General features: G+C 39.3%; 2 protein-coding genes across 3 annotated transcripts in view; both read right to left on the bottom strand.

The window, feature by feature from the left end:
- Positions 1–8396: 8396 nt before the first annotated feature.
- Positions 8397–42452, bottom strand: kcnj3a (potassium inwardly rectifying channel subfamily J member 3a). Of its 2 annotated transcripts, XM_058082488.2 has the most exons (4): positions 41827–42452; positions 41057–41738; positions 38995–39211; positions 8397–10104 (listed from the first exon to the last, which is right to left on the bottom strand). In XM_058082488.2, exons 2-4 carry the CDS (start codon positions 41735–41737, stop codon positions 9512–9514), a joined length of 1491 nt encoding a protein of 496 aa, XP_057938471.1. In that variant the 5' UTR covers position 41738; positions 41827–42452; the 3' UTR covers positions 8397–9511. The 2 variants fall into 2 exon arrangements, with proteins under 2 accessions (XP_057938471.1, XP_057938469.1); XM_058082486.2 differs by having other exon boundaries at positions 41057–42452.
- Positions 42453–62198: 19746 nt separating this feature from the next.
- galnt13 (polypeptide N-acetylgalactosaminyltransferase 13) overlaps positions 62199–72089 on the bottom strand; it is a 34005-nt gene continuing 24114 nt past the window's right edge. The window contains exons 14-15 of the mRNA XM_078795160.1: positions 69174–69394; positions 62199–62347 (exon numbers count right to left, since the gene is read on the bottom strand). Of these exons, the coding sequence (XP_078651286.1) occupies positions 69209–69394 (186 nt within the window). The 3' untranslated portion in view covers positions 62199–62347; positions 69174–69208. The remainder of the gene's footprint in view (positions 62348–69173; positions 69395–72089) is intronic.

Raw genomic sequence — 72089 nt, forward strand, 5'->3', positions numbered from 1 at the left:
TGCTTTTGTACTACAATAAATTTTGTACTACAGTAAATAAAAATAAACTTACACTGTAGTGATTACCGGTTACCGGGACATAATTCACCCCGGAACTATCGAAAGGGAAGGTGTTGCCACCCGGAGGGGTAGGCGCGAGGGACGGGTGTTTTCCGCTGTGTGTGCTGCACTCTGGTGGTGGAAGTGTGAAAAATAAAGTTGACTGGAAGCAGCCGTTCGCCGTGTTCTTTTTTGGTATTGAAATCCTTAAGCAAAGATTGATTTAAGCTGCTTTTGTATCGATATAAGCAGACCAAATTGGCTGGCGGGAGATGAAAAGGGCATCCTAGTAACCGGATTATCATAATAACCGTGTATCGTACTAACGGAGCTAATTATATCATAAAAGACTAGAAATTTGCCGGGAAATGAAAATAGTATCGTAATAAGTAGTAATTCGTTTTAACCGATATCGATATAACGAGACTTTACTGTATATAGAAAAATAAACATAGAAACCGGAGTAGCCCGAGAAAACCCACGCATGCACGGGGAGAACATGCAAACCCCAGATGATGACCCCGACCGATGATGACGGAGAAGTGTAGATCTTTGTGAACAAAGAACAGATAATCAACTGTTAGGATATGAGGCTTGAATGTAAAATCAGTCATAACAGAATCTGATAACAACCTTATCCGCTCACCTCTGGTGTTCACTTTTGTACTCACTCCAGCATTTTAATCTGCCCCTTAGTGCGAGTCCTTCCCGGAATCAACTTTACTCCATTGATATTCAAAACAGACCAATGACTGAACGATACAGATCTACTGACTTTTGATGACACGATAAAACACCCTCTTTTAATGATTCCCGGTATAACGCTCCGATGAGTTCAAGATGACAATATTTAGTCATATTTTTATCTCATTTTAACTGCGTAATATCCGTTCCCACTCATAATGGCCGTGTCATTTCAATTTATTATAGCAAAGGTGAATATTCCAACCATTACGTTGCGCCAAAACCACTATCACAGCATTTAATATCAACTAAAAGACAAAAGAAGGTATCCACTTCACTGAGTGGAATACTGATGCCTCATAATTGTACATTTATGAATAGGCCCACTCATGCTGATTATTTGATAGATTATAAGCAACAGCTTGGACAACATTTTTTTTTTTTTACCACTTCAGATTCTTTTAACAAGCCAAGTCTCCTCAAGGACAAAATGGCTAGAAAATTTAACAATTTTACACATTTTTGTTTTGGGACAATTTCAAGGAGTGTTAAAAAAAACAAAAAAATGACAAGTAAATTATGTGTAGTAATACTAGTAATAATCATTTCAGCAATATATACCCTATTGAGGGCGGCCATCTCTGTGTGGAGTTTGCATGTTTGCAGAAAACCCATGCATGCGTGGGTTTTCTCCGGGTACTCCGGTTTCCTCCCACATTCCAAAAATGCTAGGTTAATTAGCGACTCCAAATTGTCCATAGGTATGAATCTGAGTGTGAATGGTTGTTTGTCTACTATATGTGCTCTGTGATTGGCTGGCCACCAGTCCAGTGTGTACCCCGCCTCTCGCCCAAAGACAGCGGGAATAGGCTCCAGCACCCAGCGACCCTCGTGAGGAAAAATCGGTAGAAAATGAATGAATGAATGAATGAATACCCAATTGAGCTGAATATGAGATTTTTATAGGACTATTTGTGGGAACAAATTCAAGGTTGAGAAATTTATACATCTCCAAGTGAGTCATAGCTTTTCTTCCCATCACTCACGTGATACCTGTGATCTGTAAGGATACGGAGACCTGCTCAAATAAAGTGTTTGGGCAACAATAGTAGTGATATGATGCTATCAAGCAGCTAACAAATATGATGATACTGTACATTTTACTGCAATCCACTAGTTGTTATTTCCCCAGATACTGGAAAAATTTAATTTGGTCTTAAAAACTATTTATTGAAAAACAAGTCTTGAAAAAGAGAGCTCATCTTATATTCAGGTAGTAATCATGTAATATCATTAAATATTTTGTTTTGATGATGTAGAATTTATCGACAGAAGCGTTTGTCCAGTCACATTAAAACAGTTCTTCTACAAAAGGTCTGCAACTCCAGTATAGACAATTTTTTAGACTTAAAATACACTCCTGATCCAAATTTTAAGGCCAGTTGAAAAGTTTCTAAGAGTTGGAGTGAGACCAAACCAATCTGGAGTAATTTATTTCCAACAAACAGCCTCTTTCAGTTTAATGGTTATCAGCTGATCAAACATTTAAGAGCACAGCCTTTAAAAGCCGATATCTGCCCAAAAAGTGGGATTCATTTTCTGTCATTTATTCACACGGTTATGATGTCTGGATGGCAAAGCCAAAAAAGCTTTCTCGCTTTGAACGTGGTCAGATTGCAACCGAGGTGGGACGCAGTAATACCCAATAAGTGATAATAAGGAAGCAGTAAATGGTAGACTAAAAAAAAAAAAAAACTGGAAAAGGATTTGATTGGCTGTCTGTCAAGATAGGACGATCCTCGGCCAAAAATGAAGGTTGTTAATGGTGTCGACTGCAGCATCTGCAAGAGAAGGGTTTTAGAACAAAAAACATTTTCAAAGGCTTTGTCTCCTTCAACCGCCTTCCCGTTTCGAAGAGCATCAAACATGGGACATTAATAAATGAAAGAGATTCAAAAATTCGAAAATGTAACCTTGACAGTCCGGGTGGCTTCCGACGTTACTGGCATAACAAGGAGATTCCATCTGAGATGTTTTCCACAGAAGGGGGTCCGACATCATGGAGCTGCAGGTTGTGCAGGGGCGTCAAAGAGCAGCTGGTTATATGGAGATCTTTCAGGGGTCATCCCCAATGACTGAAGGCCCTCGTCTGTTTGGAAATGACTGACAACACTGAAGTTCACAATGCCCGCCTGACAAAGAACTTTTTCCACAGGAATAAACTCAATTTTCTGGACCGTGTTTTGTTTATCTAAATTAATTTGAGAACATTTGGGGACGGATGGCAAGAGAAGTTTACAAAAACGGTTCTAGTTACAGACAGTGGATGCCCAACATGGAGCCACCTTCGCCACCTGGACACTTTCAGATATGAACGATAATCAATTCTATTGTATTTTATGTAATACTGTATTTTTTCTATATATACTCTAGCAAAAGTAATGGTAATGGTGTAATTTCATTTGAACATGCATCAGATTACAATTGAATGCATCACATAATCAGTTCACAGTTCCACATGTACAAAAGGAGTAGGAAGACGCAAAGCTAAATTAAATCCTACCCCTCCATCTGGTACTTTTACAATCAGTAACTGTTACATTTGTTCACTTCCTGCTTTCCTAAAATAGTTTAAGTTATTTTTTGTTTTTTGTTTGTTTGTATTTTTCTTTAGCAAGCGAGGTGGTAAAATGGCTCTTTTGATAGTAAAGGTTGCCGACCCCTGTACTAAGAACTAAAAGAGCCATAGAAGACAATATTAAGTGTGCCTTGCAAAAATAGTCAAAATCGTCTAAAATGGACGGTAGTGAAGATGTTGAATTTGAAAAACAGCTGGGATTGAATGAGTTAAAATTGCAGGATACCACGTTTGTACTTTTACAATCAGTAACTGTTACATTTGTTCACTTCCTGCTTTCCTAAAATAGTTTAAGTTATTTTATTTGTTTGTTTGTATTTTTCTTTAGCAAACGAGGTGGTAAAATGGCTCTTTTCATAGTAAAGGTTGCCGACCCCTGTACTAAGAACTAAAAGAGCCATAGAAGACAATATTAAGTGTGCCTTGCGAAATTAGTCAAAATCGTCTAAAATAGACGGTAGTGAAGATGTTGAATTTGAAAAACAGCTGGGATTGAATGAGTTAAAATTGCAGGATACCACGTTTGTACTTTTACAATCAGTAACTGTTACATTTGTTCACTTCCTGCTTTCCTAAAATAGTTTAAGTTATTTTTGTTTGTTTGTTAGTATTTTTCTTTAGCAAGCGAGGTGGTAAAATGGCTCTTTTGATAGTAAAGGTTGCCGACCCCTGTACTAAGAACTAAAAGAGCCATAGAAGACAATATTAAGTGTGCCTTGCAAAATTAGTCAAAATCGTCTAAAATGGACGGTAGTGAAGATGTTGAATTTGAAAAACAGCTGGGATTGAATGAGTTAAAATTGCAGGATACCACGTTTGTACTTTTACAATCAGTAACTGTTACATTTGTTCACTTCCTGCTTTCCTAAAATAGTTTAAGTTATTTTTTTTGTTTGTTGGTATTTTTCTTTAGCAAACGAGGTGGTAAAATGGCTCTTTTCATAGTAAAGGTTGCCGACCCCTGTACTAAGAACTAAAAGAGCCATAGAAGACAATATTAAGTGTGCCTTGCGAAATTAGTCAAAATCGTCTAAAATGGACGGTAGTGAAGATGTTGAATTTGAAAAACAGCTGGGATTGAATGAGTTAAAATTGCAGGATACCACGTTTGTACTTTTACAATCAGTAACTGTTACATTTGTTCACTTCCTGCTTTCCTAAAATAGTTTAAGTTATTTTTTTTTGTTTGTTTGTATTTTCTGTTTTGATTGTAAAGGTTGCCGACCCCTGTACTAAGAACTAAAAGAGCCATAGGAGACAATATTAAGTGTGCCTTGCAAAATTAGTCAAAATCGTCTAAAATGGACGGTAGTGAAGATGTTGAATTTGAAAAACAGCTGGGATTGAATGAGTTAAAATTGCAGGATACCACGTTTGTACTTTTACAATCAGTAACTGTTACATTTGTTCACTTCCTGCTTTCCTAATATAGTTTAAGTTATTTTTTTGTCACATACCGAAGTACGAGGTCATCCGAAGATCTGTTCTATATGCACTGCAAATTGGATTCGAACTGAGAAAACACAAAATGCATCCAGTTTTTGTCCCCTTAAGCCTCGTTTCTATTTCCACTTCTAATCTGTGCCAAATGTTATTTATCAAGAAACCTATCAATAACACTTAGCCTGTCGGAACATCTCTCAACCTTCGAAAATCGGTATCAGCATTTGCGTCTATTGCTTTAGGATTGAAATTCTTTTTCCCGCAAAGACATGTGACAGCCTGTGTGACAAAGGAATACGAGCGAGCAGAGATGTCCTCAATGATAAAGGGACAGTGTATTCTGGCAGAGCAAGTGTTGATTCAGGTTGGGCATGAAGGGACGAACACCCCACTTTGGAGTAACCACCAGTTTTGCTATTCCGATCGGGTTTGTAAGATTCACACAGAAAGGTTACAATAGGTTAAAGACACAAATTGACTGAGCTGATTGTATCGCCGTGAGCCCTTCAGGGTCTCTCTTTTAAAAAAAAAATCCTATTATTATTTACCCGCTATGTGTAGCAGAAAGAAAGAGTGCATTGTGAATTAAGAACAGCGGCACTGATTTCACAAAACAATAAACGTGCCAAGGGAACATTTTTCTGGCAGTGACACCGTCTCTGTCTCTGAAGCTTTTATCTGACACACTTTGGTGACTGATTTAGAAATAGATTACATACATTTGGAGCATTCCGCAAATGTAACAATCAGGTACAAGAATATATTGGTGCAATGACGATGTCTTTCCCTGAGATTTCTGACGGGAAGTTGTGTTTTTGTTATCTGCAGGGACACATGTTCAGGATCCAGAGTGGAGTCTCTGGTGGTTCTGTTATTAAACACTTTGACCCCATAATTCAAATCCACTTGGCATTTCTCACACAGGAAACTTTAAAACCCCCACTGTAACTTTAGGGTGTTTTGACAAATCACCATGTTTGGTACACCCCTAATGGTGTTTACCAAACATGGTGACTGATGAGGAGCAAAATGTATTTGCAGGGGCATGGGTGTAATACGCTGTATACATTAGCAGCATGATTTATTAATGATTTTGGAAAAATCATGAGTGAAGCCGCAAAATTTGAATTGCAATGTGGTGATGGACCAGTGTAAACCCATTCACAGAATATTGATACTGTCCAATGGATGGAAAGTTTCCATAATGTCGCCCACTGAAAAGATACTATAATACTATCATAAAACAGTTACTGAACTGTGACCGCCATCCAATCCATCAAAGAACACCAAACAAGGGTAAATAGAAACAGCACAACAGGTTGTTGAATGCACACTAGGTTGTGCTACTCATTCCACACCTGCATGTTACGAATAGGGCATCACTTACGTAGTAAATAAGACTTTCAAATGGTACACAAAGCATAGTGAAGTCATTCGCACTTAGAATATGCATCTTGTGAGTCAAGCTGTCAAAAGTCAATGCCATGATAACAAAATGTAGCGAGAGTGGAACGTGTGGAACTACAGTGGAACCTCGGTTTTGGTAGGCTGCGGTTTTTGTATGATTTGGTTTTCAACAAAAAATATGTCTTGGTTATTGAATAGTGCGCTGAACAAACTAATTGGGTGCCCAAATAAAGCTACCACACGCTACTATCAGAAGAATGGATAGTGGTTCTTAGACCATAGACAGATTCTGGATGACATGATAACAAAATGTAGCTAGAGTGTAACGTGTGGAACTACAGTGGAACCTTGGTTTTTGTATGATTTGGTTTTCAACAAAAAATACGACTTGGTTATTGAATAGTGCGCTGAACAAACTAATCGGTAGAACCGGGTGCCCAAATAAAGCTACCACACGCTACTATCAAAAGAATGGATAGTGGTTCTTAGACCATAGACAGATTCTGGATGCCATGATAACAAAATGTAGCTAGAGTGTAACGTGTGGAACTACAGTGGAACCTTGGTTTTTGTATGATTTGGTTTTCAACAAAAAATACGACTTGGTTATTGAATAGTGCGCTGAACAAACTAATCGGTAGAATCGGGTGCCCAAATAAAGCTACCACACGCTACTATCAGGGGAATGGATAGTGGTTCTTACCATAGACCGATTCTGGATGTCATGATAACAAAATGTAGCTAGAGTGTAACGTGTGGAACTACAGTGGAACCTTGGTTTTGGTAGGCTATGATTTTTGTATGATTTGGTTTTCAACAAAAATACATCTTGGTTATTGAATAGTGCGCTGAACAAACTAATCGGTAGAATCGGGTGCCCAAATAAAGCTACCACACGCTACTATCAAAAGAATGGATAGTGGTTCTTAGACCATAGACAGATTCTGGATGCCATGATAACAAAATGTAGCTAGAGTGTAACGTGTGGAACTACAGTGGAACCTTGGTTTTTGTATGATTTGGTTTTCAACAAAAAATACGACTTGGTTATTGAATAGTGCGCTGAACAAACTAATCGGTAGAATCGGGTGCCCAAATAAAGCTACCACACGCTACTATCAAAAGAATGGATAGTGGTTCTTAGACCATAGACAGATTCTGGATGTCATGATAACAAAATGTAGCTAGTGTGTAACGTGTGGAACTACAGTGGAACCTTGGTTTTTGTATGATTTGGTTTTCAACAAAAAATACGACTTGGTTATTGAATAGTGCACTGAACAAACTAATCTGTAGAATCGGGTGCCCAAATAAAGCTACCACACGCTACTATCTGAAGAATGGATAGTGGTTCTTTTAGACCATAGACAGATTCTGGATGCCATGATAACAAAATGTAGCTAGAGTGTAACATATGGAACTACAGTGGAACCTCGGTTTTGGTAGGCTGCGGTTTTTGTATGACTTGGTTTTCAACAAAAAATGCGTCTTGGTTATTGTATAGTGCGCTGAACAAACTAATCGGTAGAATCGGGTGCACAAATAAATCTACCACACGCTACTATCTGAAGAATGGATAGTGGTTCTTTTAGACCATAGACAGATTCTGGTGAGGGAATCCTTTCATCATCTCTATTATTATGTATGTGTGGGTGGTTTATTTGTTCATAGAACACACACACACAAACACAGAACAATGCACAATGCTGTTCCTAGTTAACACAGGTTGCAGAGGGAGCGGTTTGAGCGAGACACATTATAGATAGTCATCTGTACCAGTGTGTGTAATGATGATTGTACCTGCAGCTGAAGTTTGCAGTAAAGTTTAAGTGAGCAAGTACGCAGCCTCTTCTGTTCTTATATATTAATGTATCAATACATGTGATTTGTTATTGGAAAAATATATTTTATCGCACCTTATGGAAGGGATTAATGGCGAAAACCAAGTTTCCACTGTAATTGCTTTTAAACAGCAAAACACGGATGACCGCTGCGGGACCAGAGAACACCGATGATTGACAGATTAATAAAACGGGACAGAGAGAATGGCTGTGTGTTACCATGGTAACCGGCGCTCAGAATGACTGTGAGTGGCCAACTGTCAACTGTAGTCTATTTTGTGTTTTTTGCATGTACTCGATCAGAACAGGATATAGTATATACCATGTAGGCAAAGAGTGCTAAACACTGTTGTTAGATCTTTATTCCTGAACGGTATCATACAATATTTGAATGCATTAAGAGAGAACCAAAAAGTGGTGGGATTGATTCAGTAAACAATGAAGATGGGGCTGTTATGGAAGCTGTGGCTTTAGAAAGATTATGCACTTCATATTATTGCTTTCATTGCGGAGAGGAGAATGCATGCCCACCTTCTAACTCCTAACCAGGCAGCGTCTTTATGATCATCTACTATAGCTTATCTAGATTTCTTTTTGTACAGTACTGCCTTACTGCCCCAAATTTCTAAGAAAATGCCCAAGAATGCTAACTAATATGATAGAATCTTATACAATTACTGCATTGTGCTTATCAAGTACCGGGACTGACCCTTTTAACTGAAATTTGACTTTAATAAACAAGTGTAAAATGCGTAGCTTGTGTGTCTGTTTCAGCCGGGACAAAAAGGTGTGGCGTAAAATGCATCATTTAACAAAATATTCAGTGTTTGCTCAATGAAACAGAGTCATTAAATTGGCACATGGTAAAGTAGTATGTCGTCGAAAGAGCAAAAAACAAACATGAAAAAATGGAAACAAGGTAATATAGTTAAGGCTAAACATCTTTGTCTATTACCTTTTGTATAGTCAATAAGAGGAGCATGCAATCAACGTAACATTGCCACAACTTTACATTAAACAACAAAAGCAAGAAACTCAAAACAAATGTGTGTGCCGTTCGTCGCCACAAATTAGAATCATGTCATGTTTGAAATCGTATGGCTTTGTGCAATTTTTCACTCACTCAAACGTTAGATTCGTGACTGAAACTCACTTTTTTTTTATATAAACATTGGTAAATGTCATGCCAGGAATTATTGAGATTGGGTTCTACATGCGCTGTTTTCTTCTTACATGCCCGATTGTGCTAATTGTACATTGTCCCAAAAAGAGTCCTTCATCATTGCATGTACACTTACATCCAAGACTAATGTGCTCAATTGCGTCACCCTACTTGATATAAGGTATTTGTGCACATATAGCCAGTCTACATTTCTGTTCTGATACAGCAAGAAGAATATTGGAATATTGTCCATTCATAAATTCAGGATTAAGGTAAGGAGGGGGGCAGGGGGTCGCTTTATGTGAAGCGATCTGAATTCATCTTTCTAAGTTTGGGCGGTAGGTGTCCGTCCATCCTGCCCCCTCCCCCGGCCAGTCGCTGCAGCTTGGGAGGTAAGTCTGCCACCGACTTGCTCATGGGCTCTGTGCTTATTTTGGAGGCCTTACCGCCCTGCTTGTCATCGGAAACACCAGGAACTGAACTGATTCGCTGCAGCTTCATGGGCAGGTCTCCAAAACTGTAAGTCATCTCTGAGGTGGTGGAGCTCATCCTTAGAAGCTTTTTGGGGAGGCCGTCCCGTCCTGTGATTTTCTGGAGCTTGGTGGGCAGCTTGGTGGTGCTGTCATTGTCCTCCAGGGTCTCCAAGCAGTCCAGGGAGCTGTTCTTGTCCCCGCTGTTGCACAACGATGGCGCCATGAGGGGCGAGGAGAGGAGCAGAGCCTCTTCCTGTTCCTTCACGCTGTAGGGAGGGGTAGGCACTTCAAAGGTGGCGTGGAACTGGGAGTAGTCCACCTTGAAGAAGCCTTCCTCCAAGGAGATAACTGGGAAGAAGCGATGTCCCCACAGAACCTCGTCCTCAGTGTAAGACGTCCTTGCTTGGCAGGTCATCCCTGTGGAGCGGCAAAAAAACACAAGCTGAAATGTCACATTACCTCAATAAATTAACTAGGACTTCAACAATTACAGCAAATTATCCGCCATTGTGTTGCCACAGCAGAGCCTAATGTTTAGAGATGATTAAACGCTGTGGTACTTTAATCACAGGCTTGGCACTCCTCCATTAGAATCAACTCTTTAGTTTTGTAGCGCCATTGTCTTTTTCACAGAGCAAAACAAGTCAATAGATGACATCAGCTGACAAAATAGAAGCCTATCATAAATTTCCACTTTTTACGAGTTATTGCAAAGTCACCCATAATAGGGACATTCATTTTCTACCGCTTGTCCTCAAGAGGGTCACGGGGATGCTGGAGCCTATCCCAGCTGTCTTCGGGCAAGAGGCAGGGTACACCCTGGACTGGTATAAATGGGATATATACTGAACATTTAATTCATTCATTTTCTACCGCTTTTCCTCACAAGGGTTGCGGGGGTGCTGGAGCCTATCCCAGCTGTCTTCGGGCAAGAGGCGGGGTACACCCTGGACTGGTCTAAATGGGACATATCAATCTGAAAATTTAATTCATTCATTTTCTACCGCTTTTCCTCACAAGGGTCGCAGGGGTGCTGGAGCCTATCCCAGCTGTCTTCAGGCAAGAGGCAGGGTGCACCCTGGACTGGTCTAAATGGGACATATCATCCTGAAAATTTGATTCATTCATTTTCTACTGCTTTTCCTCACAAAGGTTGCGGGGGTGCTGGAGCCTATCCCAGCAGTCTTCGGGCAAGAGGCGGGGTACACCCTGGACTGGTCTAAATGGTACATATCAATCTGAAAATTTAATTAATTCATTTTCTACCGCTTTTCCTCACAAGGGTCGCAGGGGTGCTGGAGCCTATCCCAGCTGTCTTCAGGCAAGAGGCGGGGTACACCCTGGATTGATCTAAATGGGACATATCATGCTATAAATTTCATTCATTCATTTTCTACCGCTTTTCCTCACAAGCGTCGCAGGGGGTGCTGGAGCCTATCCCAGCTGTCTTCGGTCAAGAGGCAGGGTACACCCTGTACTGGTCTAAATGGGACATATCATCCTGAAAATTTGATTCATTCATTTTCTACTGCTTTTCCTCACAAAGGTTGCGGGGTGCTGGAGCCTATCCCAGCAGTCTTCGGGCAAGAGGCGGGGTACTCCCTGGACTGGTCTCAATGGGACCTTCATTCACTCATTTTCTACCGCTTTTCCTCACAAGGGTAACGGGGGTGCTGGAGCCTATTCCAGCTGTCTTCGGGCAAGAGGCAGGGTGAACCCTGGACTGGTCTAAATGGGACGTTCATTCATTCATTTTCCACCGCTTTTCCTCACAAAGGTCGCAGGGGGTGCTGGAGCCTATCCCAGCTGTCTTCGGGCTAGAGGTGGGGTACACCCTGGACTGATCTAAATGGAACATATCATCTTGAAAATGTGTGTAAGGTTATTTGGATTAAGTTCAGGGTCCATTAAAATACCATATTAATTCATTTACACTGGATTTGGTTTTCAGGTGAAAATTCTTGCCAAAAATAAAATAAATAATACACTGTTTTGGTTATGGTACGGTCAAACGGTGCCCAAACAACTCTCCCAGCGATTCAAAAACACAGACTTAGTTCAACATAACTAATATTACAGGTCATTATTTATGGAAAAGTCTGTTAGAGTGCAGGCCACACAGCTAGGAGACCTGAGTTTGATTCCCTTGGGCATCTCTTTGTGGAGTTTGCATGTTCTCCCCGTGCATGCGTGGATTTTCTCCGGGTACTCCGGTTTCCTCCCACATTCCAAAAACATGCTAGGTTAATTAGCGACTCCAAATTGTCCATAGGTATGAATGTGAGTGTGAATGGTTGTTTGTCTATATGTGCCCTGTGATTGGCTGGCAACCACTCCAGGGTGGTAGAAATTAATGGACCGCTATTGTAAAAGGTTTTCATTCATTCATTCATTCATTAAGTGACTTCCGTACACTTCTAATCTGACCAGTACATATTCATGTATAATTTGTGAAAAAGAAGAAAAATGGCTTTTAGAGGAAATCCCAGGGCCTGTGAGCAACTTGTATTTAGCACATGAAAGAAGATAAAGGAGAACACAAGAGAATTGGCCGCAGGCGGAAACCCTTCAGGAGGACCATATCTCCTTTGATGGGAGTGACAGTGGTGCTTAATGGGACAAAAAGGGAATCTTATAGGTCAATCTGCAACGCTGTTACACAGGGGATGTGTTAATCTAACTGTTTGTGCATTTTGGGTTGTACAAGTACTACGCAGAACCCTGGATAGTAAACATTACTGCCAGCTTCTTGTCCGCCGACCACTAAGGGAGGTGATTCAGGGTCGTCATGGCAACGACTGAGATGCTTTTTCTCCATTGTGAAATGTAACCACATGCAGGGTCATTTCTCAGCTTATATTGACTAAAAAATATCTCACGTTTAATTTTTTTGGCAAAGTTACATCGAGTGGTTAGTGCGCAGACCTCACAGCTAGGAGACCAGGGTTCAATTCCACCCTCGGCTTATCTCTGTGTGGAGTTTGCATGTTCTCCCCGTGCATGCGTGGGTTTTTTCCGGGTACTCCGGTTTCCTCCCACATTCCAAAAACATGCTAGGTTAATTAGCGACTCCAAATTGTCCATAGGTATGAATGTGAGTGTGAATGGTTGTTTGTCTATATGTGCCCTGTGATTGGCTGGCCACCAGACAGAACAAAAAGAAACAAGACTACACATTTTTGAATCACATGACTTCAAGCCGGGCTGTACGGCGGTCGAGTGGTTAGCCTCACAGCTAGGAGACCAGGGTTCAATTCCACCCTCGGCCATCTCTGTGTGGAGTTTGCATGTTCTCCCCGTTCATGCGTGGACCCCGTGCACCTTTTCAGGTGATTGTCCACAGGTATGAATGTGAGTGTGAATGGTTGTTTGTCTTTTTGTGTCCTGTGATTGGCTGGCCACCAGTCCAGGGTGTACCACGCCTCTCGCCTGAAAACAGCTGGGATAGGCTCCAGCACCTACACTTCTAATCTGACCAGTATATATTCATGTATAATTTGTGGTAGAAAATGAATGAATGAATTGGGAATAAAATAAAATTCCGCTATATCGACCGTATGCATCACCGTTCTCGAGTAGGTGCCATAATAACCCCTCCCATTACATCATACCACTTTGCTTGCAGAGTATCTTAAACCTATTTATTTTATTAGTTTGAGTGGGCTTTCAAATAATCTTTAATTGAGTTTGCGTCTAAAACAATTGACAAAATAGGTTTTCTTCTTTAGCATTAAGCCGTGGGACGCTAGTGTCAAAGTTTTCTTGAAATCCATTAGGAAATTGGTGACTACAGTGGCTTATTATCATATACTTTAATTACCATCTTAATGCCTGCGATAACAGCCGTCGTCCAAAGTGAGACAACGGTGCAGAGATGTCATGATTGAAAGGATGGAGGCATCTGTGCCTCGTTCCCAAGGTCATGAATGAATTCAGCGACAGCAGCTCTGTACACAAGCACAGATGTGTACGAGGCAGAACATTCCGAGCATTTGAGCTATTCACAGTATTACAACATCTGAGTCCCAAGGCCTTTAGGCATATGGAAGTGTGCTGCAGTGGATCTAATGGGAAAAACCAATAAGAAATAAAGGGTTGGCGCGATTGGGAGTTAAGAATGATTGGAAACTGGGAGGCACTGTGAGCCTGTAAAACTGTGTAGGATCTGTTCATCACCACAAGTCGGCTTTGTTGAATATTCCAATCAATGCTGCGTCGTTATGGACTACCAAAGCACACCCACAAGATCAAAAATGCAGTTAGCTTTGGGAAAAATGAGTCCAAACAACTTAAACTAATGTGTACCCAAGGCAAAGGTTTGCTACAATAATGAGTAAAGAGAATAATGAGCCGAGTACACTCAACAAAAATATCAACACTTTTGTTTTTGCTCTCATCTTTCATGAGCTGAACTCAAACAGCAAAAGATTTTTCTACATACACAAAAGTTTCCTCAAAGTATTCATCACAAATATGTGTTTTCTTTGCTGAGGTAATTCATCCAAGATGCATAATTATTGGACGTCAACGCACATCTTCGACGCCACATTTCCAGTTATATTTTTTACATAAATGCAAATTGTGGTTGCAGAAGAATAATGTGTTTATTTTATGAATTGATGGTTTTAATAGTCCCTGTGATTGGCTGGCGACCAGTCCAGGGTGTACCCCGCCTCTAGCCCAAAGTCAGCTGGGATAGGCTCCAGCATACCTGCGACCCTAGTGAGGATATGGATGGATGGTTTGATTTTCTGCATGTTAAACTATAATATCAGGCACCTTGCCAAATACATGATTTTCTCATGCTTGGGAAAAATTAGCTCTTTAAAAAGTGACTTTTTTTTTTCAAAATGTGAACTCAGCACAGGATTATTTTAATGCTGTTAGCGCTGTCACATGCATAATCCAAATGAGAGCAGTAAACTGCCGAGTGAACCTCATCTTTGACAGACCTCTGAAGGCTTTTCACACTTTTTGCAATGTTATTAGCATAAAATGCAGAGTAGCACGGCAGAAAAGGGCCATGAGACTCCTCAATCCTTTAAATGACCGCAAAGCCTGAACATCTCCATTACTGGAGAAAGACTTTTTTTTTTTTTTTTACATCAAAATTATGGTAGAAAAAATACAAATCATTATTTTATTGGCAGATACAGTTTAAAGGAGGCTTTTCATTTTAAGATTCAACGGGTTACAAAATGGATCGACATGCCGAAACCTCATTTAATGCGACTGTAACCAATGAACAATGGAGAGCAACATCCTTTTGTTTTTTCATGTGGTGCACTGAGCATCGTCATTAAGTGAAGCTGCTACACTGACCACTGGTGTTAGGAGTGGTTCCAAAAAAAAAAGCTCTATTTTTCTCTTGTACGGCTGCCAGGCCCACCACACAAAGACAATGACAAACCACGCACTATTGTGTAAAATAAGCCCAATCGGTTGCGTGAGCAAATCTTCTTCTTTTTCTTTCTCTTTCAGCTTTTCCCTTCAGGGGTCGCCACACCAAATCAATCTCCTCCATCCAACCCTGTCTCTCTCACACCAACTACCCTCATGTCCTCCTTCACTACCTCCTCTTTGGTCTTCTTCTATACCTCCTACCTGGCAGCATCCTTCTACCAATATATTTACTATCTCTCCTGAACCATCTCAGTCTAGCCCAGGGGTGGGCAAACTTTTTGACTCGCGGGCCGCATTGATGTGACAAAATTTACAGGGGGGGGCAGACTATATATTTTACACGTAACAGTCCACCTGGTATTATTGTATCTGTAAAATTGTCATGCAATCTGCTATTATTATTTATTATTTTATATTTATATTTAAATATTTTAAAAATAATAAAATATAATAATTACAATAAAATTAAAATAATAATTATTATATTATTATTATGTAAAATATGCAAATATAACAATAATATTATATATAATTAATATAATAATTAGCATTAATATAATAATTATAATATTCATAATAGTTCTAATAATAATTATAATAATCTAATACTCTAATAATAATCTAATAATAATATAATAATAATAATAATTATTATTATTATTATTATGTGCTTGTGTCCCTTTTTTCAGGAGCACTTTGTAAACAACAGACCATGTCAAAAAACGAAATTGATAAAATCATCAAAAGGTTGGCTCAGGCCATGATGCCAGGTTGTATGTTGAGTTTAAATGAAATACTTTGGAAAGATTGGGCGGGCCGTATTCAAACACTTGGCGGGCCGGATGTGGCCCCCGGGCCGTAGTTTGCCCACCCTCAGAGAGGCTAGACTCTAGCCTCTCTGACTTTATCTCCAAGGCCTCTAACATGTAATGTCCCTCTTATGTACTCATTACTGATCCTATCCATCCTGGTCACTCCCAATGAGAACCTCAACATCCTTATCTCTGCTACCTCAAATTGTGCTTTCTGCAGACCAAACAACATGGCTGGTTTCACCACAGTTTTGTATACCTTTCCTTTCATTTTAGCTGAAACTCTTCTTTAGCTGACACTTTTCTCCACTTCTTCACCTCCTTTCCACAATCTCCATTGTTCTGAATTGTTGACACCGAGTACTTAAAATTCTCCACCTTCTGTATCTCTTCTCCCTGTAACCTCACTCTTCCACTTGGGTTCTTCTCATTCACACACATATACAAAATCTTGCTCCACGGCAGACCTCCACTCCTCTAGCATCTCCTCCACCTGTTCCTTACTCTCACTACAAATCTGCATCTGTCATCTGCAAATACCGACGAAATATCAGCCTCTAAAGGTGCAAATGTGAACATTGTTACAGTATGCACAAGAACGTCATGTATTGGATGTGTATGTTTGGATTGTATTTCATCCTGAGTCGATATGTGTCTGGCAGATGCAAGTTAAAATCCCAGTTGGGGATACTCCTCCTCAGAAGTGAGACCACTCCAGTTCCTGGAAATTGAACAAATCTTTGTGGATTATTCTGTTAGTTAGTCCAATTTCCCCGCACATTATGTCCAATTGTCAGATTTTCAAACTCACTTATTTGTTCATTTAACTCATACAGAATGATGGACAACACCGTGTCAGTCTCCTTTCTTTGTGTCAGAACAGGATCAAATCACTGCAGTGCATGTGAAGAGGCGTTCGAGTGCACCTCGTAACATTAATGTTACTGTACATATGCTAGCTGCCCCTTTGAGGCAAATCCGAAATATGACTGATTAAAGAGACAGCTCTATTATCCATTAAGTGACATGGGCCAGCATTTCTGATTCTGAAGGCTCTGGGCAGATTAGATCGACTGGATTGACTGAAAGCGGTGCATGAAGATTATAAACTGTTGAAATTTAGTTATTAATTAGTATAATTTCAAGTCTTTCTGAAACTGTTAAGGCCAGCAGAGAAGTCTTTGCTGGCCCAGACCACCCATCACTGTAAACTTCAGTACAATCCACAATGGCAGGTATATATATTTTCTGCTCATTTTAGTGTCTGACATCTTGGTGGGTGAACACAGCGGATTTGTGAGACAGAGCCTAACGGTGGAATAAGCGAGGAGTATCTCTCATTATGCGGTTCTCGTTTGAGATGGGCCACCCCGTTGAGGATTGAAATGTAATGGTATTGTCTTATACGTAGTAGTCACAGAGGCGAACACATTACCATTTACTGAAAGAAGAAGTGTAATGGATCCACGGTTACACAATTCTCACCTCACGGGCTGAATGAAGAATGGTTCGGTCGGAGAATCCGATGATGTATTCCTCCCCACAGTGTTTCCTCAAACACCTTTTCCCCGGGATTGTAATTTCCTTGTGTTTATGAGTTGAGCAATGAAGATGCCTGTGCGCGGATTCGCTTTTATTGCCTGAATATGAGTAGGGTAATTATCACTCTTACGTCTATGAAATGTCAGAAAATAGTAAAAGGGAAATAAATAAATAAATAAAAGCACCGTAGTCGTCTTTGAGGCCCAGTTGATATATTCAAATTGCTTTTTACCACCCACCATCTATTTAGACTCAAATGTATTTAATTTGTTGTCATAGTGGGAAAGGCTGCAAATCATCACATTTTAAAGGCTTTCACAAGCTAAATGTAGCAGTTCACAGTAAAATCATTTCTGCCAATTTCCTCCAATAGTGTGAGAGATGTGGAGATGTAAGATGGCTATAAATATAAGATGAGCATATGAAAAAAAATCTATTTTTGGTTTGGTATTTTTCAAAAACACATTTTCATGATTGCAGAAGCAACTGTTTAATTGCAACAAAAAAACGATCATATTTTTTCGCTGCTCTAAGATAACTTTGCCAACTTTTAAGATATAATTTTTCTAGTGTGGCTGCATTTGTCCAGGTCACTCGTGTGTGAGTGACAAGAAGAAAAGCTTTGACTTGCTTGTTGCAAGGGTGTACAAAGTTGCAGCCGTGCTGTTTTTTTATTGACCTGTGTCACAGTCTAGAAATATAATTTAACAAAGAAAATTAAAAAAACAACAACAGCAAACATTTGGGAATCAGCTTTAAAAGAGTAAAGTCGAAATATTAATAGAAAAAAACTGTAACCTAAGAAGAAAAAGGTGTAATTTTACAAGAATAACACTGAAATACTGTGAGGAAAACAACCTCACTTTAGTAGAATAAAGTCAAAATATTAAAGAAAGACTTTTTAAAGATGTAACAAATAGTAATGTAATCAAAATAGCCAATATAAAGTCTTACAAGAATACAGTCATAATTAAATAATTAAGAATTAAGAAAATTTGCAAGATGAAGGAAAAAACAACAGCAAAAATTAAAAAAAATAGCTTTAATTTTAAGAGATTTAAGACAAAATATTAAAAAGGGCCTATTACGCTCATTTTTGGCCCTTTGTATCGAGTTGTGGACTCCTATAGAGCAGCTACACACAATAACCCCCACAGAATCCTCCCTAGATCTTCCAGAATCTGCATCTATTCCAGCTGTATTTCCTTGGTTTTCCAAAACTTCTGTTTCAATTTATTCCACCCATGACCCACCCAGTCAGTTTGTACATCTAACAACTTGTACCGGGGCATGCCCATATAAGAAAATCACCTGCTGGATTAAGCCAATGACTTCTCACAAGGCAAAAAAAACCCGAAACCCAGCCTTTGGAGCCATCCACAACAGTTTCCCATGTACCTCTGTATGAGTGGCAAATAAAGGACTATTCTATTATATTTTATTCTATGCTATGCTATTTTATTCTATCCCGGACCTCTTACAGGTGTCACTTCCAAATGCGAGAATGCAACATGTATAGATCAGAAGAGTGCAAAATGCATAATGGGTTCCCTTTAGGAGAAAAGGACAAAAACTCTGAAAAAGTTGCAATTTTACAAGAATAAACATGATATAATATTATTACCCCTGCTCTAATGGATACTCCCAGCACCTTGAACCAGCTAGCACTGCCCATAGTGCACATGTTATGGACAAATATGGACAAAAAGTAGTGGGACATATGGACATTACACCTACAGGAAACAAAAATACACACAAAAAAGGTTTGTAATCTTTTTTTTCACACGAGTCTGCGAGAATTGATGTCCACTTATGAGGGCTTCCTGGCTCACCATCTCTGTTCCAAGTCATCCCGAAGGTGTTTGATGAGCTTCTTCCACAGTAAACCCATCCAAGCATGCTTTTATAGATGTTGCTTTGGAACAGAAAACCTGCCCTCACACTGTTGTCTCAATATAAGCATACAAAATGTCAATTTGTCAGGATCTGGCAGTGCTCCTGCTGTCTAAAAAAGCAGATAGGGGTCCTTCTGTAAAGTTGTAGTTCTCTTGTGGCCTGGTGTGGCTCTCTTGTACCTTTTCCATGCTCCAGAACTTACTAAGCCATTATTTAATAGGTATTGTTTTAGTAATTTTAGCTGCACTGTAATGATTATGAGTCCCGTATATTATTTTTTTTTAGATTGTACTGCACTGTGATTATAGCGTACTGTTGCAGGCCCAAGAAATCCGACAGTGTATTTCTGCCTGAATCTATGTGATACGCAGTAAGCGTGAATATCAACAATCTCCAAGCAACCTTTTGTCATTTCAGCTTTTTGTGTTCCAAAGAATTTTGCTGATGGTCAAAGTGAGAAGAAAAAAAAAATGTGTCTCTTGAAGCCTCACAAACGCTTCAATCTTGCTTTTGCAGAGAAATCAATTTTCAAAAGACAGCCCTGACTTTTTGTTGTGGAATGTCACTGCTACTTTGGAACAAGCAGTGAGAAGGCTTATGACTCTAGAGTACACAGATTCCTATAGTTGGTTTCCATAGAAACACAGTCTCAGGCAAGCGTGTCTTGGAGTTACATAAGGTGTTGCCAATAATATGAAATACACACAGATGTGGGCTTTGTCTTTTGTGTGAATTCCTATTTTTGGGATTGAAAGACAGTAACACAGAGCAGTGTTTTACTGCACCGATTTGGGCTTTTTAAACTGCTTATGTGGCTGACATTGTTGTGCATAATGTGCACACTTCAGATTTAAACATACTGTAGGTGACACCTTGAATGATGCCATGGCCTAGGTGTCAATCTTTGAACACAAAAAATTCCATTAGCTCTGGGGTGAGTCAGATATTTGTCTAATCTTTTGTTTTTGTTTTTTATTCCATGTCATATAGAGTGATGACTTGGTTAAAGTCCTAAATTCGACTCAAACCAAAATGGACTCTAACCAAAGCAGATTTTTCAATAGAAAATACTGTAAATTAATCAATTAATCTGTTCCAGACACTCAAGAATATTACCACAAGATAATACCAGGTGCAATAAGGATAACATTTTCATCATCATAATCATAAAAATAACAAGCTACTGTTAGGACCGTAACACCATGCCAAACTCTGAACCCCCAACACCACTTCCTGTCAAACACTGGAACATATTCATAGCATATTTATGTTTAAAATACTGTCTTCGGTGGCTATATAAACATATATTAAAAAAACTACATTTTCCATTATTTTATAATTCACAGTAGAACATAGGTAAGTTTCAGGAAAATATCAGTTCCCAACAAAAAGTTGAAAACTGATTTTTTGTGAACAGATACATTCCAAGCATAACTTTTACTTAGACACAAATTATTTGCTTTTGTGACAGCTCAAATAAATGTACCACAACATAACACAAAAAGGCTACACACACATCCAATAACACCTTCTGCCATTGTTAAATACAGGGGTCCGTGACACCCGATGTCCAAAAGTGTTGTGGTAGCGCAGTGTGTTGACTCACCAAAACACCCCATCCCCAAGCGTTTGGCTAAGAAATGCTGGGTTCAAGTCCAACAAAAAGAACAACCACTTTGGAAGGTTAGTACTGAGAATGCTAAACCAAGCTGTCGTGTTCAAATAAGCTAAACAGTTAATTGTGTGTCAGCAAACTGAGACTACGACAGCTCCACCTTTTGTTGTGATTGGGAAAAGAAGGCATCTCTTTGTGGAGAGGTTTTTATTTGTTTCAAGCGGCCATCAAATTGAGACACTGACTATCAGTGTGAAGGTCAGACCTGCAGAATCCAGGTGTCTGTTCTGGATTTCTTTTGACTTTTGTTTCACCTGATGGAGAAAACAAAAAGCAAAAAGCCGGGCTGTTAGCGTGCAGACCTCACAGCTCGGAGACCAGGGTTCAATTCCACCCTCGGCCATCTCTGTGTGGAGTTTGCATGTTCTCCCCGTGCATGCGTGGGTTTTCTCCGGGTACTCCGGTTTCCTCCCACATTCCAAAAACATGCTAGGTTAATTAGCGACTCCAAATTGTCCATAGGTATGAATGTGAGTGTGAATGGTTGTTTGTCTATATGTGCCCTGTGATTGGCTGGCCACCAATCCAGGGTGTACCCCGCCTTTCGCACGAAGACAGCTGGGATAGGCTCCAGCACCCCCGTGACCCTCATGAGGAAAAAGCGGTAGAAAATGAATGAATGATTGACTTCAAGCCGGGCTGCACGGCGATCGAGTGGTTAGCGTGTAGACCTCACAGCTAGGAGAGCAGGGTTCAATTCCACCCTCGGCCATCTCTGTGTCGAGCTAGGTTAATTAGCGACTCCAAATTGTCCATAGGTATGAATGTGAGTGTGAATGGTTGTTTGTCTCTATGTGCCCTGTGATTGGCTGGCGACGAGTCCTCTCGCCCAAAGACAGCTGGGATAGGCCCCAGCACCCCCGCGACCCTCATGAGGAAAAAGCGGTAGAAAATGAATGAATGAATGTTTCAGGCTCACTTGCAATAAATGCACATTTTGTTCTTAATAGTGCACAGCTTTGGTTGTCTAATAGAGTGAAGCAGCCGCAGAGTCAGCAGCAAAGATAAAATGGGTTGTTTGGTAGTGGGGGGGGGGGTTCTGGAATAGAAAAGCACTGTGGACTCAACCAGCCTTGATAGTAGTTGGAAAAAAAAACATGAGTGTTTTTTACCGACTTGTTTCCCTGTCCTGATGTATCTCACCCGAGGTTGTGGATTGTGGAGAATGATATTCATTTGGCTAAGTCATATTCTCAGCGACAAATCAACAACACGGACCTGAGAGCACTCCGGAGACAATCTAGTGTCAGTCTTGGCGACATTACGCTCATTCATCAAAAGCAATACTGAAATTGGTTTGTTTGTGAAAATGGTTTCTTAAAAGGATCCAGGCTTCTGAGAGTTCTTTATTCTATTTAGGGAAGAGCTCACAAAGTACTTTCTTCATCCCTATCCCCTTGTCTCTTTCTATCTGCTTCTCTCTTCCACACAGTCTCACACACACACACACACACACTCACACACACGTAATCACACACGAGCACACTCACTCACAAGTGCAGTGCTGTCAACAGAGTCCCCTGACAAGCTTTCAGGGATGGAAAAGGATTAAGTGTTGTGCATAAAGAGAAATTCCAAAAAAAAAAAAAAAGGAATAAGGATCATCTGTCATCCAAACTGGGCATGCCACTGATGGAATCACATCTTCCGACACAACTTTGTTCATTGACCAAAGCACAAGGATCACATGTCCCGAAATACTATCAGATGGAGTGACATGTAACCATTGACCATTCTGACATTACTGGTCACAGAAGAGTACCCACAATCTAACACTCCAAGATGGTTCCATTGAATTAAAAAAAAAAACAGAGTCCCACAAGGAATCAATTGTACCGAAGGTCCTTCAAACTGACTATAAAGAAACCATCCAACGTTTGACGCAGAGTTCTAGATTTGAACCTACAGTTCAAATCAGTTGGTTTGGACTAATCCTTGGATTGTCCAAATAACACAAGTACATTTTACCAAAGGTCTTGAATGCTACTGATGGACCCAGACTTAATCAAACCTAAACTTGGTAATGGTATTGGTTTTATTTCATTTGAACATGCATCAGATTACAATTGAATGCATCACATAATCAGTTCACAGTTCCACATGTCCAAAAGGAGTAGGAAGAAGCAAAGCTTATTAAATCCTACCCCTCCATCTGGTACTTTTACAATCAGTACCTGTTACATTTGTTCACTTCCTGCTTTCCTAATATAGTTTAAGTTTTTTTTTTTTTAGGTTTTTTTTTTTTGGCCTGTACCGAAGTACGAGGTGATATGAGCATCCAATGACATAATGGGTACCATAGTAAGTGTCAATATAGTGATATGTATAGCACATCATGACTGGTTCAAGACTCTTCATCCTTGTATCCAAAAGGAGTAGGAAGAAGCAAAGCTTATTAAATCCTACCCCTCCATCTGGTACTTTTACAATCAGTAACTGTTACATTTGTTCACTTCCTGCTTTCCTAATATAGTAGTTTAAGATTTTATTTTATATAGCACATCATGACTGGTTCAAGACTCTTCATCCTTGTATTTAGCAAACATCAACTGCTTGTATTGTTTCTTGAATTGGCTCATCGTTGTGCATTGTTTGAGGGTCTTACTCAATCCATTCCATAGTTTGATTCCACATACTGAAATGCTATGGCTTTTTAACGTAGTCCTAGCATATAAGTGTTTCAAATGTACTTCTTCCCTGAGATCATATTTCTTCTCTCATGTAGAGAAGTATTAGATGACATTTTTAGGTAATTGGTTATTTTTAGCCTTATGCATTATTTTAGCTGTTTGAAGATGAACTATATCAGCAAGTTGAAGTATTTGTGATTTTAGAAATAAGGAGTTAGTATGTTCTCTGTAGGCGGCATTATGAATTATCCTTACTGACCTTTTTTGCAGTACATTTAGCGAGTGAAGATTGCTTTTATAGTTATTAGCCCATATTTCCACACAATAAGTAAGATATGGTAGAACCAGAGAGCAATAAAGAGTGTGGAGTGATTTCTGATTGAGAACAAATTTTGCACACACAAACACTATTTGTCCCACAACTCTTAACGCGCGGTATAGGGATGGAGGTCAATCCGATATTTACCAATACTACTTTCTAAGACATACGATCCCGGTGGTATTCCTGCTAGGCGGCACGACTAAAGTATGACCCACCAGAGTGCAAAGCCGCTCTTCTTACTTAAGTTACTAATCCACACCTCTGTGGCGGCAAATAAAATAAACCACAGTTCTTACAGATATCAATATCACTGGAGGAGGAGGAGGAATCACTAAGCTAACTAACTAACGAAAAGGGCTGAAAACAGAAGAATGAGTGGAACTGCGTTACAATGGAGATTAACCAGCTATGAATAGGAAATTAGTGAATAGATTGTTAAGAGGCTGCACGGCGGTCTAGTGGTTAGCATACAGACCAGGGTTCAATTCCACCCTCGGCCATCTCTGTGTGGAGTTTGCATGTTCTCCCCAGTGCATGGGTGGGTTTTCTCCGGGTACTCCGATTTCCTTTCACATTCCAAAAACATGCTAGGTTAATTAGCCACTCCAATGGGTTCCCATGACAAAAAATGTAAAAATGCCAATTAAAGTGGTGACGGCCTCCTGGATACAATGTTCTTGTACAACAAGACCAGTTTTGAAGTATTAATCAGTAAAAGTCTTACTGGCTGTGTTGAACAACCCTGATTGTCAAATTTAGAGTTGAAACCAGGGTTCAATTCCACCCTCGGCCATCTCTGTGTGGAGTTTGTATGTTCTCCCCATGGGTTTTCTCCGGGTGATCCGGTTTCCTCCCAAATTCCAAAAACATGCTAGGTTAATTGGCGACTCTAAATTGTCCATAGGTATGAATGTGAGTGTGAATGGTTGTTTGAATGGCGACTAGGACCAGAGGGACCACTTGGAACAGTGAATGTATGGACATAAATGTATAATTGCCTTATGATATGCAATTGTCCATGTGTTTGATGAGTTACAGCAGGTACAGTACACCTTGGACTGGTCGCCATCCAATCATATAGACAAACTAGCATTCACCCTCATGGACAATTTCGAGTTTCCGGTAAACCTAACGTGTATATATTTGGAAGATGTGAGGAAGCCGTAAGTTGCAAGTTAATGAAGGTTTCATGACTCTAGAACGTATTAGTATTACACGGTAAATCATCTGAGTATGGAAACAAATTGTGTAAGACTCCACTGTATTTCATGCTCCATTGTGTAAAACACAAAGGATGCCATTTGTCTCCTAATAGGAGCTACTGAGTAGGCTTTTTAAAATAAAGTGAAGAAGTGTGGAGGAATGCTGAGCCATCGCCGAGACAATGTTGTTATAATGGTGAGATGATTACATCATATTTAAAAGTCACATCTGATATACTGTAAAGCCTTTATTGCTCAGTACACCAGTCGGACCAGCTGTTTCTATGGTGACCATGCAGTAAAAGGCAGCATATCCGGAAACATTCCACTGCTTATTTCCTTTAGTTTGACTTTTTTTTTACAAAATGGAAGAAAGTCCCTTGTGCCGTTAAAATTGTGTCCAAGTGTGCGATCTGTTTGCAAAAGTGGCTTACAGTTGTTGGCAGCACGTAGCTTTTAGTGCTCGTGCACACTGACGGCTTAGCTGTAAGAAGAAGGAGAAGGAGGGGGAGGATGGGAGGATGGGAGGAGGAAAAAGGCAGGGGAAGTGCACTGCTGTGTGGGGGAGGGGAGCGCCTGGATGCTGAGGCTTGAGTGGGGATGCTGTCGGAAAAGAACGGAAGGGAATGTGAGCGGGGGCTGCCAGCCATCTCCACGCAAGGTGGGGAGTCGGGCAGGGCGACGAGGAGCATATGGCTGTAGGCTATTAACACAGGAAGGAGAGTGGAAGTAGAGGCGGTGCTTAACGCTATCATGAAGGTAACCAGTTACTGTATAAAACTACATGGATCGATTCCAAACCACCAACCACATTCATTCATTCATTCATTCATTTTCTACTACTTATCTTCATGAGGGTCGCAGGAGTGCTGGAGCCTATCCCAGCTGTCTTCGGGCAAAAGGCAAGGTACACCCTGGACTGGTGGCCAGCCAATCACAGGGCACATATAGACAAACAACCATTCACACTCACATTCATACCTATGGACAATTTGGAGTGGAAGCAATATTTGAAGCTAGAAGAATATAATCTGAAAGTTTACATGTATTGTGTGGTGTACCCCAGGGGTCAATGCCGAGACCAAAACTCTTAGCCCTATATATAAAATAAACAAAATACAAACAAAACAAAAACAAATGTTTGGATGTTGTAATAGACAGTCAAATGAGTTGGAAATCCAGCATTACAAATAAAACATCATAAAGTAGGAAGAAATATTATCAACAATGAAAAAAACTAAATTTGTTCTGGAACAGAAATGACTCCATTCTGTCTATTCTGGTTTTAACGTATCTAACTTGATACGAGAAAAAATTAAAAATTAAAAATTAAAAATTAAAAATTAAAAATTAAAAATTAAAAATTAAAAATTAAAAATTAAAAATTAAAAATTAAAAATTAAAAATTAAAAATTAAAAATTAAAAATTAAAAATTAAAAATTAAAAATTAAATTAAAATAAAAAAAACATTTAATGTATAATGCTGGTTATAGAGAGCATAGAAAACTTTTCATCCTAAACACACAGTTAATAATATTTTCTGATCTGGTAAATGTTTAAAGAGCTAAAATTATACCTAAAACAAACAATAAAGTGTTACCCAAAAACGTAATACAATTCTCAACAGGAAAGGAGAAATATTACCTTTGGGAAAAAAAAAAAATTTTACATTTATGTGTGCGGATAATGCTAAAAACCTTTTTTTGCAGACCCAGTGAAGCAAATTTTTCTTGATGAACACGTTTGTGTTATTTTATGAGCACGGCCATTGTGTTGGACAACGTTTGTGGCCAATCCTGAGCTGAGCAGCCTTGAAAAGTGTGAAAAAGCTGATTTTTTTTTGCTTCCTTTTTTGCACTCCAAAAAGCCAATCTAAAAACATCAGTGGTGCACTGCTGGCGTAAGGGAGGTGTAATCCGTACACTGTCAACGGATAATGGTGTGGAGACCGTAGTGGCAAAGTCAGTAGGTAACGAACCCTCAGATATGGACTCTGTGGTTCACACCTCTGACCGCCCTGTCGCAGAAATGCTAGGCCTATAACAGGTGGGTGAGTGGGAGGAAAAACCACCACCGACTCTCCCCCAGGCTGAATGTGAGGTTGGCTCATCTCCTGATGGAGTGAGAGGATAGAAGAGAGAAAAGGGAATTTCAGCTGAGAAGGGAGCTGTAGCTTAAAAAAAACTCAAAGTTGAGTCAGAGGCACTTACGTTACGTCGACTAGAGCTAGAGAGCATCCGACATGGATGCAAGCAAAGCGTCAACATTTGTTTCATTGGTCCCTGTTTTCCGTGAAACACAAGTTGAGGCAGACTTTGTAGCGTTTGAGAGGATCGCAACTGCTTGGAACTGGATTTGAATTCCGCAGCTTTATTTTGTCAGGGTTTTTCGAAAATATATGAATAAATCATGCTGGTTTGTGGTTCAATATGACCCAACCATCCATCAATTTTTGATGCCGCTTATTCTCATTAGGGTCGCGGATATGCTGGAGCCTATGCCAGCTGTCTTGTCGTGAGGATAAGTGGTAGAAAATGAATGAATGAATGAATATTGAAGCATTGGCCTATATGTAGTATTCTACGCTGGTCATTAATGTAAGTAATGTTCGGTGAGACACACAAGCACCAGGCTTTGTTGTCGTAACAACAGGCTTTTGGGGCAGGTTTCATGTATGTCACAACACAATGTCCCTCACAATACTACTACTACCACTACTACTACTACTACTACTACTACTACTACTAATAATAATAATAATAATAATAATAATAATAATAATAATAATATAATTAATAATAATAATATAATATTATAATAATATATTCATATAATAATAATATAATAATAATATATATTTAATAATATAATAATATAATAATAATATTATAATAATAATATAATAATCCAAATCATAACACAGGCTACTATTGCAGCTGTAATCCACTCCAAGGTAAAACCCTGACGTCATTTCTTACACATTTATTGAAACACACACAAGCATGAGTCCTATTTAGGCCTTAAATTATTTATTCTCTCAGATTATGTCTACTTTATTGGGTAAAGGTGGCTATAGGGATGTTATTATATGTCCATGTGCTCTAATAATGTTAAGAAGCCAGCAAATAGCCAGTAAAATAAAGTATTTTTTATTTTATTTTATTTTATTTTATTTTATTTTATTTTATTTTATTTTATTTTATTTTATTTTATTTTATTTTATTTATTTATTTTTGGGGTTTTTTGTTTCAAACAAAATAAAAAGGTATTCTATTTATCAGTAAAAAAAATCTCACTTTGCAGAAATTCACTTATCACTTATCGGTTCTGGAACCAATTAAGCAAGATAAACAAGGGATTACTGCACAAGTATCGGCATGAAGAAGAGTTTGATGTTTTAAGCCTTGAGCGGTATCAAAGAAAAGAATCAATTGTTTTTTCAAGCCGGAACTGTACAAAGCAAAGCGAGTCCATCCACTGCAAGCTTGCCTGAGCGACAAGAATAGAAAAGGAAAATCCCTGAGGAGTCTCTTGCCTTAAGAACAACATATTCATGTAGCTTTGTGTTTAGGCTGCACCATTGATTCACCTGCACTTCGGGGACGGTGGTGGCAGCTCTACCGATCAATGTGGCCTGTGGCCAACACTGCAAGTGCACAAGCTCTGAAACGAGCTTAAGCTGCCAATATTATCACAGTCACACAACATGTAGCACTTTGCCCCCGAGTGCCCGTCGTCGTCTGTAACGGCAACCTCAGTGCCACCTCGTGTTTGTTTTGTTGAGGCCTCGTCTATGCCTCGCTAGCCTGAAGAGAAAGACATTGGTGCTGAATGGATCTCTGGTGGTTTCATCGCACCGGTTCATCCCGGGTCTGCCCTCGGAGCTCCTCTATCGGTGATTTATTGCTACCCGGTGGGGGGGTTGACAAATCCCTAAAGACACAATTAACGTGTCGCCCCCTTGGGAAGCCAGTGCAGTTCATCTAAAAGGGATAATGAATCCAGGATGTCTGGTGTGGCGCTGCTATGACCATTATGGGAAAGTCACTGCGGCGCATCAGCAATACACACAAACTGCGTAACTGTGTTACCGTCACGTTCAATTCTCTCTTGAATAAAACCTGATATATTATCCTGAGGGCGGCATGGCGGTCTAGTGGTTAGCGTGCAGACCTCACAGCTAGGAAACCAGGGTTCAAATCCACCCTCAGCCCTCTACCGCTTTTTTTTTCACGAGGGTCGCGGGGGTGCTGGGGCCTATCCCAGCTGTCTTCGGGCGAGAGGCGGGGTACACCCTGGACTGGTGGCCAGCCAATCACAGGGCACATATAGACAAACAACCATTCACACTCACATTCATACCTATGGACAATTTGGAGTCGCTAATTAACCTAGCATGTTTTTGGAATGTGGGAGGAAACCGAAGTACCCGGAGAAAACCCACGCATGCACGGGGAGAACATGCAAACTCCACACAGAGATAGCCGAGGATGGAATTGAACCCTGGTCTCCTAGCTGTGAGGTCTACGCGCTACCCACTCGACTGCCGTGCCGCCGGAGTTAATTATGAGCTATGAAAAAACAGTCTGGTTTACAGTGTCACCTTACAAAGAACGCTAAACTCATCACACAGCAACTTAACACGCATTTTTTTAAATGCATTATCAAACCGCTGTGCCGGTTTTGCACTGTTTATGCCACTTTATGTCACTGAAAAGAATAATCATTATTGTGGCAAACACTGAAGGGGAAAAAGTGTGCAGGTCCTCAGCTCCTTCTGCTGATGTTCAAACCAGGCTAACGATGACAGTGGATGAACATCTCGTCCTTTTCCAAGGAAAATGCCTGTTCTGCTTTGTGATTTCAGTTTATACTAAAGTTCTTTTGCTGAAAACAATAACTTTTTCTACCTTTTCTTTGACATTAATATATATGGGTCAAAATTGACCCGAACACCATAGATGTTTCTTTAGTGATTAATACTAAAATGAGAAAATAAATAAAACTAATTGATTTAAGAGATATGTTCTATATCCCTCAGTAATAGCCAGGTAACAAAAGAACCTTCAATTTATTAATATGATTCTTTTGACATTCATTTTACCATATTTGGAAATTGAAATTGAGGGGTATAGTGACAAAAAAAAGCCTACATGGCAACACCAAAAGTATTAAAAACAACATTTTCATGGATGAGGAAGCCTAAGAAGATAAACAAGACATTTTTCACACCACTGTACATGATGGTAACTTATTGTTTTTAGTGTATTTTATAGCTGATTTAATGCACGGGTCAAAACCGACCCGTTAACAATGTTCATGAATTCAAAGGTATTCCAATTCATTTCATGGTTGAAGGTATCATGTAGGAGCATTCCACAGTTTTTAAGGACCTACACTATTAAACGTGAAGGATTCTGTATTTGACAGGACCACTCTGCTGTATTTGAGAATGTGAACGACTACCAGAGATACACTCTTCAAAGATCCTCTATGTGACAGTCATCTCTTTTAATAACAATGGCGACGCACTCTAAGTTCGTGCACGTGGATACCCATTTGAAGTTCACCATCTCTAGCCTCTGCTCTCCCGAGTCGTCACCCCGAGCACGTCTGATTCGACAACGCACTCCTGATCTGCAGTTATTACTTCCCCTCTAAACCCACTTTAACCCCTCGAGATGAGATGTGACACAGAGCGCTCTCTGTGAGGTGACCCGCAATAAATTATAGGTCACGTTGTCCAGACAGTCACAGTCGGCTCATATCCAAAGTCCAATTGTGGCAAGTTCAGAACATCAGGAATAGGATAGCAGCTCTTAGTCCTAATTGAAACTATTAAGCCATGTGCACAATGGAAACCACTCCATTTTAATTTCAATTAAGTGTGCTGATAATAAAAGCGTGGATCAGGCCATGACATTGGCTGCTCTGCTAATCAACTGCAATAAATGTTTCTAATGAATTATACTGGCTGATTTCTATTCCGGAACAAAAAAAAATAGAAATCTTCATTGCAGTAATTAGTCTTCATTCCATGTTTAACTCAGCATTTGCACAACAACAACAACAACAAGCAAAGGTAGGATGCCATCATTAGGACACATTATTTCTCGCCAACACGAGACAGGTCATTCTTTTTCATTTCGCTCATCTTAATGGAAGAAGCCAGTATTTGGGACACTGAAAATAAACCAAGTCCTACTACTTGGTTAAAGTCAGGATAAAGTTGCAATATTAAAGGGGATATATTGTGCTTCTTCCACTTTTCTGACAATTTTCTGTTAAACGATGCCAAAGTGTCAGATAATGAGATTTGGGTATTTGGAAGTGAACCCTGAAAGAAGTTTTGGATGGAAATGCAATCTGAACTTCCTTATAAGAACTGCATGTTGCCTGCACTAAGTAAATGTGCACCGATGTATCCGGAAGTCCTCGGGAGCGCTTGGGAGAGTGACCAATTTGATTGAAAGTGTGACCAATTTGATTTGAAAAAGGACTCCTCCTTTTTGCCAATTGCACAGGCGGATGCGTGGGTGCGCCGGACTGCGCTCCTCAAAAAAATTGGCCTGTTTTACAAAATTAGAGCCCTGTGACTTAATTTGCGTAACTTTGCAACTTTTTCTTGTAATTTTCATTTTCCATTTTTTCTTTCAGAATTGCTCAATTATTATTATTATTACTGCATTCATAGTGGACCATATATCCCGCGCATGCATTTCTGTTAATGTATTCAAGCAATGGACCCATTCACGATGTATAATTACAAGTATGTATAGCATCATTATTTAAAACTGCTGTGTCTTATGAATAAACATGACCAGTTGATCCACTCTATATTGCTTGCCACCCCCACTCACTTTCAAATGAGCACATATTCTATTTTTTCTCTTTGTAGCTCTGATTCACAGGGAAGCGGCGTAGCAATATGAAAAAAGAGGGGGCTGACAACAAAAATAACGTGGAATCTGGAGCAAAAGACAATGCCTCTTTTTGATCTTTTTGGCCACCGGTTTGCCTTGTAAACAACGGAAAAAGCCATCCAAGACAGAGCGTGGTCTGTGAATGGAACATCACCAACATAGGAATTATCACAGCGTTTGCTTGCTATCTGCCCGTCTCAGCACAACAGCGAATTACAGCCATGAGTGAAACCTCCCATGATGAACACAAATGTGTTTATTATCAAGTAAACACTTCATGACTAATTTATTATGACTTCTAAATATGATTTATTTAAAGTCATATTTAGATTTCACTGCACGTCCGAGTCTAATGTTCAGTCTGGGGAAATTTGCATGTATTAAATCACAAAAGGTTTTAAGTGAAGAGACAGTTTTGTACTCATGAATATTGTTTTTTTTTGACTGAGATTTACCAGTAATAATACGGAGCTTAATGTCATAGTGAAAGAAAGCGAAACATTGCATCTATCATGTGGAATTGGTTTGCGATTAATAAAGCAATTGAGTCAAAATAGAGTGCACTAGTGTTCATACAGGGACATGAAGGTTTTTCACTCCGTTCATAATAAAAGGTTAATTTAAAAAGCTAAAAGATAAGAAATCATTAAAGGGGCAAACACTTTTTCACAGTATTTTTCACATCTACAAGCAGCAATCATTTTTTTTTAAAAATGAATCCAGGTTTCAGCATATATAACAGTTCATACAAGACTCCTCCACATTCTTCTCTTTGTGTTGTAAGCACGTCTAGAGACTCCAAGGGGGCAGTGACTCACAGCAACAGTGACTGCACTGCTGCTCACATGCGGCCATGTTTCAGAAAAAAAAAAAAAAAAAGCCCTGTTGCCTTTATGAGCCGTAATAAGATCATTAATCACACACACACAGCTGCCTGCCAGGGATCTTACAGTATGTTCACATCAGCCAAACACACTTTATGCCAGGGGCGCATCTAAAGGTGGCAGTGTCTCTGCCAGCAACACTTCCAGCTTTGACTATATGGTACGCACGTCCGCTACATCAGGTTTGTCTAAAGTGTGGCGCGGGGGCTATTTGCGGCCCATAGCGTTTTTTGTTTTGTTTTCTTTTTAATTGACATGTGGCGCATTTAAATGAAGATTAACTTTTTTTTAAGCAACTACAGCAAAAATAGAAAAATCAACTGTAATTTTACAAAAAAAAAAAGTTTCAATGTTGATTATGACTATAATTTCGAAAAATGTAAATAATTTTGAAAACTTAGGTTGGAGAAACTGTTACTAGAGAATAAAGAAAAGAAAAAAGTTGAAATAGTATTTTTCTGAGAATAAAGTCAAAATATCAAGAGGAAAAAAGTCACATTCTAACAACAAATAAGGTTGTTATTGTATGAGAATAAACTATAAATATTAAATATTATAAGAATGATTATGCGTGATCTGTGTTCTCTGTTATAATATTAATAATAATTATTATTTTATTATACAATAATTATTATTATTGTATAATAAAATATATTATTATAATATAGTAATAATTAATATTATTGTAGTAGTAGTAATAATAATTATAACATAATAATTATATAATATATGTAAGAAAAAATAATTATAATAATGTAATAATTAATTATTATTATTCATTCATTCATTCATTTTGTACCGCTTTATTGTTATTATTATTATTATTATTATTATTATTATTATTATTATTATTATTATTATTATTGTATAATAAAATATATTATTATAATATATTAATAATTAATATTATTGTAGTAGTAGTAATAATAATTATAACATAATAATTATATAATATATGTAAGAAAAAATAATTATAATAATGTAATAATTAATTATTATTATTCATTCATTCATTTTCTACCGCTTTATTGTTATTATTATTATTATTATTATTATTATTATTATTATTATTATTATTATTATTGTATAATAAAATATATTATTATAATATATTAATAATTAATATTATTGTAGTAGTAGTAATAATAATTATAACATAATAATTATATAATATATGTAAGAAAAAATAATTATAATAATGTAATAATTAATTATTATTATTCATTCATTCATTCATTCATTTTCTACCGCTTTATTATTATTATTATTATTATTATTATTATTATTATTATTATTATTATTATTATTATTATTATATTATTATATTATTGCTATTATTAAAGCACCAATCACAACTTTGTGTCCTTTACTGTAAATTGGTTGTTCATAAAGCGAAGCAATTGTTGCAGATAATTGTATGATTACCATCAATTACCATCAATTCCAAAGGAAAGCGCTGCGTTTCTTTAGCACACTCAACAAATCATATAGGAGCCAATACGACGGCATCGCAGATGCTTATTAAGCCTAATTAAGTGTATTGCTCAACTGCATTCATGAGCCACTTTGCATTGACTATTTATGGTGAATTGAACGCTTGGAGAGGGCGTGACGTGGGGTGGAGTTCTTACTTACGTCACTTGTTTTGAATATTTTTGTCCGTACGTACAGAGTTTTAGTCAAATAATGGGGAGCGCGGTGAACTGAACTGGAGTATTTTCAATGTTACTGCAGACCTGGCAACATACTAAACATGCAATTTGATTCTTGAACACCCTTGTAGGCTTCACGGCTCTCCTCTTTGTTGCATTTTCAGTTTTGAGTCCAGATTTTTGCCAGATATTCCTCCTCTTAAGTCATCCACGACTTTTAATATAAGAGAAGTCGTGCTGCAAGTGTGCTTCTTAGCATAGACACTCACCGCAGTCCATTAATTGCAATGTGATGTAAAAAGCAATAAATCCTGAGCAGCACAAACCCAAAACATTCATCATCTTGCAGTTGCATGAAAACAAAACAAGTAAAAAAAAATAAAAATCCAACAAAGCCACTCCTGGAATTATTCCAGAAGCAAATATCCCAAAACCTACACGTCTCATTTGGAGTGTGCATGATCAAAACACCTCCGGCTGCAATTGAAAAAAGAAGGAGGAATAGCTGGTGCTGCTTTTTCTAAGGTGGAGAGGTTGTCAGAGCAAAATAGAACAATCCTACACATTCTTCGCTTGTCTTTTCGTGTGGGCACATCAGCATAAGATATTTTGTAAAGACACAAAAGTTCACTGTGTAAAAAGGGAATCTATTTGTGTGTTTTTTGTCTAGCAGAGTGTGATTGCGAGGCCATAAAAAAAGAACGCAGATCAGCATCTTCACTAATAAACACCATACTTCACATAAATATTACATCTTATTCCATCCCTTTGGGTGCTTTTCCTATTTCACTGGAAATGGGGGTTGTCATGTCGCTGTGTTAACAAAGCAATTTCATTGCAGCATCTGTTTTATTACACAAACCCTGTTATCGTCCTCGTATGATCGGAATAAAACAACCTAAGTTTAGGTGCACTGCTGCAAGCCTGCATACTCAAGGAGAGGTTGCCATGGAAACAGAGTTGCATTGGCCAGAAATGAAAGCGTCTGAGGATTTAGACTTTCACTATACATCAATTTTTAACTGTAGATTGTTTCTACATCAGCCCCCCCCCCTCGCCCTTTGCCTTTCCGCCGACGTCGCTCGAGCACAACTAGTGCAGGAACGTCTGGGAGGTAAACAAACGAGGGTAAGCGAGGTTCATGGCTGGTGAGGCGCTGACTTCCTTTGAAAGTTTGTATCTCTCTCGATGTCTCGATGTCTATAACTGTCAAACGCTGGCTTTTACTCTCAATGGAAGGAGGGCAGCGACAAGCACCTTCCAGCTTATAGACCTGCATTATCATTATCATTCATTCATTTTCTACCGCTTTTCCTCACGAGGGTGGTGGGGGGTGCTGGAGCCTATCCCAGCTGTCTTCGGGTGAGAGGCGGGGTACACCCTGGACTGGTGGCCAGCCAATCACAGGGCACATATAGACAAACAACCATTCACACTCACATTCATACCTATGGACAATTTGGAATGTTGGCATGTTTTTGGAATGTGGGAGGAAACCGGAGTACCCGGAGAAAACTCACAGAAAACTCCACACAGAGGTGGCCGAGGGTGGAATTGAACCCTGGTCTCCTAGCTGTGAGGTCTACGCGCTACCCACTCGACCGCCGTGCCGCCGGAGTTAATTATGAGCTATGAAAAAACAGTCTGGTTTACAGTGTCACCTTACAAAGAACGCTAAATTCATCACACAGCAACTTAACACGCATTTTTTTAAATGCATTATCATCAAACCATTCACTGCATAACTGAAATGTACATCTCTGAAGAAGTTGTGTGACCATTATGTAAGAGACAATCTTATGGCGGGCTCACCAGTGTAAATGTTCAGTTGGACACTTTAGCACAGCCTTAATATTGACTGTGCCTGTAAAGTTTAATGACAGCTCCTTGCCCTGTAATGACACCATCATGCGGACTATCTGTCTGCACTCTGTGGCACACAGTGGCATTTTACCACCAGGCTCTGACAGGATTTTAAAATCAGAATTTCATTACTATCGTTGTTTTGCTCCCGCAATGTCGCTGTCAGTGTTTAGGCAGGAGGGCTGGGGTTGGAGTAAATTAAAGAGACTGGTTGGGTCGGAAACAGTGAATCCATGGAAACGCTGCACAAAGAGGTGCAGAATGTGGATCTAGGAAGCTTTATATGCGGGTTATTGTGTGTAGCTGCTCTACATGAGTCCACAAATCAATACAAAGGGCTCAAAATGAGCATAAAATCCTTTTTAAAATTAGACCCAGTGGTATGAAAGTGGAATATGTCGTTCATTTCACTCTGTGGCAAGTTGATTTTCTCAAACACTTTCAATTTTGATTGATTCAAACATTAGTTTTAGTATAGTATTAGTATAATCTTACTGTAAATGTACAGTATATGATTATTTTAGATTGAGGAATATTTAATACCGCCCATTGACCATGTGACAGTTCTCATTACAGGGGTTTTCTCCAGGCGCACCTACTGTATTTCACGATCTCTCTCTCTCACACACACACACACACACACGTGTAGAAGCGTAAAAGGTGCAAATAAAACGTAGCGTAAGCTGCCTCGGGTGTTAATGAAAGTGCATTAACTCACTATGAAAACATTCCATTAGGAATTGAATAGCTAATTTCCATTTAAAAAGTCTGCCAAGAAAGCCTTCTTGTCCCATCTCCTCATCATCAAGCTATTGCACTAAGAGTGTTCCCTTACACTCCAGCTGCACACAGTGAATTTAACACAAGCATAGCACAGAAATTCACTTGAGGCATTACTCCACCTTGTAGAAATGGAAACCCCTTATTCCGAAGGGACCTTGGAAAGTGAATTATTATCCTCCAGTAAGGATAGCCGCTATGAGGTATCAAACCTGGACAATGTGTATTAAGTGAGCGTGAAAAGCTGAAAACGGGCAAACCGTTGGTGGTGTTTGAAAGCGGTGATCACATATTATTATACTCGCATGACCGATAACCATCCGATATATCATATCTGCTTTTCCCATCACTCTCCATGAAGATGCGGATTTACAGTACAGTATAGTACATCCTCCATGTTGATGTTCTCCCTCAACATTTGCAATAAGAGTGATTATTGTAATTATTAGATTCAGTTCAGGGATGCTCCGCTTCTCTCATCAATTGCAGTTGTTTACTTCTGACACGGTCCAGGTTGAAGACCTTATTGTCACTTATGTTTGAAGTACCGTATTTTCTGGAATATAAGTCGCTCCGAAGTAATGGTAATGGTTTTATTTCATTTGAACATGCATCAGATTACAATTGAATGCATCACATAATCAGTTCACAGTTCCACATGTCCAAAAGGAGTAGGAAGAAGCAAAGCTTATTAAATCCTACCCCTCCATCTGGTACTTTTACAATCAGTAACTGTTACATTTGTTCACTTCCTGCTTTCCTAATATAGTATTTATTTTTATTTTTATTTTTATTTTTATTTTTATTTTTATTTTTATTTTTATTTTTATTTTTATTTTTATTTTTATTTTTATTTTTATTTTTATTTTTATTTTTATTTTTATTTTTATTTTTATTTTTATTTTTATTTTTATTTTTTATGCTTTAAAATAAAACATGTAAAATCTGCCCAAATATGATTTTTTAAAATAATAAATAACAAATAATAAATAATAAATAATAAATAATAAATAATAAATAATAAATAATAAATAATAAATAATAAATAATAAATAATAAATAATAAATAATAAATAATAAATAATAAATAATAAATAATAAATAATAAATAATAAATAGGCTGTATTCAACCACAAAGCAGCATAATTAATTAACTTATTCAATATATATATATAAATGTATATAAAATGTAATAAATATAATAAAATATTATATATATAATATAATATAATAATAATAATTATAATTATGAGTATAAAGTTGTACAAGAGTCTAGTTTAAAACCAGTTCCACAAAAAATAAAGTTGCAAAGTCATGAGAAAAAAAGGCAAGATTTTACATCAACACTCGTTTATATGATGATGCCATATATAGCAGCTATCGATATCGATATTTTTCCTCAAGTGTACCCCGACACTCAACTCCCGTTCATCACACACTGCCGTTGAAATACGTAGACTGTAAATGATGTCACTCCACACCAAAATCAATCACCGGTGATGTATAAACACTAACTTCTAGTATTACAAGCTATGTTTGCCGCAGAAGCACAGATCAATAAAACGCAATCAAGGGCTCAATAACGAGCCCATTTGGCTGTCAGCTGTTAACAGATGAAAAAGATCAATACTATTCATAACAGTCTGAAATAGATGCCACAGCATCGGGACGGTTTCACTTGAGCACACTCAGCACATACGTACATGGGTGGAGGGTACTCACCTGTGGTCTCCACGATGCCCTCCAGTATCACCACTATTTCAAACTGCTCCGTTTGCATGGACCTCTGTGAGAGGTCGTAGAAGGGGCTTTTGGTGTCGATGACGTGGCAGATGGTGAGCGGCGACACCAGGAAAAGCTGGTCCGCTCCCGTGCTGAAACCTACATCCAGCTCCAACTGGTCCAGCGGAAGGAATTCGCCTTCGGGGGTCTGGCGAGACTGAGGGAGCGTACGGGAAGACATGTCATGGAGAAGGTTATGGCATCATTCGGCATAAAGCTGCTAAACGGATAGAAAGATTGATCATACGCTACATGGACGACACACTTTGAAAGCAACTCAACACTTTTTTTAAAGATAAATAGAATAATCTCCCTCGCCCAAGACAGCGGCCTAATCTCAAACCAAGAGATCGTGATTTTCATGCTTTTTACTTAATGAGAACAGGCAGCCATGCAGAGACACCGATGATTAAATAATGCTTACATTATTGGGCATCATGAAAATGAAGACATCCTGCATAAAATGGTCACAGTTCCTGAATGTTAAATGGCACGCTTGTGCGAAAGTCTTTAAACTCGAGCTTAAACTCCACACTTAAATTGAATATTGATTGTTTTTTCTAATGCCTGAATCCTTCCGGCCGTAAGTGTAGGTAGAAATACTGTACTGCCAACACCGCAACACAACAATCCTCTAACCCCTTTGAGCATAAACACCCAAGAGACACTACATTAGGTACACCTGCACAATCTAATCCAATACAAAACCGATACATTCAAAGTTTATTGTGGTTGGAGTTTGCATTGGTGTGCACTATGCAGTACTACACTACATTATGCTAACACCTTATTTAGCCAAATCTTACTTTGACAATAATAATAAAAATAATTAAAAAAAAAATAAAAATAAAAATAAAAATAAAAATAAAAATAAAAATAAAAATAAAAATAAAAATAAAAATAAAAATAAAAATAAAAATAAAAATAAAAATAAAAATAAAAATAAAAATAAAAATAAAAATAAAAATAATAATGTCCAAACCAGGAAGTAAAAAGCAGTAAAATTAGTTTTATTAAATCAAAGGTTCCTTATAATATAATAAACAATTTTAAATGTTAAGGTAAAATTGCAACCAATTAAATATTTTCTTAATTTGGGCTCAGATTAAGTTGATACTTTTAAAAACTGAATAAGTGACGCAAGTAACTTTATTTTAATCCTACAAATATTTTATAACTTTTTTTTAGATCAGGGTCAAATTGGATAATTGTTTTCTTTAAACTAGACAAATACTGCAAATTACAAAAATAATCTAAAATATTTTTTGTTTTTTATTTGAATTAAAAAAGAACTAAATAGCATTATTATTTTATTATATATATTTTATTAAATGTTTTTGAACACTCCAATTTCTCTGAGGCAAAAATCGACATTTTGAAGTATTATTACATTGTTTTTCTTGCCATTTTGGTAGCAACAGATGGCTTCCTGCCATACAAATGATGTTCACGGGGGTGTATAGTAGCACAGTGTGTTCCCAACACTGTTTTTTATGCAGACAGAGGAGGTAGTATAAGTATTCCAAAACTTGTAGGAACACCTGTAGGAATTAGTTGCACCAACCTCCATTTCTGCAGAGGTTTGACCCATTTTGTGGCCTTTTTGTCTCATTCTGAAATACACATTTTGGGTAACTTCTTTTGTTTTTTTTAACTATTTTACTCTTTCAAGAAATTTACTATTTCAAGCTCATTCATTGGAGTTAGGGTGTTCTAAAACATTTGACCGTTAGTGTATAATATGAAATATTTTAATATGTTATTTATTTATAGTGTTACATAATCTCCAAATTTGCTTTTTAAAACTATATATTTTAAATATGATATAGGGTACTATAAAACGATAGTATAAGTGATGCTCAGTGTCAAACCGGTCAACTGGGTCGTGTATGGGGTGGGGGGGGGGTTGGGGGGGGGTGCTTTAATTGCATATGCCCAATTAGCAATGAGACTTAAGAGAGCGTTAGAGCGACGTACGCATGCATCCTTCCTCTCAACTTACTTTGAGCAATTTGCAGCGGATCTGCGCAGAGACCATATGGCTGTTGCGCAGGTTGCCCACCCGGAACATGAGCGTGAGTTTCCCGTCTCGCATGGAGATGGCAGCATGCTCGCTGAACATGAGCGTCTCGGCCCTCTTCTTGGGCTGAGACATCTTGATGAACATGCAGCCGATGAGGAAGGCATCGACGATGGAGCCCAGGATGGACTGGAAGAGGAAGAGGATGATTCCCTCGGGGCATTTGTCCGTAATGTACCTATAACCGTAGCCTATGGTGGCCTCCGTCTCGATAAAGAAGAGAAATGCGGAGGGAAAGTTGTACACGTTGGCCACACACGGCGTGTACTTGTCGTTGTGGGCTTTGTTGAGGTCCCCGCGGATGTACGCGATGAACCACCACATGGACGCCATGAAGAGCCACGCCACCGTGTAGGTGAGGATGAAAATGAACAGGTTCCAGCGCCATTTCAGGTCCACCAGCGTGGTGAACAAGTCGGAGAGGTATCTGCTCGTCTCGCCCCCCAGGTTGCCATGCTGGACGTTGCAGCGGCCGTTCTTGTCCACGAAGCGCTGCCTCTTGCGCTTCTTCTCCGGGGGCGCCTGGTTGTTGAAGCCAGAGCCGCTGGATGAGGTGGTCACTACCTGATAATCGTCCCCGAATTTCTTTCGGAGTGCAGACATACTACGAAAGAAACAAGATGCAGTGAGAAAAATAATAATAAGGAGGAGGAGAAGAAAAGTCTGATTCTGAGGAGAGTTGCATCCACCACCTCCTCCGTGCGCAAAAGAAGGCGACAAAAAAAAGTGCGCTGGCTTCTGCTTACACCGTCCTTTTTCTCTGTCTCCACGCACGACTCTTCTGGCTGCACCCCACAGCCATGAAACAGTCACCAGTGTGCGTGTACTTCAAAAAACCCGTGGAAAGAAGCCATGCGAGAGGAACGATTACGCACTAAGAAACATTGACGGCCACTTCTCCTGGGTTCCTCATCACAAGCAAGTTGAAGCGTAAACGTTCAAATTCCATCAATGCAGCCCATATCACGGAAAATATCCCCGCGTAATGGTGTTGCTTTCCTTGCATCAAGTACCACTGTGCGCGCTCGCTGCAGTCCCGCCTTGGAGTGGTGCAAACATGCGTCCGCGCAGCCGAAAAAGAAACACTAAACGTCCCACTGCAAGGTGTTTGATTTCGCCTTCTTCTTTAAGGCAAACGTCGACTGAACTGTCATGATATCCGTGGCTGCTGCCTCCTCCTTTCCATCTGACTTCTCAGCTGCTCGCTAGCTCCTGCGCACTCCTTGTTTTCCAGTGATGCGTTCACTGTCTCTGTTGGTGCTACACTATGACACACCGCTAAGAGAGAGGTGGGGGGGGGGGGGGGCGGTTTAAAGGCAACTATTGTTAAAAGAGTACCTTGTACACTGATGAGGCACAATCTGATTACATTCAATACTGTACTCGCTTTTTATTGATACTTTCATATTTTACAGAAATATCTTCATGTATGTATTTCTTAATAAGTTGAATGATTATATTTCCGGGCGAATAAAAACGCCCAATTCAGTATCTCATAAAACGTGAACAATTTGTTTAACAATTCTATTATATTTTCTACCGGGGTCGCAAGGGGTGCTGGAGCCTATCCCAGCTGTCTTTGGGCGAGAGGCGGGGTACACCCTGGACTGGTCGCCAACCAATCACAGGGCACATATAGACAAACAACCATTCACACTCACATTCATACCTATGGACAATTTGGAGTTGCCAATTAACCTAGCATGTTTTTGGAATGTGGGAGGAATACCGAAATAACCGGAGAAAATCCATGCGTGCACGGGGAGATATGGCCGAAGGTGGAATTGAACCCTGGTCTCCTAGCTGTGAGGTCTGCGCGCTAACCACTCGACCGCCGTGCAGCCCTGTTTTGAAAATATAACACAGGTAAAAACAAGCATCTTGTTGAGTCTTCGTTACAAAATTGAGAGCTGGGGTTATTCCATAATGAGTGAATGATGGGCAAAATTCCCCGGAAAATGAAAGGAAAGGTATACAAAACTGTGGTGAGACCAGCCATGTTGTTTGGTCTGGAGACAGTGCCACTGAGGAAAAGACAAGAAGAAGAATTGGAGGTAGCAGAGATGAGGACACTGAGGTTCTCATTGGGAGTGACCAGGATGGATAGGATCAGGAACAAGTACATCAGAGGGACAAGTCAAAGAGGCCAGACTGAGATGGTTCGGACATGTCCAGAGGAGAGATAGTGAATATATTGGTAGAAGGATGTTGCCAGGTAGGAGGAGGTTTATGGATGTAGTGAAGGAGGACATGAGGGTAGTTGGTGTGAAAGAGACAGGGTTGGATGGAGGACATTGATTTGCAGTGGTGACCCCTGAAGGCACTAGACTAGGACAATATTTTTTTCTGTTATGATAATGATATTAGTACTGTTATTCATACCATACATTGAAATACATGTATTGATGTTGTTGACATCCACATCGATTGCAGAAAGTTGGCCACCTGTTGCTTTGTGGAAGCAAAATCATCCCATCCTCTTTCAAGATTTGCGTGTTATGTGAAGCCCAGACACAATCAGCTTGTTCGTACACATCAATTATTCCAAATCATCCATTTTGTGCATTGTTTGTGATTATTTTCATACTTTTGAATAGCATTTCTTTACAATGCGACAATGCCAACTGCTGGCCTGGCATGCATATTGTAACATTTCCAGTTCCTCTGTGCAGGTCCATATGAAAACAAGATTATTTAACAACACATATGTCTATTTGAATTATGGTAATGGTAATGGTTTAATTTCATTTGAACATGCATCAGATTACAATTGAATGCATCGCATAATCAGTTCACAGTTCCAAAAGTCCAAAAGGAGTAGGAAGAAGCAAAGCTTATTAAATCCTACCCCTCCATCTGGTACTTTTACAATCAGTAACTGTTACATTTGTTCACTTCCTGCTTTCCATAATACATTTTTTTTTTAAATAATATACCTCGTACCGAAGTACGAGGTGATATGCCCATACAATGACATAATGGGTACCATAGTAAGTGTCAATATAGTGATATGTATAGCACATCATGACTGGTTCAAGACTCTTCAAGAACAATTATTCAAGAACATAAAGAAAAACTTTGTTGTTTGTACTAGATTATTTATTTGTTCCTGCAATAAAGCCGTCTTGCTATTTATGGTTCCAAATGGAACATGTTTACAGCCACTTTTAGGTCTCCTGTACCAAATAACCTCCAATGACCCCCCCTCTTACTGCATCCCATGAGAGCGTGCACCTGCATTATTCCATTAAGTCTTCACAGAAAGGTCCCAGCAGAGCAGAGTGATTTGGCGGAAGGCTGCTGACACTCACGCAGCCAAACTGGATGAGATCTCCGGGGACAAAGTGCTGAATGCAATGGCCACAAAGGAAAACGCCATATGACACCACAGTTACTGACCTCGCCACTGTCGAGATCCACAGCTCCACACGAACGTGATGTTCTAACTTTCCTCCAAGCAAGGCGCTGTGGCGGTATTGCTCTGGATGATTGATGGAAACACATGAGTAATGAAGTAGCGGTTTCAACTTCATTAGATTCATGAATCAGCAAACAGTACAAGCGACGTATATATTCATTTTACTCAAACATGGACAAATACGATCGCAAAATACACACTCATCAATCATATATTTTATTAAATGTCAACCTCAGTGGGTTTTTGCTATTTTTGAACAGTTTGTGGATCAATAAGATGTCTCCAAATCCTGGAGGTCTCACTGATTTTCAATGAAACCAAGGCCACTGACGAGGTGCTTGTTTTTCAGCCACTCCTTTGTTGCTTTGGCAGTGTGGTCTGGGTCATCGTCATTGGGTCATTGGGTCATTGGGTCATTGGGTCATTGGGTCATTGGGTCATTGGGTCATTGGGTCATTGGGTCATTGGGTCATTGGGTCATTGGGTCATTTTCTTCCAAGAGTTCCATGCACTTCATCAGTTCCTCAAAGCGTAGTTGTCCTCCTGTTCCCTTAGAAGAGAAACAGCACCAAAGCGGCATGTTTCTACCTCCATGTTTGACAATAGGGATGGTGTTGTTGGGGGTTTCTCTACAGCAGGGGTGGGCAAACTACGGTATCCAAATGAATGATGCTGCAGCAGGATGGAGAAACATTGATGCTCTGTCTCCAAAGAGTTCCATTCCTCCCCTTTAGAACACCGGGTCGTCTTAATTGCCAGGTGAACATTGCAGTTTTGCACAACTTTTTTAATGAGTCTGGGATAGCGGAAGAGGGTCATCCAGCAAAAGCATTGTGGCCCTCGTTAGGAGGATAAGGCTACTCACATATTTGTAGAGTACACCATAGTTACCTATTAGTTTGTACTGGCCAACAAACAGACAGCCTGCACTTTCAGCAAGACTCCATTCCGCTGATCGCCTCATTAAAAATGTCCTGAACCGAACACAAATTGTCTTAATTACAGGAGCTCTCATTATCATCATTCCTTCTTGAAGAGAGTATGGTTCATATATATGGTAATGGTAATGGTAATGGTAATGGTAATGGTAATGGTAATGGTAATGGTAATGGTTATGGTAATGGTAATGGTAATGGTAATGGTTTTATTTGAACATGCATTAGATTACAATTGAATGCATCACATAATCAGTTCACAGTTCCACATGTCCAAAAGGAGTAGGAAGAAGCAAAGCTTATTAAATCCTACCCCTCCATCTGGTACTTTTACAATCAGTAACTGTTACATTTGTTCACTTCCTGCTTTCCTAATTTATTTTTATTTTTATTTTTATTTTTATTTTTATTTTTATTTTTATTTTTATTTTTATTTTTATTTTTATTTTTATTTTTATTTTTATTTTTATTTTTATTTTTATTTTTATTTTTATTTTTATTTTTATTTTTATTTTTATTTTTATTTTTATTTTTTGTAATGTACCGAAGTACGAGGTGATATGACCATGCAGTGACATAATGGTTACCATTTGTGATTTGTGATTTTAGAAATAATGAGTTAGTATGTTCTCTGTAGGCGTCATTATGAATTATCCTTACTGGCCTTTTTTGCAGTACATTTAGTTAGTGAAGATTGCTTTTGTAGTTATTACCCCATATTTCCACACAATAAGTGTACTATGTACACTTTTTAGGTACTGTGATAATGATACTAATGTATCATCAAGATCCTAAAGGAACGTGACATTCATGCCAAGGGTGACTATGTAGACTTCTGACTACAACTCAACATGTACTTGTACATGTGTACTTGTACATGTAATTTGTTACAGTGCCAAAGATAAAATCACTATCACTAGGATACATTTGCAGCTACTGCCTGTATAAGTACCCCAAGGGTCCAAGTAAAGACAACGCAGAGGCTTCTCTTCCACCGGCCCACTTGGACACTATCCAGAATTAACCTTTTGCTCGCTGCATTGCTAATACGGGGACAAACCAATCGCAGAGCAGCACAGAGCGTGTCTGTTGAAAGAAGAAAAACAATACCGATATGAATCTTATCTCATTTTCATGTCTGTATCGTCCTACACACACACACACACACACACATATATATATAGAATATATACTACACTGTGCTCTCAGGGCATTGAATATATTGGTGTCCTAGTATTGAACACTACTGAGCATGAACTGGTGATTGCGTTCCTCACAGAACCTAAACAGTCCAGGTACGATCCACTGAATGCCCTGAGGGTACATAGAGCTGAATATTCACAGATATACTGTATATACTGTATCAATATTTGCACTCAATAAAAATGTCAATGTCATGTAGGCCACACAGTCAGGAGATCGGAAGACCAACCTGGATTCAATTCTCAGTGTGGAGTTTGCATGTTCGTTCATTGGAGACTCCAAATTGTCCATAGGTATGAATGTGAGTGTGAATGGTTGTTTGTCTATATGTGGCCTATGATTGGCTGGCGACAAGTCCAGGGTGTCTGCATATGCCCGTGATGCAAATATATAATATATACAGTATATACGTATGTAAAACCAGCAAAATACACTCTGTAATGGAGTCTGTCTTTGTTCACTTTGATGGCTTAAATGCAGTCAAACTGTGCATATAATAACTGCAAAGTATGGATCGAAAACTATAAAACTGCCGTGTTTTTTCTTGTAATTCTAATGAGTAAAGCATTTTCAACCCAGCTTTTATTCAGCCCACACAGACCGTGTCTGTGACAGCTGAATACAAGAAGGAGGTTCATGTCGGGGCTTGTTCTTGTCACACACTAGGAGGCAGCTGATGTGAAACATGGTGCCCTAAAGTGGACTCCATGCAGATTAGTTGTTGGGGGGCAGGGGGTCTTTAGAAAAGAGGTGCATTTTATAAAGGAAAGCAATTACTAAAACACCATCACCATTTGTTGGGTAATAATTTAGAAAGTATTTTTTTAAGATGTTAGTTGTCCAGTATATTGTGAGACCACTGTCCTTATAATCCTCATCTAATCTGAGATATTACACAAATTAAACAATACTGGTTGATCTGATGAGGGACTTCAAATGATATAATGCTGCCAATGAGAAATGACCAGCTTCCTATGACTCTGGTCTATAAGCAAAATGCTTGAGTAGTAAAGTTTGTCTTGGTTTAGGTCAACCATAAAGAAAAAGTAAGTCAGAAGTGCAGATTGGTTATAATTCCCAAGTCACAGTATTGGGTTAAAATGGGAAATTTATGCAAAATAAGGCAAAAACGGTACTTTTAACAGAACCTACTGTGTGTCTGCACCACAGAAATAGAAAGATGTAGAAAGCTCAGCATTTTTAATGCCGGAATTTCAGAAACCATCGGTAAAAACGTCGAAAGTCGCAAAAGAACAAGGTAGTGCTACACAAGATGGCGGATTTGCGGCGGCAAAAACATACGGCTCATGAGTTTTCTATGTAATGTAGTTCTGTGGTCGGAACATTCCAATATTCATTCATTCATTTTCTACCGCTTTTCCTCACAAGGGTCGCGGGGTTGCTGGAGCCTATCCCAGCTATTTTCGGGGCAAGAGGCGGGGTACACCCTGGACTGGTGGCCAGCCAATCACAGGGCACATATAGACAAACAACCATTCACACTCACATTCATACCTATGGACAATTTGGAGTCGCCAATTAACCTAGCATGTTTTTGGAATGTGGGAGGAAACCGGAGTACCCGGAGAAAACCCACTCCTGTGGGGAGAACATGCAAACTCCACACAGAGATGGCAGAGGGTGGAATTAAACCCCGGTCTCCTAGCTGTGAGGTCTGTGCGCTAACCACTCGACCGCCGTGCCGCCACATTCCAATATATTCAGTTTAATATTGTCTCGTGTTACATTTGTTCACTTCCTGCTTTCCTAATATAAGTTTTTTTTTGTTTTTTTTTTGTCACCCCGTACCGAAGTACGAGGTGATATGACCACCCAATGACGTAATGGGTACCATAGTAAGTGTCAATGCCAAAATATGCAGATACAGGGAACTGTTCTGCATATTCTGCATAAAAATATGAAATCTTACAATGAAATTAAACTTACAAAAAGAGAGATAAGAGAGGCTTATTGGGAGGAGGAAATAGTAGAGTCAGGAGAACAAATATCTCTTAGCATTCTCTTGAATCAATAAGGCTCACTGGGATATTGATTCCAGTCTTCCAGCCAATAATAAGATCACTGTGCTGCTTGGTTATTATTGTCGCTTTCATAGGAGCGGATGCTTTAACACGCTCATGAATACGATCTTGCGACAAAAACCAAGACTAAAGACTAAGACCACTAAGACCAAATGCGGGGTCAGTATTGGGCGGTGTTGTTTTTGTCACATGCGCCTGGGTTTGTTTGATCGTTGCCAGATTGTTGCCCCATGCACACTGTCATTGTCTACAGTTCTACACTGTAGTTAAGTGTGCGCTTGAAGCAGCCTCACCAGCCCCCAAGTCAAAAAGTATTTGTCAGTCAATACTTACAAATACTTTGCTGGTCTTCTGTAACCCATTTCATAAAAATAGCCCAAGTGAGCCCCCGATGGGCGGATGGGATTGATTTATTAATCCAATCACAGCAATGTAGGACATGAGATGCACTTGTCCTCCTCTCACAATCAGCCATCGCTGGAGGTCATTCCCAGCGAATCATTTCCGACAATCTTGTCTCAGTTTTCCGTCTTCCGTTATTCATCTTTGACCATCAGACACGCAACAGAATGTCCGCTGTCATTTGCGACTTTCCACTTAAAGTCTGCCTTATTTCGTTTTTGCTATTGATTTTGAAACAAGTCATCTTCCTCTTGTGTCATGAATGGCTCCTTGCAAAGATGAGCTTTTAATATGATTCGAAGAATACGGAAGCACTAACTGGTATGCTGTCCGCTATTATTGGCATGTAATGTGAACCCATGTAAACCCATGTGGGGTACGGAAAAAAACAGCCTTGGAGGAGCCTTGAACATGGGATTTTCATAGTGGGTGTCAGGTCACAATTTGATCACTTGGTGTAGTCAAAACTGGAGCATTGTAATGTCTTGTCATCACAGAGATTAAACATTCCAGATTCAGCCATGAATTGGGACGCATTAAATAAATAAGCACTACAAAAGTACATATTGTGATTGACAGCTATTAGTCCTATTTTTTATATTTACATATTTAGATTTAGATATTTAGATTCGCCATTAACGTTAGCATGCTAAAATCTAGCATAATAGTGACAAGTGTCTAGCCATGAAGGTTTACATGCTACTATGGTAATGTTAGAATTGTAGCAATGCTAACACACAACATAATAAAAATGTTTATATAAGTGTCTACTTATGAAAATAGCTAAAAATTGTACTATGCTAATGTTAATATAGTAGCAATGCTAACATGGTAACACCTAGCATAGTAGTGCAATGTACAATGTAGATTTAGATATTTAGATTTGCCAGTAGTGCTAACATGCTAACATTAGCATGCTAACACTTAGCATAATAGTGACAAGTGTCTAGCTATGAAGGTTTGCATGCTACTATGTTAATGTTAGAATTGAAGCAATGCTAACACACAACATAATAGTGCCAAATGTTTGTGTCTACCTATGAAAATAGCTAAAAATGGTACTATGCTAATGTTAATATAGTAGCAATGCTAACATGGTAACACCTAGCATGGTAGTGCAATGTATATGGAAGGCTAAATGTCCCAAATGAGTTGAGAATTTTGACTTTGGAATGGTCTAAATCAGTTAAGCAAAGGCATTTTGTATCCCAAAAAATGGGAATGTCAAGAAAAGTGGGAATTTTGCATATATGGAAAATGACATGACTGTCTTAAAACATTCTAGATGCAGCCATTATTTGGGACACATTAAATAAGTAAGCACTAGAAAAGTACCTCCGCCGTCCATATTGTGATTTACAGCTATGAGTCCAATTTATTATATTTACATGTTTAGATTTAGATATTTAGATTTGCCAGTTGTGCTAACATGCTAACGTTAGCATGCTAACACCTAGCATAATAGTGACAAGTGTCTAGCTATGAAGGTTTACATGCTACTATGGTAATGTTAGAATTGCTAATAGCTAATATTGCTAATAGAATAACTAAAAATGGTACTATGCTAATGCTAATATAGTAGCAATGCTAACATGGTAACACTTGGCATAGTAGTGCAATGTATATGGAAGGCTAAATATCCCACATGAGTTGAGAATTTTGACTTTGGAATGGTCTGAATCAGTTGATCAAAGACATTTTGTATCCCGAAAAATGGGAATGTCAAGAAAAGTGGGATTTGCCAGTTGTACTAACATGCTAACGTTAGCATGCTAACACCTAGCATAATAGTGACGAGTGTCTAGCTATGAAGGTTTACATGCTACTATGGTAATGTTAGAATTGCTAATAGCTAATATTGCTAATAGAATAACTAAAAATGGTACTATGCTAATGCTAATATAGTAGCAATGCTAACATGGTAACACTTAGCATAGTAGTGCAATGTATATGGAAGGCTAAATATCCCACATGAGTTGAGAATTTTGACTTTGGAATGGTCTGAATCAGTTGATCAAAGACATTTTGTATCCCGAAAAATGGGAATGTCAAGAAAAGTGGGATTTGCCAGTTGTACTAACATGCTAACGTTAGCATGCTAACACCTAGCATAATAGTGACGAGTGTCTAGCTATGAAGGTTTACATGCTACTATGGTAATGTTAGAATTGCTAATAGCTAATATTGCTAATAGAATAACTAAAAATGGTACTATGCTAATGCTAATATAGTAGCAATGCTAACATGGTAACACCTAGCATGGTAGTGCAATGTATATGGAAGGCTAAATATCCCAAATGAGTTAAGAATTTTGACTTTGGTCTGAATCAGTTGACCAAAGGCATTTTTTATCCCAAAAAAATGGGAACTTCAAGAAAAGTGGGAATTTTGCCTGTATGGAAAATGGCATGAATGCTTTGATGTTGGAATGATCTGAATAGGTTGACAAATGTGGAAGTAGCTTGACATGTTTAGATCAAAGGCATTATGAGTTTCAGAAAGAAAAAAATGTTGTGGCGAGAAATGTGGAAGCAGTAGTAGGTAATAGAAGTTTTATGAAAAAATGTGAATTTTTATAAACATAGGTAGCCTGAATGTCGTGAACACGTTGAACAGTTTGATGTCGTAATGGATTCAATTGGTTGGAAATGGTGGTAAGTAGTAGCGGGTCATTTGTCTGCAGGCCCAGTACGTGAATAAGTGATTAATGCCACTTTGCTGTTTTGGCCCGAACGACAAATCTCATTCAGTTTATGTCGTTATTGTGAAGAATATGAACATGTTTTTTTGTACAATCTGTTCTCTGGAAACACGGCTGGTTAAAATATGCTGGCCAGTAGTGGTGTCATTTGGAGCCAAGGAGGGATTTCTGGATACTCGAGTGTTATAATTAGCATACATTTGGTCTTACATTTTGTTGAGGTCCACACACACACACACACACACACACACACACACATGGCCATCCTGAGGTCCAACAACAGCATTTTTGGTGTGTGACTGACTATTATTGATTTGAAGGCTGGAAGTGGCCCTTAAAAGCATCTTCAATGCGATAATGTCCATTTAGTGACAAAAGCAGTGATTAGGGGGAGGGGCCTTGCTGCTTTCAGCAGTAATTATATTATAATAAATCATCGCTTTCCTGGAGCTTTTCCTGTGTGAATGCTGTTTTTTTGACTTCATCAGAGGAAGGACAACTGCTATGCTGGCATAATATTTACCTCTGGTAAACGCAGCACAAAGTGCAAGCGCTTTGCCGGTGTTTATCTGTGTGTCTATGTGCAAAAAAAAAAAAATATTGAAAAGTTTTGTAATTTGAATTGTCAGAAATGGGATATTGAAGAATGGATGCAATTTTGGGGGTGATACAAAATTCTAAATTTCCCTCAGAATTTACCCTGTTCCCTGAATCCCTCACACCTATTTCTAATTTCTAATTTCCTCCTATTTAGTTCAGGTGTGTCCATCTTAGTTTGTCGTTGCATTGTTTGTAAAATATTTGAACCTGCAATTGGTTCCTGCTTGCATGGATGGGGTCGTTGCCACAGCACCGCAAGCCCAAGACGTGATAGTTTAAATCTTTAAACAAAGGCTAATTCTCTTTAAATGATAACAATGATGACGATCCATTCAATGACCCTGGTTAACCGGTTAAAGCGTTTCTTCCTATAGGAGACAATGGGAACACAATTCATCTGTTCCAGAGTCACAGCCACCATCATAACATTTAATAAGTGTATAGACCAGGGGTGGGAAAACTGCGGCCCGGGGGCCACATGCGGCCCACCAAGTGTTTAAATCCGGCCCGGCAGTTGCTTTCAACTTTTAACATACAAACTGGCAACATGACTTGCAAGTCGGATGTCTTATTTATTTAAAAAAAAAAAAATAATAACTTTAAATTAAATTACATCGTTTGATGTGGTCTGATGTTTTAATGAGAACATACAGCTGATAGTATAACATAGACATAGACTTTCTTGATTGTCATTGCACAATAACAAATAACAAAATGTAATTGCCTGGCTCCCGTGTAACAATAAATAATAAATAATAAATAATAAATAATAAATAATAAATAATAAATAATAAATAATAAATAATAAATAATAAATAATAAATAATAAATAATAAATAATAAATAATAAATAATAAATAATAAATAATAAATAATAATGTGGAGAATAAATATACATCAAATATGAACAAGATAAAATACAGATAAAATTAGACAGATAATTCAAGGAAAATTACAAGCATAAAATAGTGTGTGTGAGTGTGTGTGTGTGTGTGTTAAATATATGTTCTGGCCCCCTGGACAATTTTGTTAAATCAATGCGGCCCACGAGTCAAAATATTTGCCCCGCTGGCTCCCGTTAAATAATAAATAATAAATAATAAATAATAAATAATAAATAATAAATAATAAATAATAAATAATAAATAATAAATAATAAATAATAAATACATCAAGGAAAATTATAAGAAAATTATAAGCATAAAATAGTGTGTGTGAGTGTGTGTGTTAAATATATGTTCTGGCCCCCTGGACAATTTTGTTACCTCAATGCGGCCCACGAGTCAAACTATTTTCCCACCCCGAGTAAAGACAATGCTTGAAAGTTTTGACATTTTCGTTTCTATGGTCATCATCACACTTCCTTTTTGATATCACTGGTGCCCAAAGGAAAACATGCATGTATTGCACGTTGTTATATAAAATATTACTTGCATTGGTTGGACTTTGGGATACCATGATACAATCTATTTATAAAACAATGCATTTAAGGATGGAAAAAAAACAAAAGTAAGTGTGAGGCATTTAAGCTTAAAAAATTTGGGTGTGAATGCCAAGCAGGCACTTTGCAGTATTTCAGCTTATTTTTAATGCAGCTCCTTTGGATCTCCAACACAATTAGTTACAAGATGTCTGCGCTGGAGCGAGAAAAAAAAGGCACAGAGTGTTTGATTATCCTCCCCCTCCCCATCTGCCTCTAGCCATGATTGGATTCACTTAGTTGATGGAACCCCTTCTATTGAACAGGGAGGCACAGGCTGAACGGCATACAATCAAGCACATCACATATACTTGGATAAGATTGGACACAAAATGTTCAGCAAGGGGTTTTGAAGTCCAGGCACGGAAAGTATTTAAAGCCGGCCATCATAATGGTCTAATGGAAACAGTTTAGAGAGACGATCACAATATGAGCGGGGGGGGGAGCTTCAATTGAAGCTGCTGTATTGTCCTGGTTAGGGGCATCGGAAAAAACGTTATCAGTTTCCATCACAATTAAAGATGCTGGGCTGTTTGTGTCTAAATAAAAATTTTGTTTTTATTGACTTGTAACACTTATAAAACTTATAATCATGGGGGAAAAAAGCATCTGTGAAAATAAAATAATAAAACAAAAAATAATATTTATTTATAATATAATTATATTACTACCACTGTACAGCATGATCATTATTTAATTGTAAAAGTGGGAATTTTGCCTATATAGAAAATGGCATGACTGTCTTGTCATCACAGAGATAAAACATTCTAGATGCAGCCATGAATTGGACACATTAAATAAATAAGCACTCGAAAAGTACCTCCATTGTCCATATTGTGATTTACAGCTATTAGTCCTATTTATTATATTTACATATTTAGATTTAGATATTTAGATTTGCCAGCAGTGCTAACATGCTAACGTAAAAATGTTTATATAAGTGTCTACCTATGAAAATAGCTAAAAATTGTACTATGCTAATGTTAAGCTAGTTGCGATGCTAACATGGTAACACCTATCATAGTAGTGCAATGTACAATGTAGATTTAGATATTTGGATTTGCCAGTAGTGCTAACATGCTAACGTTAGCATGCTAACACCTAGCATAATAGTGATAAGTGTCTAGCTATGAAGGTTTACATGCTACTATGTTAATGTTAGAATTGTAGCAATGCTAACATATGGCATAATAGTGCCAAATGTTTATGTCTACCTATGAAAAAAGTGTAATATGCTAAAAAGGGTAATATGCTAATGTTAATATAGTAGCAATGCTAACATGGTAACACCTAGCATAGTAGTGCATACGTGATGTATGTATGTTGTTTTTATTGACTTGTAACACTTATAAAACTTACAGTCATGGGAAAAAAGCATCTGTGAAAATAAAATAAATAATTAAATAATAATTAATAATAATAAAATAATTAAAAAATAAATACTATTTATTAATAATATAATTATATTACTACCACTGTACAGCATGATCATTATTTAATTGTAACATTTACTTTGTTAGGCTGCACGGGGGTCGAGTGGTTAGCACGCAGACCTCACAGCTAGGAGACCAGGGTTCAATTCCACCCTCGGCCATCTCTGTGTGAAGTTTGGAGCGTGGGTTTTTTTCCGGGTTCTCCGGTTTCCTCCCACATTCCAAAAACATGCTAGGTTAATTAGCGACTCCAAATTGTCCATAGGTATGAATGTGAGTGTGAATGGTTGTTTGTCTATATGTGCCCTGGGATTGGCTGGCCTCTCGCCTGAAGACAGCTGGGATAGGCTCCAGCACCCCCACGTGACCCTTGTGAGGAAAAAGCGGTAGAAAATGAATGAATGAATTTACTTTGTTACTTGGATTTCTTGCTTTGTGCGCCATTTATGCACACGGTCACTTGGTCCAAAAGACTCTGTAACAACGCACAATAGAAAGCGAATTTCAGAACAAAGCTATACACCATTCCTATAAATAGGACTTCATGCTTTATATAACCAAGAACCTTACAGTTACCATAGCGAGACCCTGTGATCATGCTCCACCTTTGAGAGCCCCGGCAAGCCACAGAAAGTCACAGATAAGGCCTCCATTAGGGCTATTATTTCAAAGCATCGCACCCTTAATGGACTCCCATGGTCCAGCCACAGACCCGCTATATCTTATCCTCGCAGGCCTAGTTAACTAGCCTGGGTTTTGCTTTGCTACAGGTGTGATGCCGTTTGAAACCACACCGAGTCCCAGCAGAGAGCCTGCAGAGAGGCACTGATGATATGCTGTCAGCTCTACAACATCTATTAATACCTCCACAGCGTTGCTACTTTGCAGCAGTATGCTTTACTTTGTGGTATTTTAAGTCATTAAAAACTCTTCCTTTATTTGCTATCCAACATACACGGTGGTCATGTAGTTAGTGCGCAGACCTCACAGCTAGGAGACCAGGGTTCAATTCCACCCTCGGCCATCTCTGTGTGGAGTTTGCATGTTCTCCCCGTGCATGTGTGGGTTTTCTCCGGGTACTCCGGTTTCCTCCCACATTCCAAAAACATGCTAGGTTAATTAGCGACTCCAAATTGTCCATAGGTATGAATGTGAGTGTGAATGGTTGTTTGTCTATATGTGCCCTGTGATTGGCTGGCCACCAATCCAGAGTGTCTCGCCCAAAGACAGCTGGGATAGGCTCCAGCACACCCCACGGTAGAAGATGGATGGAATGAGTGAAATGAGAGGAATTTCATGATTCTTGAAAATTTACATCAAAACTCCTAATCTGTTGTTTGCTGATTTACCCAACCATGGATACACTTTTTGTGTGTCAAGACCACTGGTCTGTGTGAGTGACAGGACGAAAAGCTCTGACTGGAGAGAAACTCCGCCTGATGGTTACCATGTATATTATGTATATTATATTTGGGTCAATGAAGTATTTCACACCAAATGCTGCCGCTGACCATCATCACAATTAGGCATACCTTGCAGTGATTTCCATACAATACAGCATTTCACATTATGTTATGACAATATCCAATACCAAAATAAATTCAATATAGGATAAATATATTTCCCTTTTGTGTCTGTGAAGCAAAAAGTTGAAGAAGTTGTCACCTGTCAGCTTCACTGTTTGTTTTGACCTTCTGCCCTCATATTTGGCATCTTACATTTTAACAGAAACCTGGGAAAGATCAAACTCCCTGTCTTTGAATGGAAAAAAAGAACATTATTATATATTAAATATTAAGTCAGCAACAACCTTGACAAATATTTGTCACTTTGTTCTTAAAGAAAGCTTTATTTTTCTCTAAAAAGGCAGACTGTACAAACAGGTAGCATCATATTGAAACCAGAACACCGAAACATTACATTCCAATTATAACACCATGTTTATAAGCGCTTTGTAAAAAAATAAAAACAATACAATGGTGAGTGGTTTGACAACAAACAGTGACTGAATTTGATCTGAATGCCAAGCAGGCACTTAGCAGGGCCTCCATCTTTAAGCAGCATTGATAATAGCTCACTATTTTGTGAAATGGATTCTCTTATCGTTCCATTTTCAATGACAAACCTATCTGAAAAAAACAAAATATGATAGAAGGCACAGCCACCATCCAGAGCCTGATTTCCTAATACGTGTGAAAGAACTAGGGAAAGTCTTAGTTAAGATAATTAGAAGTTATGTAGAAAATCATTAAATGATAATAATCACTTTAAAAATTCAAGAATGTTTCAATTAGAATTATACTTTGTTGCATTAAATTGTGTAAATTATAATGGGATATTTTTCACCCAAAATTTTCTGCTGTAATGTGATTTTTTTTGTCCATAAGAGGTGATGGCGAGACATTACAGTTGAGTACTATCAACTATATTTCCAAATATATCAGCCAGGGGAACCAGGCATTTATTAAATTGTGCAAACACATTTTTATAACATTATTAAATATATTTATTTGAAATTTTAAATGCATCAAGTAGAACTTGAGTTTAAAACCAACAGGCTATTGTAAAGACAATGATGAAATAGACATTTTTTTTGTTTATTGTGATTATCTGGTTGCAGACAGACTATGATATGTGATTTTCCATGATGAAGTACAATTCAGTATTAATATACATAATATTTTTGTAGTTAGAGCATAGAAAATCTGTTTTTAAGTTTCAAAATAAAGGTTTACCATAATTAGAGCCCTGTAGACATGAAATAACACCCCTATAGTCACCTTTAGACTCCAATAATTCTTAGTTTACACCCCATTGTGCAACACTTAATGCACAGGCTACATGATCACTGAAGAAACGCTATTATTAGAAAAGCTCGTTATATAGCTCATAGTATACGTATAGCAAGCTACCAAACTAACTATTTAGCCTCCAATTTATTTTTTTCTAAACTTAAGAAAATGATATATAAACCAAGTGGGGACGAAGGACAAAGTAAGAAGCTAAAAATGTACCACTTCCACATGGAATGAGAGGGAAACTTTTTTCACTCTATCATGTCAGTCATGCCAATGGCTGAATCCATGACTGAAACTTGACAACTTGACAACTGAATAGGCTCAACAAAGGTGAAGGTGCATAGTTCCTCAAATCATAAAAAAGTAAGCAGAGAACTGGAAATGTGCTTTATACTCAGCTTTAAAACAAACAGCAGAAAACAATAGGACTTCTCTCTCATCAGAGAGAATGTACAGCATTTTGGTAGGTGCTGCTGTTTTGGTCAGCAAAAGAGTTCAAATCGACTCAGCAGTCAACTTGCTAATGTGTGTAGAAACATGTGGAAACATGTTTCTAATGCTGGCAATTAATTGATACACAGCATTTGTGTTAAATGAAGCCACTATCTGAGGAAATTTTAGCACGCCCTAAAGGGGACCTATTATGCTTCTCCCACTTTTCTTATCTATGAATGCAGTTAGAATGTTGTATTCTCGTGTTAAACAATGCCAAAGTTTCAGATAATGAGGTTTGTGCATTTGGAAGTGAGCCCTGAAAAAAGTTTGGGATGGCTCAAAATGCTGAGTTTCAAAAGGCGTGGTAAAACTGCCTCTTTGTGATGTCACAGAGGGGCAGATTTCCTTATATGGTCGTGGGTTGAATAAATTAGAACAGACCATTTTGTCAAGAAGCACAAATCAAAGGAAATACAGCTGGAATTGTTGCAGATTCTGCCAAATCTAAAAAGCTTTCTGTGCGGGTTATTGTGTGAAGCTGCTCTATAGGACACCACAACTCATTACAAAAGGGTTGAAAAATGAGCATAATAGGTCCCCTTTAAATTAGGACTGGACACCTTTTGGAAAAGTTACAGTTACATTTTATGCAAGTGGTCCTCAAGTAACGGGATTCGGCTTCGTAGGCACGGACGCACTTCTACAAATCAATGATTAAACATTAATTTTGGTCCAGGCACACTTAGATCGCTCGAGAAGTTACGAGCTGCGTGCTGCAAGGATTCACTTCTTGCAGAGGAAGAAGACAGCATAAACACCCACCAATACTGGCCGCACATTTGGTGTTAACCGCTATGTATGAAACTTTTACGGCACCTGGATAGTATCAGTGAAGCGTAGTTAAGGAAAAAAAATACTGATAACATAAAATTAATATTAATATTTATTGTAATATTTCCTGTATGATTCCAATAACTTGTAACATTTTCTTACGCATTCTTTAGGGCAGAAACTAGAGGTGAGGCGTTGTTTTTATCCGGCTTTGTAGTACCAGTGGGCTGCACGGCACGAAAAAGTGGTTAGCGTGCAGACCTCACAGCTAGGAGACCAGGGTTCAATTCCACCCTCGGCCATCTCTGTGTGGAGTTTGCATGTTCTCCCCGTGGGTTTTCTCCGGGTACTCCGGTTTCCTCCCACATTCCAAAAACATGCTAGGTTAATTAGCGACTCCAAATTGTCCATAGTTATGAATGTGAGTGAATGAATGAATGTAGTACCAGTACCAGTTGTGCTTCACAAACTGGGTTGTGTGGGGCGTGCCCGTTTCTCTTTCTCAGCATGTCGCCAATATATATTGTATGCAAAATTATTATCAGGCTGACATGCCTTTCAAGTTTTGTTTTTTTTTTCATCTTCATGACTGACGTTGTAGGTGTAATAATTACATTTGTGTGGGCGGGGGGGCCCTCAAAATAATTAAAAGCAGTCAGGTAGTCCAGTGGCAGGCAGCTACTTTGCTGTTGCAAATGTTCAAGGTTGTGGGTAGCTGACAGAATGTTGACTTTTTAATTAAAGTCTGGTCTTCAGGGGAGCTTGTAAGACTCAGCTCCACGATATGTTCCAAAAGGTTTTACAGTGAATCTCCTAGCAACAACTAGCTTTATATGTCAGTCATCAGTTGCTATGGGAAATACTTACCCAGGGACTTTAAAACCATCCATCCATCCATTTTCTATACTGCTTGTCCTAACTATGGTTGCAATCCAATCCCAGTTGACTTTGGGAGAGAGGTAGTGTACACCCTAGACTGGTCGCTAGCCAATCGCAGGGCATACTTTAAAGCCAAAATTATAAAACTTAGTAGGTCCCCATTTGTGGGGGTTACATTCAAAGACCATCCGCAAATAATCAATTGAGACGACCGTAAAACTGTCGATTTTTGACACTATAATAAAGCTTGCTTCTACTCATTCAGAACCATCCTGCTAGTTTGACGTTGACGTTCTCCTCGGATCAACATTTACAATAAAAGTTCATTAATTTTCTATGGCTTATCCTCACGAGGGTCGCGGGGGTGCTGGAGCCTATCCCAGCTGTCTTCGGGCCAATCACAAAGCACATATAGACAAACAACCATTCACACTCACATTGGACAATTTGGCGTTGCATTAAAAAACATTAACCTAGCATGTTTTTGGAATGTGGGAGGAAACCGGAGTACCCGGAGAAAATTCACGCATGCACGGGGAGAACATGCAAACTCCACACAGAGATGGCCGAGGGTGGAATTGAACCCTGGTCTCCTAGCTGTGAGGTAACCTGCGCGCTAACCACACGACCGCCGTGCAGCCCTACAAAAAAAGTTCATTCATTCATTCATTTTATACCCCTTATCTTCACGAGGGTCGCGGGGGGTGCTGGAGATATCCCAGCTGTCTTCGAGCGAGAGGCGGGGTAGAACACGGGGAGAACATGCAAACTCCATACAAAGATGGCCAAGGGTGGGGAAAGACAAAATAAGAAGCCAAAAAGTTACCACTTCCACACAAAATAGGAGGAAACTCATTCATTCATTCATTCATTCATCTTCTTCTACTTATCCTCACGCAGGTCGCGAGGGTGCTGGAGCCTATCCCAGCTGTCTTCAGGCGAGAGGCGGGGGTACACCCTGGACTGGTGGCCAGCCAATCACAGGGCACATATAGACAAACAACCATTCACACTCACATTCATACCTATGGACAATTTGGAGTCGCCAATTAACCTAGCATGTTTTTGGAATGTGGGAGGAAACCGGAGTACCCGGAGAAAACCCACGCATGCACGGGGAGAACATGCAAACTCCACACAGAGATGGCCGAAGGTGGAATTGAACCTGAGTCTCCTAGCTGTGAGGTAACCTGCACGCTAACCACTCGACCACCGTGCAGCCCCACATTGTTATAATTATTAGGTTAAATTCGGCACCAGAACCCTCCTTGTCTTTCTTCAATCGCATTTTCACGCATGCTACAAAAGTAAGCTAACAAGCTAAATGCATAGAAGCACAATTCAGGTTTTAGCCCTATAGAGTATATAAGGTGTGACAGGACTGACTAGGACCGCAAGAATCTGCCCGGTCGCAAATGCTGACTCGCAAATATGTGTTGATTCACTGTATCTTGAATTTAAAAAATAAATAAACATTTTCTCATGAGCAGATTTCTTTTAATCGTCAAATATTGACATTGACATCTGCCTTCAATATCAATAAAATCCCTGTCACTTAACTGTAAGTCACTTTATATGAAAGGGAGATGAGTTTTTGAGGATGGTACCAAGACACCAGTGAACTCATCACCTCATAGATTCAAATGAAGATGCTCATTTGATGAAGTGGGTGATCTTTGTAGCAAAGTGTTTGTACAGCTCGCAGCTGGCCAGCACAGTGTGAGGAACATCGTTAATTGCCAGTGCTGCAGATCATTATGCAGCCTGAAGGGCATCTTCTCTTGAACCTGAAATGAGCTGTAAAAGGACAAGCGTCCGCAGTGCACGATATCCAGGTGCTAAAAGGTTCTCTTTGTACGATGGTGGAGGTGATGTGGTGATCGGAGCAACCTAATGAAGAACCAGGATCAGGGGATCAGACACTTAGGGTCATGTTGCGCAGCAACCACTGCTGGGAGCGGCTCCCGTTGCAGCCCCTCTTGGTGGGGACCATCTTGTCCTCTTCCAAAGCCGTGTCCAAACACTGGTTGGTGTTCACATGCAGCAAGGTAAGTCTCTGGAGAAACAGGAAAACAGACAGTCATCGATCCATCCATTTGTTTGCTACCTATTCAGGGTCATGGGGAGCTGCAGACAATCCCAGGTGACTTTGGGCAAGAAACAGGGTCCACATAAGTCTCTTTCACACTATTTGTAAAAAGGTGTGAGTTCCCTGACTTTTTACCACCATTTTTCGGTATCAACAGTACTGATACGGTATCATGGGATAATCCATCCATCTGTCCACATTCGGGTCGTGGGTGAGCTGGAGCCTATCCCAGCTGCTTTAATGATAATAGATTGTCCTTGAACTTAAATAAAACTAAAATCATGCAGCAGAAAGGACACGCACCAGCAAATACAAATAGACGGTGTAGACATTGAAAGGGTGAAGGAAAATAAATTTCTGTGGATCATAATAAATGAAAATATGATCTGGAAACCTCATATTACAAATATACAACATAAGGTGGCCAGAAATATTTCAATATTGAACAAAACAAAATTTGTTCTCAATCACAAATCACTCCACACTATCTACCATATCTTACTTATTGTGTAGAAATATGGGCTAATAACTATAAAAGCAATCTTCACTCGCTAAATGTACTGCAAAAAAAAGGCCAGTAAGGATAATTCAAAATGCAGCATACAGAAAATATACTCCTTATTTCTAAAATCACAAATACATATATATTAAAAAAAGTATATCGAATATCAACTCCAAATAATAAAGCTCTGATATACTCAAATGTTTGAGTTTTTGAACTCGAAAAAAATGTAGCAACTGATTGCCTCACTTTTTTTGGAGTTCTGCTAACTTATTCGGGTTAAGCAAAATTTGTTCTCAATCAGAAATCACTCCACACTCTTTATTGCTCTCTGGTTCTACCATATCTTACTTATTGTGTGGAAATATGGGCTAATAACTATAAAAGCAATCTTCACTCGCTAAATGTACTGCAAAAAAAGGCCAGTCAGGATAATTCAAAATGCTGCATACAGCATATACATATACTCAAATGTTTGCGTTTATGAACTCGAAAAAAATGTAGCTGATTGCCTCACTTTTTTTGAGTTCTAACTTATTCGGGTTTACAATGTGTGGTTATCGTTTTGTGTGAAAGGCACAGCCAACTAAATGCAATATCTACTAGTATGACTCTGATACGGTAGTTTTGCAGAATTTCTGTGTGAAAAGTAGCTACAGGTAACGATTCATACCTGATTATTAAAAAACAGTCCAACGTTCACTGCAACTTTGCTCTGAAGAGTTGAATCCACAAGTCTTAAACTTAATATTATTGATTTCCCATATTTCCCAACACATATACTACGTACAGTACAGTACAGTACATTCCATGCCAATGTCTGGCCCTGAGCTTGTTATTACTCACAAGCTGGAGCGAATACAAAAAAAGACAACCAACAAACAAACAGAAGCGAAGGATGGTCTGGTCGAAGAAAAGGCAAAAAAAAAAAAAAACACAGCATGCGCAAGCGCTCACAAAAATGAAGACCTCACTGGCAGAGATGTGGTTATTGTTACGCTTAATTTGTTTTCTGCTGAATGCAGACCAGGCAGTTTAGTTCAGGTTCATACACGGTCTATCCATTGTTAAAAAGGATTCACTTTGTGACACCCTTCCTTTACATGAATGCACTTCAATGATTTGGAGTTATCACAATACATTTACGGGCTGCATGGCGGACTAGTGGTTAGCATGCAGGCCTCACAGCTAAGAGACCAGGGTTCAATTCCACCCTCGGCCATCTCTGTGTGGAGTTTGCATGTTCTCCCCGTGCATGCGTGGGTTTTCTCCGGGTACTCCGGTTTCCTCCCACATTCCAAAAACATGCTAGGTTAATTAGCGACTCCAAATTGTCCATAGGTATGAATGTGAGTGTGAATGGTTGTTTGTCTATATGTGCCCTGTGATTGGCTGGCCACCAGTTCAGGGTGTACCCCGCCTCTCGCCTGAAGACAGCTGGGATAGGCTCCAGCACCCCCACGACCCTCGTGAGGATAAGCAGTAGAAAATGAATGAATGAACTATGTTGGATAATACGAATGCAAACATGACTATAGGGGTGCTATTTCATGTATACACACAAACACACACACAGCTGGGATAGGCTCCAGCACCCCCACCACCCTCGTGAGGATAAGCAGTAGAAAATGAATGAATGAACTATGTTGGATAATACGAATGCAAACACGACTATAGGGGTGATATTTCATGTATACACACAAACACACACAGAGCTGGGATAGGCTCCAGCACCCCCACGACCCTCGTGAGGAAAAGCGGTACAAAATGAATGAATGAACTATGTTGAATAATACCAATGCAAACGTGACTATAGGGGTGCTATTTCATGTATACACACAAACACACAGCTGGGATAGGCTCCAGCACCCCAATGACCCTCGTGAGGATAAGCAGTAGAAAATGAATGAATGAACTATGTTGGATAATACCAATGCAAACGTGACTATAGGGGTGGTATTTCATGTATACACACACACAGCTGGGATAGGCTCCAGCACCCCTGCGACCATAGTATGGAACTATTTACGCATCACAGTTGCTTTGGCATATTTGAATGAATGCACCTTGTGCATTTTTCTTCCTGACTATGTATTTTGAATAGCAACAGTAGCAAGAATCCTTTGTGTTTACCAGAGTCGATTAATTCTGTCCTGCCAGTAAAGATGCGGCACAAAAAAGTACAAACTTGTACTACGTATGTTTGTGCTTCCAGGAAGTATGAGCATACACAAGCAGTCATACCTTTCATCATGAACCTGGCATGACAGAGCTCTCTAGAAAACCTATGTGTTCAAACAGAGGAACAACAAAGAGAGCAGGTGCTGTACATCACACACATGACTTATAACCCCCCACAGAAAAAATAAAAAATAAAAAGAAGACAAGTGCTCGGTAGTGCAAAAGACCTCCATCAAGGTTGAATTGTTAACACATTCAGGTAATTAGTTTTAGCAGTCAAAAGCATGCGCTGAGACAGTGGATGCATGACACCAGGATATTAAAAGGCTTTTTTTCCCGAAACATACTTCTATGTTCATCTATGTCAGTGTTTATCCAATTTGGTCAGGATATGCAAAGGTAAATATTCATTCATTCATTTTCTACCGCTTATCCTCACAAACGTACAGGTACACCCTGGACTGGTGGCCAGCCAATCACAGGGCACATATAGACAAACAACCATTCACACTCACATTCATACCTATGGATAATTTGGAGTCGCTAATTAACCTAGCATGTTTTTGGAATGTGGGAGGAAACCGGAGTACCTGGAGAAAACCCACGCATGCACCGGGGAGAACATGCAAACTCCATACAAAGATGGCCAAGGGTGGGGAAAGACAAAATAAGAAGCTAAAAAATGACCACTTCCACACAAAATAGGAGGAGAACTCATTCATTCATTCATTTTCTACCGCTTATCCTCACGAGGGTCGCAGGGGTGCTGGAGCCTATCCCAGCTGTCTTCGGGCGAGAGGCGGGGTACACCATGGACTGGTGGCCAGCCAATCACAGGGCACATATAGACAAACAACCATTCACACTCACATTCATACATATGGACAATTTGGAGTCGCCAATTAACCTAGCATGTTTTTGGAATGTGGGAGGAAACCGGAGTACCCGGAGAAAACCCACGCGTGCACGGGGAAAACATGCAAACTCCATACAAAGATGGCCAAGGGTGGGGAAAGACAAAATAAGAAACTAAAAAATGACCACTTCCACACAAAATAGGAGGAGAACTCATTCATTCATTTTCTACCGCTTATCCTCACGAGGGTCGCAGGGGTGCTGGAGCCTATCCCAGCTGTCTTCGGGCGAGAGGCGGGGTACACCATGGACTGGTGGCCAGCCAATCACAGGGCACATATAGACAAACAACCATTCACACTCACATTCATACCTATGGACAATTTGGAGTCGCTAATTAACCTAGCATGTTTTTGGAATGTGGGAGGAAACCGGAGTACCCAGAGAAAACCCACGCATGCACGGGGAGAACATGCAAACTCCACACAGAGATAACTGAGGTTGGAATTGAATTCAGGTCTCCTGGCTGTGAGGTCTGTGCGCTAACCACTAGTCCATCGTGCAGGCAAAATATAAATATATTGAATGAAAAGAATGCCTACATCAAGCAAATCATAACTATCGTCAACATTTTATTAGTAACATTCAAACTTTTAAACACTATTTAATTATGGAGTGGGCCGATATAAAATGAGGTGGAGGCTGCAACATAGCCCCCTCGCCACACTTTGGATATTCCACTTTGTGGAATAATGGCGAGTATCCTAGAGATGAGAGACTGGAAAGAAAAAGGTTCTGGCTTTCGTCGGGAAAAAAATCGAAATATGAGAAGTATGGAGGTCCTGTCCTTTGCTCATAATTATTTTATGTCTCCTCTTGGGAAGATAAAACTCTCATCTCAGCCTTTCCACGAAACCAAACAGTGTCTTCGGAGCAAGCCGCCAAGCGTGTGCACAGCTGAGACCCTCTAATTAAATGAGGACGGGTTCTGACCGTAAGCTCCGGCTGACAAAACAATATCCTCCGTCACCCAGGCAGCTAACAGGACTTGCTGAAAAGGCTTCCTGTGTAACGTTGTGCTTGTCTCGACTTTAGAAAGAGCCGCACTGCTTTGAGGGGAATACAAAAAAAAACGACCAGTAGCTTTGTCTCTTGGCGGCGTCGACCAACAGCCTCATTTGTTTCTAATGGTTCCCTGATCCTGTGTACAAGCTCTCCCGCTTGTGCTGGCTATGCTACAAGGAACTCGGAGTGAAAAGCAATTCAGGCCATCTAACAGCAGGTCACTTCACGACTGCAACTCTGACACACACGAGCAGCCATGGGAGCTTCTTACCCAATTTACCCAGCCCGGACACAAAAACCCAGGAAGCAAAATTGCTCTTTCCATCATCATCTTTTTTTTTTTTATTTATTTTTTTTTTTTTTAAACGGCACAACAAAACATAATTCACACTCCCTGAGTAAACAGAACTGGATAGACACCTGGTTGGAAAAACAAAAAAAAGCTGGGGCCAACGCTGCATGTAAATGAGCGGTCGGAATGCTGCTGATAATTGGGATTCATTGGTTTTATAACATGTGCATGGCGTACAGTGTACACAGCTGCTGTGGGCCAATAGAGGAGTGTCCTGAAGGGCCAGGTCCACAAAAGGCATGGTTCAAAATGAAGGATCACTTCAAAAGAACTTGTAAACAATGGCAAGCTCGTTTCAATCAGCACTGCACACACACACACACACACACACACACACACACACACACACACAATAATAATGAGCTAAAAATAAACACATCCTCCTTCATTGCAGGCATCGCTCACTCGCAGGCAGTCCAGGGGACAGCAAGTGAATTTTCAACATTAAATATTTATGATGGAAAACAAATGTCAAATGAGATCTAATTTGGCATGAAGACCAACAAAAGGTCTTATTTGTAGCGTCGTACAAGGTGAACCATCTCAATGGGACATCTGTCATCGCTTGATGGGCCTTCGCCCCTGAAAGGTCATCAGTATAGGCTACTTAACACTTCCTAAAACTATTTATTCTGACTAATATCAACGGCAACACAACAGGCTCGGCATTTATCTGAGGCCTGTACTATGAAGTAAGTTTGAAATATATAGTTTTTTACCATTGAAGATAAGACATAAGTGGTACTACAAAGCCGGATAAAAACTTCATTAGTCAAGTCAGGATATTCTATTCTTGTCATGAGCAGATGACCAACTACCAGTGACACTGTGATACTTTGTTTGTTGTACAAGTCTGATCACGGCTGCACGGTGGTCTAGTGGTTAGCGCGCAGACCTCACAGCTAGGAGACCAGGGTTCAATTCCACCCTCGGCCATCTCTGTGTGGAGTTTGCATGTTCTCCCCGTGCATGCGTGGGTTTTCTCCGGGTACTCTGGTTTCCTCCCACATTCCAAAAACATGCTAGGTTAATATATAGACAAACAACCATTCACACTCACACAATTTCATTTATTTTCTACCGCTTTTCCTCACGAGGGTCGCGGGGGTGCTGGAGCCTATCCCAGCTGTTTTCGGGCGAGAGGCGGGGTACACCCTGGACTGGTGGCCAGCCAATCACAGGGCACATATAGACAAACAACCATTCACACTCACATTCATACCTATGGACAATTTGGAGTCGCTAATTAACCTAGCATGTTTTAGCACCTAGCACACAAAGATGGCCGAGTTGCCAATTAATTAATTTTTGGAATGTGGGAGGAAACCGGAGTACCCGGAGAAAACCCACACATGCACGAGGAGAACATGTAAACTCCACACAGAGATGGCGGAGGGTGGAATTGAACCCTGCGCGCTAACCACTCGACCACCGTGCCGCCTCCTATAGACAATTTGGAGTCGCCAATTAACTTAGCATGTTTTTGGAATGTGGGAGGAAACCGGAGTACCTGGACATGCAAACTCCACAAATAGATGGCCGAGGGTGGAATTGAACTCAGGTCTCCTAGCTGTGAGGCCCGAGCGCTAACCACTCTTCACCGTGCAGCCATTTTTACAACATGTTCATTATTTTTATAGTAACTCCAGGTCAAAATGTGAATCGTTGCATGGTCACATTCAGGCACACTCCCACTTTCGGAACCTCGGCAGTTGAGTATACAGACCTCCATATCCATCCTAATCTTCTGTCCCGCTTGTCCTCATTCTGGTTGCATTCATTTCAAAACTTCTACGCTAATCTACTCTACTATGTCTGATTTCTACAACGCTGCTCACCTCAGACTCGAGAAGCCTCCAGACCAGACTGCAGCTTAGAGGAAATAGTCGGTGGGGCTGTAGTAGAGGCGCCTAGCTACCTCCACCCGTGTGTAGTTGTGCAGGATCCAGGACTGAACTGAACTGTTGTTACAGTACTCCACAGTGGGTCCGAAGGTGCCGTCCTTGAGACGGCTGATGGTCAGACATGACTGGGTGGAAATGTGCCGAAAGGTGTGCTTCTGTGGCGGGTAATAAGGAAGGGAAGAGTGTTACGGTTGGGATTATTTTCACACTAAATAATACATGGATACTTCACTGAGCCTTGGGGTTAATCTTATCTCAGCAAATTAAACCGAAGATGGATATTTTTTTTAAATTGGTAATTAGGTTATGTCTGATTTGTTAGAAACTTATGAATAAAACACAAACGTCCTACTTTCTTATATAAACATGCAAATTACCATAAACCTCACTCATCAACCAAAAATGTACTACATTTAGATATTTTAATAGCTTTCTAGGTAAAGAACATAAATGTCACACTCATATGTTAATGTGTGTTATTTATGGCGCTGTACACTCTTTAGGGGGTTAATTGAAAAGATTGGTGTGTCACCTGAAATGATATTTGGAAATGATTATATGCGCTGAACTGCTGGATGAAATTCTTGCATTAGCTGTGGATGCTCTTTAGAAACTACTGACCTCAAGGAATGAGGCAATGCCACCTTCATATAAGCGAGCAGCTCCGGGGGGAAATCATTTGATGCCTTATTACTCGGGTTATATTCAGAGACGTCATTGATGGTAAAGAAAGAGACAGAGGGGCAGGAAGCTGTTTTTTCGTGGCATTTAGCTTGTCTGTGTCATCAACTGCTCATGTACTCGACACTACTTCTGTGTCTTTTCTTTTTCAATACCGTCCTTCCTTTACCCGTTCTCTGTTTTTGCTTTACAGTATATGTGGACGATATAATAGAAGTGAAATACTGATACATTTAAACTTGTTTACCACAGCGTTAGGTTCCCAAAATAACCCGCAATGATTCAAATCCACGAAGTCGGCCACTGTGATTCTTTACCATCATTATATATGTTTTAAGGCTGTGAAACCTCTCACCATACATTTGATGTGCTTTTCTTAAACTAGTATTAACATGTCCTCACATTTCCCTCTCAAAGTTCAACTTTTGTTTGAATTTTAATGATCAACCTCCTCTGACATGCCTCGGCTGTAGCGTTTTTATATCCTTGTTAAATCAAAGGTTTATTTATATAGCACCTTACAACATCCTAATGGTGCCCAAGGTGGTTCACAAGAGTAAAAACAAGTTAGAGAAAACTAAGAACAAGATAAGATTAAATAAGATAAACACCAAAACAACACTAAAAAAACACTAAAACACTAAAAAAAACACTAAAAACAAACTGTTTTACTGTTTTACTCCTCCTCATAGTCCTACATGAACCAAAGACTCATTTACAGTATTCCATAATGGCACCTGAGCAATCATAGATCATATCATAGAACTATGATTGCTCGTAAACAGGAAACGCAGCAATGGCGGATGAAGGAAATTGCCGATAGTCTACAGCCAATCAGAATGCACAACACGATTAGCGGGTTCCTTTAGCCAATCAGGACTGCTGTGGCTGTCTACCCATGCTGAGAACTGGACATGTCTGGTGTGTGTATACAACACCCTCTACTGATAGCAGTAGTAAATACGTACAATAACAGCGCACCAATAGGTTGCTCTAATACACCACAAGTACGCAGAGCACAGCTTGGCACTGACTAATCTAAAATATAAAGAAATAATAAAATGGCAGGTGTGCTCACCTATGTAAGATACTGTTTCAGTGCACTCTAGGATCCTTTATTGGGGCATTATGACTTGAAATATGAACCTTCTCGATTGAAAATCCAGATTTCTCGATTTGTAAACCCTTGCAAAAGGGACCTGAGTCTGATCTGCACTTGCAAGTGGGTCACATCCAAGCTTTTCCATCTGCCCTAACGCAGACATCCACTCTAAGTTTGTCAATTACCAAAAGCCCAAATGCTTTAAGTCCTGGTTATGGTTGAATGCGCATCTGCTGGAGCCTGGAACCATTTAGATGACATTAGCAGCACTTAGTCTACCAAGTTATTCAAGTGGTCGGGAGCGGAACCATCATGATATTCCAGATTTGGAATGTAATATGTCTGCTGGTGGTTGAGTGACAGCAGGAGGCAGAACGCTTTAGGGTCCTCCTCATTATCCTTTCTCCATGCAGAGGCATTACCCTTCATACTATTTTCACAGTCCGGAAGAGATGTAGATTTTTTTTTCATGGTTAAAACCTCAAAATTGAAGAACCTTCTTGATCTAATTTAAATGCAACTGTTCTTCAGAGGTGGAATCTCATTGATTAAGCTTTCTTGAGGGAACCCCACTGTCTGAGAAATGTGCCCATGGGAACTTCACTCCTTTGGTGTGAGGGAAGCTGGAGCAAAATGTTTCTATTTTCCTCATTCTCCACAGTCTGCAGGATTCCAAATCAAAGAACAGGTTTTCCCAATGATCTCGACAACGCAAGGGATGGCATCATAGACTGAGGCTGTTCTGTTGGTTCAGTCAACGAGCTCGTGGTTGAAGAATAATATGACATTAGCTCGAGGAAGACAGAGCTCAATTTCCAATAATCTGACAAAGAAACAGGAGTTCAAAACAGAGAGATTCTCCCATTCAATAATGCATGTCAAGAAGTTCCTCAGATGTCTGGTTGGATCAATCAAACTTCTCTTGGGAACCATGCTCTCTCCTGTATGCATATAGAGGTATTTACACTGTGCCTGAAATGCATGTCATTTAGACAGCACTCCTGGAGAGGTTGAAAACTAGTTTACACACTCTTCATGGACTTGGCACGCAAGATCTGCACCGGCGC

The sequence above is a fragment of the Doryrhamphus excisus genome, linkage group LG12, assembly GCF_037039965.1.
Source record: "Doryrhamphus excisus strain RoL-2023G ecotype Guam linkage group LG12, RoL_Dexc_Guam_v1.1, whole genome shotgun sequence".
Classification (NCBI taxonomy): domain Eukaryota; kingdom Metazoa; phylum Chordata; class Actinopteri; order Syngnathiformes; family Syngnathidae; genus Doryrhamphus; species Doryrhamphus excisus.

Coding starts and splice junctions, on each gene's coding strand:
- kcnj3a (XM_058082488.2), bottom strand. CDS start 41,737: ATGTCTGCACTCCGAAAGAAATTCGGGGACGATTATCAGGTAGTGACC. Junction 39,212..41,056: donor TCCGCTGCAAATTGCTCAAA/GTAAGTTGAGAG, acceptor ACGCTCCCTCAG/TCTCGCCAGACCCCCGAAGG. Junction 10,105..38,994: donor GGGCATCGTGGAGACCACAG/GTGAGTACCCTC, acceptor GCCGCTCCACAG/GGATGACCTGCCAAGCAAGG.